Genomic DNA, 72,089 nt, shown 5'->3' on the forward strand with positions numbered 1-72,089 from the left:
TGTGTGTGTGTGTGTGTATGCATATACATGTTAACAACCTTAAAATGGACAGAAAAGAGGACTTTAAAGGTAGCATCATCCATATTAGAATAAAAACGTGCACATAATATAAGCCTGGGCTAAACTGATACTGCCATAATCTATCTAGTTAAATATGGAGATAGGCAACCCATTCTATTGTTTTTAAATCTCAATCTCCTTTGTAGCTAGAGAGTTGCAAACCTACGATTTTAATTGTGGTTTCCTTATAGCTCTCATTCTAGCCTCTCATTCATTCATTCATTCAATCATTCATTCAATAAAAAGATGTTGATTTTCTTAGTTGTGTCAGGTCCTCTGTTACAGGCTAGAAGGTTGCCTGTCAAGTAGCCACTGTTGGGTTTACTGGAAGGAGAAGGTGAGAAAGAGGAAATGGCTGAGGAGAAGACAAGAGGAAAAGGAATGGAAAGTATCTGAGCATACACAGGTACTTTCCCAGAGATAAAGAGAAAATAAAGACTCAATCTGGGATTTGGTGATAGAAATTCCCAATCTTTGGAGAAGTGATTTGGCTTTCTCCATCATTTTCTTCATCTTACATTAATTATCTGCATATACCATACAGAAGAATCTTCTCCTGAGAATCAAAAGTCTAAAGAATAGTTCAGTTCTCCTAGGGCGCTAACACAGGACTACCTGGCAGGCAGTTTTCTTTTTCTTTCTCTAGGTCTGTGGAGTTCATCTGGGGTCATCATACATCATCTACCAGTGTCTAGATACCATCACAAATGGGAAGATGCTGTCTACATCTAGTCAGTAAAGGTCTGAAGTATTGCTAAGCATCGTTCAGCACAGGGCAGTCCCACATGACCCAGGTCAATAGTAATGAGTTTGAAGAAATATTCCCCTAATGACCTCATGTCTAATGAGCATTTTGTGGGACCAGGAGAGCTTCCATATCTCCACACCAGGATAAATTCACAAAGGTAGCCAAGCTGTGATGGTCCAAGGCTGTTCCCTAGAGAATCATTCCAGGATGTCGGGATTGTGGGGACAGAAGTGAGGATTCTCCAAAGGATTCTTAAGAGCACCAGGCCTCCTGGACATGTCTGTGGGAAGCTTGAAGGGTTTCCAGTAATTCTCTAATTGCTACCTGTCACATTGCAAAGGGAACAGGTTGGCAAACCTAGGTAGTGAACTAAATAATCTGTGGCATAATCTAAACATATAACGGTAATTAAGTCTGACAACTTAATTTGCTACTGAATTTTAAATGTACAGCAGCGGCCTACAATTAAGCAATCTTTTGTAATAGCACCCTGCCACCCTGGAAGATTTCAGGTATAACACTGTGTACTATTAGGTAGCAAAAATATTGACACTGGTAAAGCACATCCAGGCTATGATCTGACATTTATTCAAATTAGCTATTGCTTTGCCAGGGAAGAGAGATTGGGTGGAAATTCAGTCGCTGTCCTCCATCAGCATCAACTTCTTTAGACACCTACAAGTCCCTTCTACTGATGTAAGTGTTCCCATGCACAGTTAACACTGGACTCTGAATGTCAGGTGCTCTGAGTCCTTCCTCAGCTGGATTAGGAAGGAAGGACTGACCACAGACAGGTTTCCCCTTGAAGACTCTGCTCTCAGTGTTTACTGAAATGATACACATCTCCCCTTTTAATAGAGGGACAAGTGTTACCCCACAAAGGGCTTGAGTTTTGAAGTTGGTGCTGGTTAGGATGTGGAGCCTTGTTGTCTTGGCCAAGATGTTTAAGGCTTTCCTCATCCTCTGGGGCGATCTCAGCGAACTCAGTTCAGAGGTAAGGTGGCCGTTATGTCCTCCTTCCTGCGTGATGATTTCTGTTGCTCACTGGCACTAATAAGAGGGATAGCTTACCAAAGTCCATCAGACAATCTCACGTCCTCACTTTAAACTCTGTAATGTTGACTCACGCAATTCTAGGAACATCATGTAGGACATTGCAGGTCATGGGAAATTTGACTCCTTAACCTTGTTCGTCCTGTTTATGCAGGCTCTTTCCTGCCTTGCCTTTCTTACCCTGCTCACTGGCTTGAATAGTTCTTTCATTCCTCCATTCAATCAGATGCTACCTTTAAGCTTGTCTGCTCACTTTCCCACATCAGTGACTACACTTTAGAAAAGCCTGAGGCATTATAGGGAGAGATTTTAGGTGGTGTGTGTGTGTGTGTGTGTGTGTGTGTGTGTGTGTGTGTGTGTGTGTGTGTTTTTCTCTGAGGAGCATAAAGAAGATATAAATACATGCTTCCATCCAGAGAGGATCTTAAGAGCTGTTTGGAGGATCTAAAAGAGGAGCCCAGCAGTTCATGTACCCTTGACAAAACAATGGTCCTCCTCTATTGGGAAGGCAGAATTCTTCAGCCAAACGTGCAGGTTCGGGAAGAATGTACATGGAGCTGTCAGGGAGGCAGGCGACACCTCCCTAGCAAGCCCGATCAGCCAAATCAGCTCAAGACAGGATATTGAAGAGGTAAATGGTATCAAAAGCTGGAAGCCAATTGCCATATTTCGAAGAACACTCCTAGGATGGTACCACCAAATCTTGCCAATTCCTTCAAAGTTCTCTATAAGCAAATTAATGTGTTTTGAGACCCCCCCCTCCACTACCACTTCACGGAATATCCTAAAGATGATGTCAATGACAATGAGTAGAGAAGTTTGCCTGTTTTGTAGTCCATTTGAAGTAGCATTTAAAACACACAAATACACAAGCACACACATGTGCACACTCATACATGCACACAGTGTGTCCATGCATTCTCAGAAAGAAGAAGACATTGAGGAGACCCAAATACAGCCAACTCTTTGCACTGTAGGTTCTGTATCTACAGATTGACCCAACCACCAGTGGAAAGCATTCAGGGAAAACATGTGTTGATGCTAAACATGTACAGACGTTTTTCATCATTGTTCTCTAAATTACAATATTATAGCTATTTGCATAGCACTTACATTATAGGCAATAGAGATAATCTAAGATAATGTAAAGTGGGAGAACGTGCATAGTTTATATACAAATACTATGGCATTTTATGACAAGAGGCTTGATCATTCAAGAATGATGGTATTCATGGGAGCTTCTAGTGTCAATTCTTGAAGATATCAAGGAATACCTTCTGTAGACTCAGACAACAGCAAGAATAAAAGGTAATAGATGCAGATAAATGGCTTGATCGGGGTGTACGAGAATAACATGTGACCTGGCACTTTATCTTCGCCAAGGTACTTGAAGGTCCCATCCCAAATCCTTTTCTGACTTTAATGAGTATGTTGGGAAAATAAAATATCAATGAGTCTCCAGCCACACTTAACTGAGTAAGTTGTGCTTTAAGGGGGAAAAGTTCAAGGGAGTGATCTTTATGATGCATAATTGATGTCCCAAGGTTCTTTTTAGAATCCACAGTCAAAGGCCTAAGGAACCAGAATGGGGCCCAGAGAGCTTAAGTGCTTGGCTAGATGTCACACTGGGCTTTTACCCAACTGATGACATCATCCAGTGGAGCCTATTCTATCTGGGTGTCGGGGGTGCAGGAATCATATCTGCCTTCTCTACCCTTCTGGGTTCTAGGAGAGGGAGGGAGGCCAGCAACCACCCTATTCTTACTCCAAGAAAATAGGCATGGCTGCTACAGACGTTTCCAGTTCTGATTTATCCATCCATTGCTGGCCTTGGGGCTAACCTGCTCCTTTTCCTTGGGCACAGTGGGTGATGCATGCAGGTGCAGACATCGAGGATCTAGGACCCCATCTTGGGGTCCTTAAATTTTATGGCCCAGCTTTCTCCCTTGCGTTATCTCAATTCCAGCCCTGGGTGATGCATATCTAAAATGGAAATGCCTTTGGAGGAATGAAGAAGAAGCTCTTATCTTTCACTAATATCTATGGAAAGTGAGTGCCTATGAGACTTTCACAGATTCGGTGAGCTCTGGGCACAAGAAACATCATGGGGGAGGACTGGTAAGGTAGCTGTATATGGATTTGGTGGTTGAGGTAGAACACCATAGGACACACTGGGATTCATTACTTAGGAAGACTGAGAGAAAAGGGGAACATACTGTGGGAGAATTAACACAGATTGAACCCATTCAGTAAAGCTCTCTTGAGGTATAGTCCTGGGCATGTGGTTTGACCTGGTTCAATATTATAGGAAAATGCTCACTGGGAATTTTATGATTTTGGATATCAATGCCCAGGGAGACTTATGTCAAAACAGACAAACAGGCCTGTTCATGCCAGAAACAAAGTGACTTTCTGAGTAAGCAACCAGCAGGTCCCCACTGTGGGAGCCAGGATAGACAATACAGCGTGTAGGAAGAAGTGCTGCATTGGATCCTGGGGCTAAGATTCTCCAGATCCAGCTGTGAGCACCTCAGACTCTTACTCCCAACCAGTACCTGTCAATCTACTTGTAACTGTCGGCTCCAAGTTTCATGTATATTTAAATTGTTCTCTGTGTTGGAACCATTTCTAATTCCCGATGTGTCAATACACTTCATATGTGAATTGGAAGAAGACAGGAAATTGGAAATCTCCCCTGGGGATGAGCCAGTTGCTCCCTGGCACTCAGGTGACATCATACTAGATTCCTTAACACCTCATTTTATTCTCCGCACACATTGGAACACGTCCTGATGGAGATTTGGTAGGAAGGCCAAGACCCCATTGCTCCTAGTAAAGTAAGCATTGTAGTTACAGGTCCTGTGTAGTTACAGGTCCTTCACCCTACCACGTCCCTATGAATGACATTGCTGCTGACCATAGCTCTCCTCTCCAAGATCATTCCTGAGAGTCTTCCTCAGACAGATTTCTAGGCTCCATAAGCGCTGACACTGGGTGACATCAGTAGCACCGGGGGACTCCTGCCATCAAAAGAGTAGTGACATCTCCCAGACTCTCACCTTTTTGTTTTGTTTTGTTTTGCTTTTTTTTTTTAGACCAGATTTCTCTATGTAACCCTTACTGACTGGGAACTCACGGGAGTCACTTTGTAGACCAGGAGACCAGGCTGGCCTTGAACTCATGGGAACCTGCATGCTTGTGTCTCTGCTGGGATGGAAGGCATGTGCTGAAATGTCAGGGACACACCTCTTGCAAGTAACAAGTTGCCTTTTAGCCCCGTACTTACCTGTTTCCAGAGACTGACCTCATGACCACAATCCACTCCCTCCCTCCCACCCGCTAGGAGCCTGATACATTTTCAACGCAGTGACTTCCTGGTCTTGCTTAGAGGAATCCATCTCTGAGTGTGCAGGGAGAGGAGACAGGTGGAGAGGAGAGAAGGCTATGCCCTCCACACCGGTCTCCTCCATCAGAGCAACCCTGCTTTCCTCTGTGGCATATCTGAGGCACCCGCATAAGACTACATGGGCAGAAAGATGCCTGTGGTTAAGGGCTTGAAAACCTCCCTAGAAGTTAGAAACTGCAGACGTGCATAAAGAGCATCCCATTTCTCTTAGTTTCATGACAGGTTTCCAAATTCCAGTCAAGAGCCCCGAGTGGGCAGTCACGCTGCTCCACGGGTACATTCCTTTTTGTTCTTTAGCATCCCTCCCCAAAGATGGTCTTTCAAATGTTCTTCCAACCTATTGCCCACCTTACTGCACTGAGACCCAGCATCCTTTGCCGCACAGTCCACGGCTATGATTAGAGCCCCGACATCTATTTCCTGGATGTTCACTAATAGGACAACACAGCTAAAAACAGATGCTTTAGACAGCCCCTCTCAGGAAAATGGAGCTCACATCTCAGCAGTTTTTGAAAGACATTGAGAACAGCAATCTTGACTCCAATTTTGGGGAAACATTTTCTCCCCATATGCCATTTAAGCGGCCTCTTCATTTTCACATGTACTCAGAAAGCTTCACATGGCTTCTACCTTTCTTTCCCATTTGCTCCTAATAAATGAGGAGAATAAATGTGCAGGACTAGAGGAGCCAGCAAAACCCACAACAGTGTGCTTGTGAGCTTGTCACTGCTTAGAGAAACGGAGAAAAATCCTTCTATTTTCAAATAGAACAGTTGAAAAAATCCTAGCCTCCGATAGAAGTGTGAGGCAATGAGTTTCCCCACTAAACATCCAACTGATAGAGTTGACATTACAATTCCTTCAAATACCCTTGGTGTACCCCCTAAACTCCTGCGCCCGCTGGAAGAATGTGCCAATAGTATAATGTAATTTGGAAACGCTTGCTTCAAGTCTGCTATCAGTTCAGCACTACAAAGATTAGCATAGGCTGGGACCTGCTCGGTTTCATGACAAAGGAACAGAACTTCGGGAGAGTTTCCTTTTGTTGTGAAGGACCCAAAACTTACAACCATTAAGTGACCTCTTCCTTCTCTCTCTCCCTCTTTCCACTCCCCCTTTCCCTCTCTCCACCTCCCTCCCTCTCCCTCTCTCTTTCCCTGTGACAGGCCTCACTATGGAGATCTGGCTGGCCTCAGCCTCAGAGAGATTCACCTGCTTCTGATTCCGGAGAGCTGGGATCAAAGGTGTGTGCCGCCATTCCTGGCCAAGAGTCTTTTTTCTTTTCTCTTTTTCCTGAATGACGGTTTCAAGGTCCCTTAGCTTGTTGCATCTTTTCTACCACAGAGCTTCATTCTGGATTGGAAGAGTTTCTGGGAGGATGCTCGATTGTAAACTTGCTGGGGTTAGCAGCAGGAGCAGCAGCAGCAGCATGTGACTGCAACGTTAGTGTCTATACCATTGGGTGACACTCCAGATGGCGAGGCAACCCTCATGCTGCACTGCAGATTCAATCTAAAACACTTCTGGTTGCAACATTTTCTAACACTGGAATCCAAATTGGAGTAAACATTATGTTAGAAAGTTCGTCCAAGTTTAGAAGCCCAAAAATATTTCAAGCGCATTTCAACTTGCATACTCTCTTGAGATGGGAAAAAAAGAAAGAAAGAAAAGAAGGGAAGATGGGAGGGAAAATGAAAGAAAATTAAAAGAGAAGAGAAAGAAAAGGGGTGGGGGTGTTGAGAAAGGCCCAAACCAGAGAACTCTAAATAAGGGATGAACTCACAGAGTAAGGGTGATCTCTAAATCCCATTTCCCTCCAATACAGTATCAGAACCCTTTTGATGTCAAAAATGAAGTGATATATTCAGAGGCTAAGCCCCTCAGTTAAATATGTAAAGCACACGTTTCTAGATTCATCATCAACAGGATAACCCTAGAATTTACACCTTTTCTTTAATCAGTGGAAAATTATTCTAATAGTATTATGTTTGATCACTCTTCACTCAGGCCATGTGTTCCTAGACAGATTGTAGCTCAACCTGGATTTGCATATTCCACTCGATCCTGAGTGTCAAGGGACTGAGTCCATAAACACCCTGCCGTGGTAGTGGAGAAAACAGAGGAGAAAACGCCAGGAAGAGATTTTTTTTTTTCCAGTTGAGGAGGAGTCATCTTTTCACCTGTAAAACTCATAAAAATTGTATGCATTTTCTCTTAATCAACATAAATCATTTTATTTCTTGGGTTGATTTGTCCCAATGACCTACATTTTACTAGCAGTGTTTGTTTATTTGGTAACCTTTCACCTGCCCGCTGCAGTCAATATTCTTAAAGCTTCCAATTACCTGCCTCATTCATGTAAAACTGAGGATGTGAATGCGAAGCAGGCAGAGTCCATCTTCTAAAGGAGCATGTACTTAAAAACAAAAGCCTTGCCCCGTCAGTTCAGAGGATCACCGATGTCAGAACTATTAGGGGTGCTTTTTAAACTCTGGTTCCTACTCCCATTCACGAGCTCAGATCCATGGAATCTGGGATTCAGAAATCTCTCTTTAGGACAACTCCTGATGAAGCAGATGCATGGGAACCAACTTCTGAAGCTACAGATGCATGGAAACCAACTCCTGATGGAGCAGATGCATGGGACCAACTCCCAATGAAGCAGATGCATGACAACTTGATGAACAGATGCATGGGACAACTTCTGATGTTAATGCATGGGGACCAACTTCTGAAGATGCAGATGCATGGGGACCAACTTCTGATGGTGCAGATGCATGGGGACCAACTTCTGAAGATGCAGATGCATGGGGACCAACTCCTGATGGTGCAGATGCATAGGACAATCTGATGGTGCAGATGCATGGAGACCAACTTCTGAAGATGCAGATGGATGGGGACCAACTGGTAAATGGAAGAGCATTTAGTAATGGGCGAGGCAGAGCTTATGGCATCTCACCAGCAATGAAGAAGGTGGTTGCTAATATGTCAGATTTAAAGATTGTGAACGTTCCAGAGGAAAAACTGTATAAATAGTCAAAAGGCACTCAGCTATGGTGTGGCAGTCTGGATCAAACTCAGGCATGTTTCATGCCAACATCTAACTGCAAGGTACAGAAGAATGAACTAGACTAAAAGCCAGTGGCTGAGATAGCAGGGGAAAACACTCTCCTGAAGAGGCCCAGGATACTGAGAAGTAAACCGGATGTCCAAAAGCAAAGGCATGAAGGGGCAAAAAGAAAAGCAGCCACACACTAGTTTGCACTGCAGTAGCCAATGGTGGGGAGAAGCCTGGCATGGGAGGCTAGGCATCTGAGTGAGGCCTTAGGAAGGAGTGTGGCCTTGGGTTTACAGAGCAGTGACAGTGAAGAGAGGAGGCAGTGGATGGCAGGATCTGACTTGTGACTATGGAATTGTTCTGGAAGCATCATAATCAATGATGAGAATTTGGCAATAACAAGAGACGCAGAGACCAAGTCAGAATAAAAAAAACTAAAAAAAAAAAAAAAACCAAACAAACCAAAAAAAAAAAAAAAAAAAAAAAAAAAAAAAAAAAAAACCAAAAAACCAAAAAACAAACCAGGGAAGAAGAATCTGAAACAATCCAGGGCTCATAACTTGAGTCCTTGAACTCAAGAGGAGGGAGCATATTTGGTTCAAAATTCTAGAATAATAACATGCTTATTTCTTTAAAAACACAACTATTGTTTTTGTTTGTAGATAGTATATAAAACATATAGATTTTCACTTTTACTGGAGTAGAATTCCAACTTACATGAGACAAAGAATGGAGACTTAAAAATAATATATATCCAATAAATTTGAGAAAACCCACCAGTGGGGACGTTTTAAAGCCTGACGCCCATATTCATGCCTCTGATACACTGTGGAGAATGGGGTTTATAAAGGCACCCTGGACTATTTAGGCTTACACTTGTTTTAAGAAAAGACTTTGCTCTAAGATCCACATTTCCTCTTCTGGCTTCATCTGGATGCTGCAGGTTCTAAAACTCCATTTATTTGTTCATTTGGTACCAGATGGTGGGAAACTAAAATGTCAATAAGACCTAAGTCCACCCCGCATGAGAATAGACGACAACGACATCAGTAGTCCGCTAGGGAAAACCTGTAGTCAGTTATATGAAATACGCATGTATTTCAAAAGTATATATTGGCAATATTTAGAGCATTGTGGCCTGACATACTCCTCTGATCACTTGTGGGGGAAAGGAACCCTTGGAGGAGGGGTGCTTGTGAAGAAAGCGGGAAGGAAGAAAGGGAGGGTATAGAGACTCTTTATCAAGAGGAGAGGGAGAAACACACAGGTACAGTTCCAAGCGAGATGTGTACTGGGGGAGACTTGATACCCACCGCAGAGAGAGGAGATGGAAGGAGAACACAGTGTTGGGGAATATTATTTTAAGGCGTGTTACTTTCGTTTATGTTGCATTTGTTTAACTCTGTGAAGCTGTGTTACTGTGCCTGTGTAAAACATCTGATGGTCTAATAAAGAACTGGCCAATAGCGAGGCAGGAGAAAGAATAGGCGGGGCTGGCAGGCAGAAAGAATATATAGAGGGAGAAATCTGGGAGGAAGAAGGAAAAGAGGAAGTAGCCAGAGAAGGAGGGAGACTCCAGGGGTCAGCCTCCCAGCTACACAGCCAGCCATGGAGAAAGAGTAGAATTTACAGAAGTATGAGAACAGGAAAAGCCCAGAGGCAAAAGGTAGATGGGATAATTTAAGTTAAGGAGAGCTGGCAAGAAAGAAGTCAAGCTAAGGCTGAGCAATGATAAGTAAGAATAAGCCTCCAAGTGTGATTTATTTGGGAGCTGGGTGGTGGGCCCCCCAAAAGACCAAGGACTAACCAACAACATTCTGGCATACCAACTTGAGGCTCAAATTTCCATAGTGCCTGGGGGCGGGGGGGGGGCGGGGAGATGCGGCTCTTTTAAGAGTTTCGGCTGGACAGTTTCTGCCGTCACTGAGCCCTTGAGCAGCTAATGTGTTAAGTAGGAATGGAAAACTAAGTAAAAATGCCCGCCGCAGTGCAAGCATCGGCGTACTAGAGCTCTGGGGAGGTTGAATGCAGTTCCTGGTCAGACAAACCGCAGACCAACCGGCCTCGAGTTTCACGCTTAGTTTTCATGACCTGAGAAGTGAAGCGGGTGGAGCCAGCTGAGAGCTGCATGTGGAGAATCCAGGTACAGGTTAGCAGTCAAAAAAAAAAAAAAAAAAAGGCTAGAGATATGCAGGAAAAGAGATGCAAACGGAGAAACCTCTGAACAGGTTACCGTGTGTTTAACAGTGTGCGTAGGCTTAAGAAAAAAAAATGAATAGTTTATAAAATAAAGTCTTTAAAGAGAGAGTAAAAGAAATAAGCCATGTAAGATGGGAAATACACAGAGAATCTGGATTCTATATGTTATTGGGTTGATTTTGAATTTTTTAATTTTTGTTAAACAAACAACAGCTACTAAAAGACATGGGATCAAGAACTGGACTGCTAAATTGAACCAATCTAGATACTTTAGGAACATCTTAACTTTAAAAAAGAAGTAAAAAAAAATGTATTTTTCACATGGAAATAAAAAAAATGCTTTTGAGTTTTTTTCTACAGGAGACAGAGATTGTGGATTCCTTCAAGAATAATATGGATCAGGTTTGATCAGGGGAGACCTCCTAAAACTTGACAGGTGATATCTACCAGCAAAGGTTACTGGCTGATCTTCCCAGGACTTGGTCATTATCTCAAAATATTCTTTCAGAGACCCTAAAGACACTTCATCCACAAACAGCAGGAAGAAGTATGGAGAAAAATATGCCCACGTTCCCAAGAGATGGGGGTGTGTGGGTGACTTTTGGGTTATTCGGTAAGGATGTTTGTTATCATTTAGGGGAATATAATGTTTTGATACAAATTTAAAATTATTTTTGATACACTGTATATATGTTTCTACTTTTGTTTAAAGGATTTTTGTATATTGATAAAACAGTTAAGGTTATTTTTCTTACAACATATTGTATATATGTTTCTACTCTTGTTTAAGGTATTGTACCTATGCAGTTCATTTAAAAATGTAAGATAAAGTTCTAGTATTTGAAAGCTATTATTATAAACTATATAGGATGATCAGGAAACATAGGCTAGTGGTTAGTCATTTATAACAATCATATATATAAGACAGATGGGCTTCAAATCTTTCAAAGACCCACAGAATATGGCATTTAAAATGTTTTGTTAACTTAGGTGTTTTTTTTTTTTTTTTTTTTTTTTTAATGACAATGAGACACATCTGCTCCTGGCAGCACCAATTTACTTCAGAGAAGATGATGGGCATTGAAGCAACTCCTTATGGAGTTCACTTTCATTGTGGCAAGGTTAGCCATTGGGCAAAGAAACTGCTCTTGCCTTTGACTACTGACAACATGCTGTGCAGACTGGACATGCAGGACATACAGGAAAAAGATTGAACTTTGCCAAAACAAGGCAGGACAGTCTTTCAAAATTCCTGCTTCACAGAAGAAATTGCCAGACATTTTGCAGGACACAGAAGAAATTGACTGATGAACTTTGCCAAAACAAGGCAGAACAGTCAAAAATTCCTGCTTCATAGAAAAGTCTGCCAGATACTTTAGGCCTGTAGGCTAAAGTTGGATGCCCCGATACTGCAGAGGAACTTTGAGTAAATGATTCCGAGATAAAATAGTCCCCTACCTGACCCAACTGAACATTAACCTCTGTCCCCAGTTCTGGGAGACCTGGAATATTTGTAGGTTTTGGATGAATAGGCAGCTTCTATTTGGAAAAGTTCAGTGAAGGAAGCGATATTTTTACTTTTAAGTAGAATATAGAGTAGCCACAAGTTACAGAAGACAGTGAGCCAATAATGAGTAGACTAGTCACTGCCTGGAGGTTGATTATGTGTGAAGAGCAGTGGTCAGGAGAGAAGAGGGATCTTTGGAGACAGTGGTGAAGAAGAGCTGGGTAAAAATGACAGATGGTGACTTACCTCAGTTTCAGACGTGGTTATTGATGAACTCACGCCAATTGACATTTAGTGTGAACTATTTTCTTGGGAAGGCTCCCTGTTTCCCTGGAAAGTCTTTCCATGTAGGCTCAGGCTGTGGGTGATTTCTTTAAAGATTTGTTACTATTATATGCTTGTAGTTGGTTTCAAATCGACTTTGCTTTTTTAATGGTGCTCTTGTTCTTTGAGCAGGATATATTTAAGTGTAAGATCTGGCAGCATACACACTAGATTAGGGTAGATCTAAAACTGGGTGGAAATATCTGGAATATTATATACATATGAGTCCACACTTCATGGCGACAACTCTTATCCTTTAGTTTCTTTGGCTAACAGGAATTTGGCCCCCACAGATTAATGAGCCTTGGCCTTGTGCATGTAAGGCAAGGGCTCTATTCCTGGGCAACCTCCCCATCCTGTAGTACAGCTTACTGAGCACTCATTATTGTAGGGACTGAAGTTATTGGTGTAGTGCACGTTACAAGAGAAAAACCTGGGGCCAGAAAGACCGCTACTCCTGTAGTAGAAATATACTACTCCAGACCACAACCTTAGCTTTGTCCCATTAATAGTATGAAAGATCCAGAGAACAGAGATGTCATAGCTAGGGTTAAAAATTGTTACAGAAACTGGCAGAAAAGTCAGTTTCTTAATTCCCAATCCAGAACCTCTTCTAATGTGCCAGAGATCTTTACCATTACTTAGAAACCAACGAAGCAAAGAAAGACTGAAACATTTCCTATGCTGACTTAGCAAAATGATGTATTTATTGTGACCATGTGGCCTGTAGCCACACCACTTCTCCACACACTTCATCTCCAACCAAGTCGTGTCCACCTGGGCATCACCCCATTAACCGAACAAGCAAAGCCCAGCACATCTGGGAACCACTTGGGTCCAGCTGTGCTCTTACAACGATGAGCTTAGCTGGCACAGCCTCCTTGCATTAGTGATGCAACATGGGGGAGAGAGAGAAGACAGCAAACTGTGTCTCTCCTACGTTGTTTCATACCGTGGTTATGACAGCCCTTCACCACTGACACCTTGAATGACTTTGCGTCATCACACGGAACATGCCGGTTACATTTGAACTTCGGACAAATACATTTTAGTGTAAATGTTGGTTTTTACAGTTAGCTCCTAAATGAGTAAAGCGGCATTCAAATGTCACTTGCTTGACTGTAGACCTATGTTTCCAAACGTACAAATCAAAGAAATGAAACAAAAAGAAACTTTCATTTAAATAAGTTCATACAAATGAAACTTTGCACTGGCTAAATTTTGGTTGTAATGCAGTCAACATTGTGGAAAGGGGAGTAATTATAAAGAACTTTGGCAGGGATCAAGGAATTCCCCCCCACCACCCCGCCTCATTTATTTCAAAGGTTATCTAAGTCATCTTCACTCCACGTCCTTTTTTTTTTTTTAAATAGACTTTGCTTTTTGTCTACACAGTAACACATGACTGTCGCAAAGCTGTGGAGTCACACACCCACTCAGGATTTAGCTGATGGCTATGGAATCTCAGGTATTAATTTATTTTTTAAATTATTTTTTTAACATTTTTTTTTATTGATTCTTTGGGAATTTCATCAATCATCCAGGTCCCTCCATGTCCATCCTCCTTCCTTGTAGCATCCCACCCCACCAAATAAAATAAAAAAAAAAATTAAAAAAACACACCACTTGGATCCTCCATCTTTCCCACCTCTTCGTCACCTCTTCATTCATCTTAGTGGGACTGGAAGCTGTGGTGTGCCATGCAGTCCACCCTTTTGTCCAAACAGCTTTCCTTGCAAATGTTTATGGTAATGAGTTGGTCTGGTTTAAGGCCTCTGACTTCTGGTACATCATCAATACTAGACCCTCACCGAAACTTCTCTCAGATTTCCTGCTGTTGCTCTCGTCATGGAGATCCTGCAGCTGTGGTTCCACAGGACCAGTCTTTTCTCAAGTTCCAGCAGGTCGTACATAGATGGGGTAGATGCTGGGATGGGCCACCTCAAAGCACTGGATGTGGGTCTGGGTGAGAGCTGGCCCCCATCCCTCACCATGGGCACAGGAGAGCTGAGTCTGCCCCTTCCCCGAGGGGCGTGGTCCCATCGGAGGCCCAGGTTGACCAACTCAGCTATTTTCTATTTTTTAATTTAATTTATGTAGCCCTGGCTGGTCTGGAATTCCATATATACACCAGACTGACCTTGACCTCACAGAGATCTGCTTGCCTCTGCATCCTGAGTGCTGGGACAAAAGGTGTGCGCCACCACACTCAGTCTCAGGAGTTAATTTCTAAAAGTACATGATGGCCTCAGCTGTGCCACTTCACTGCCAATACTAATGGCTGGGGGAGGAGAGTGCTTCTGAATGGAAGACTGTCCCTGGGACAGGAGGAGGCTTCACAGCCTGGGAAAACATAGCCCCAACATCGTTGTTCAGCCAGGTGTACGTCCTGTCTGTTAAGATGTATAACAGCCTTAGTTAAAATAAAATATCGCTGAGAAAGAAATCATGGTATAGTTTTCTGATGTTCTAAAGCCATACACCACACACTGACCAAACTTTAGGATCTCAACCTCAGTTCTCCCGAGGACAATTCAAGCCCTACATAAATGATCTAATTTCCAGAAGACTAGAGAGATTTGAAAGTGAAGTACCCTTTTGTCCAATGTTTTATAGGATGGGTACCAGAAATCTAGCTAAAGACACAGTACATCCAATGCAAATGCTCATACTGTCAGTCTCATTAAATAGTCTGTCTGCCCGCCACCCTGTGCAATTCATCTTTAGTGATTATCTGACTCCAGAGCCAAGCCTTTCCCTTACAAATGGTGTTGTTTTTATGCAAGTCATAAGACCAGATCCCTTGCAAATATGCTAGATAATTAGGTTATAGTAACTGTCTAATATTCACTAATAGTAGAACCGGTATAAGGATAGCTGGATATGTGAAAGGAATTCAAACAGCTTATAACCAATATTCAATAATTTTTGAGGTTCAAATTTTTTCAGAAATTTTTTTCAGAAATTGGGGAGGATAGAGAGATGGCTCAGCAGTTAAGAGCAATGTCTGCTCTTCTGGAGGACCCAGGTTCAATTCCCCTCACCCACATAGAAGCTTACAACTGTAACTCCAGTTCTAGGGGATTTGACTTCCAGGAGATTTGACACCCTCACACAGACACACTTAGAGGCAAAATACCAATGTATATAAAATAAAAATAAATCATTAAAAAACAAAATTTAAAAAGCCTTCAAAACTGGACAAGCCTACAGGGTTTTTTTTTTCTCAGAACTATTTAAATGTGCATATATTATACAAAATTTATCATATAAGTGGAAGGAAGGTCAGAAGATCCAAGTATCACTTGGGCTGTCCTGTAGAGATGCTTCATCCTGGGCAAGTTTTTAAATCTTCCTCAGCTTACCTTACTCTTTGTAGGAGGAGAACACTGAACAAAGATTTGGAACATGACTTCCATCTTTTTTTATTCTACTCTTGATACTGTAGATCAGGCACTGTGCTCGATGCTGAGGATGGGGCAGGGACCAACACGAATGTGCTCTCTCCATCAAACACACACGAGTTAAAGAAAGAAGGAAATGAAAGAGAAAGCCAGCATGGTTATGGCTTAATCAATAAATCATAGGGGACGAGGTCGGGAAGACAGGACCTGATTAAGACAGGTGCTACAGCTCAGTGTGATGTAGCACACATTTAAGTCTAGCACTTGGAAGACAGACAGGAGGACCATCGCAAGTTCAGGGCCAGCCTGGGCTACACAGTGAGTTCCAAACTAGCCTGGGCTACATATTGAGATCCTATGTCATGAAAACCTATATACAAACAAGTGACATGACAGACTCTGAGAAACAGATATTATTTTAGTCTAACTGCAGTGAACATCTCCTTAACAATTTAAGTAACAGAGTGAGTAATAGAATTTGTGTTCTCAGAGATTGCTCTGGCATTTATGGTTTCAGTATTATGACTAATTGAAATCCTGTTTCTCCAAACACTCCAGAAGGCTAAGTAAACTATAAAGCGAGACTTTAAAAAGAACAGTAATAAAAATGATGGAAATGCCTCCCTAGAAGCAAAAATGATGTTATGACCAGAGATGGTGAATGATACTGGTGAGTAGCTTGTAGTAGCTATCATATATAGAGGAGAGCCAAGACTGAAAGTAGCCATTGAGTGGAAGGACCAGTCCGTGAGGAAAGAGTAATGGACTCTTTTCATTTAAAGCAAAAGCATTTATCTTTGCTTAAGAATCCAGCTACACGAAAATACCTATAAGGAGAAGTTGGGTCCCCATGCTTATATCATGTGCAGATGTAGTATCCAAGTTTTCACTGTATACATTAGTAATTTAAAACTTAGTCAGTATGCAAAAGGGAAAATACGATTATAGACCAGTTTCATTTTAATTTTAAAAAAATAATAGTAATTTTGTGTGTATGTTTGCATGTGCACATGTAGAGACCAGAGGACAACTTTGTGGAGTGAGTTCACCAGTTCCACTTTACATGGGTACTAAAGATGGATCCTAGACCATGAGGCTGATGTAGCAAGCACCTTTATATACTGGGCCACTTCACTATCTCTAGACCAGTGACATTTTGATGTGACAAATGAATAATCCTTTGCAAGAAAGATTGCTACAATTTATGGCACACAGGTCTCCATTGGGACTCTACCATATACAAAAATGACCACACAGAAATCAGTAGTCTTTTTTTTTTTATATATAAATAAATGACAAATCATACTGATCACACTGAGAAAGAAATGAGGGCAACACTGTCATTCCTAGAGGCCTAACCATACCTTTGGAATAAACAATACCAAGAAGTGAAAGACTTGGACAATGAAAAATGTAAAACACTAATGAAAGCAAGAGAGGAGGCCGCCACAAACGGGGGAGATAGCTCATGCTTGTGGAACAGGAGAATAAATATTGTGAAAATAACCACCCGGTCAAAAGCAATCTACAGATCCAATGAAACCCCAATAAAAGTACCCATGCCACTCTTCAAAGAAACAATAAAAGCAATTTGTAAGATTCAGGCACCCAAAGCGGCCCTCATCGAGAAGTCTCCTGCGGGAGTCATGCCTATACCTGACTTCGGGGTTTGTCGCAGAAGCCATTGTAATCAAAACAACACGATCCCGGCACGCAACCAGACGTGTAGATCAACAGAACAGAATAAAAGACTCATCTATAAAAAAAAAAAAGTCCTTGCAACTGTAATCACCAGACTTTTGGCAAAGATGCCCAAAATATACTCTGGAGAAAGGACAGCATTGTCAACAAATGGTGCTGGGAAAACTGGATGTCGATATGGAAAATAATGAAACTAAATCTTTAATTTTCACCCCATCCCCCAAGTTAGCTCTATTTGGGTCAAGAATCTCAATGTAAGATCCAAAACTCTAAAAGTGCTAGAGAAAATAGACAAATGGGTGAAACATATACACAGAGGAATTTGATTTAATTGTAAAGGAAGATGAAATTATGACATTTAAAGGAAAAATTATTGGTCCGGAAAAATATATGGAGTAAAGTAACCCAGCTTTAGAAAAGCAAACATCATACTTTCTTTCTCAGATGTGTTTCCTAGTTTTGAAGTTTTAGATTTTTTTCTTTTTGATGTGAGAGTCAACAGAAGCCAGGAAGCAAGAAAGGAACCGTGGAAGGAGGTATGGGGTAAAACACACAATATGAAAGCAGATGGAACTACTAGGTGGGAGGTTTAAGATGGGCATGGGGGCAGAGTGATAGGGGAGAAAGGGAAATGGGAGACAGGGGTCATCAAAAATAAGGATGTATGAAAACTTATTATTTTATAAGCTAACCAATATATAATTTATTTTTAAAAAGTCATAAGCTGCTATCATAAGCAAAAAGTTATTCCATGAATATCCCAGTGCCATGTGTGAGTCACCTCCCAATGAGCTGTTGGTCAGTAAGATCCCGGAGGTCACCCCCAAAATACAGACTATTGCCATTTCTCTTGGTTGCCTACCAAAACTAGATGACAAGACCCTATCATTGGTTATTCTTTTACTCTTTACTCTTTGGGGACCCACCACCCAGCTCCCAAATAAATCACATGGAGGCTTATTCTTACTTATAAATGCCTGGCCTTAGCTTGGCTCGTTTCTTGCCAGCTTTTCTTAACTTAAATTATCCTGTATAGCTTTTGCCTCTGGGCTTTTATCTTTCTTTTACTTCTGTGACTGTGACTTTCTCTTACTTTTCTCTTTTTTTCTCTTACCTTTCTCTTTCTTCTGTGACTGTGACTTTCTCTTACTTTTACCTTTCTCTTACTCTGTGACTGGCTGGCTGGCTGGGTGGGTGGGTGGCTGGGTGGCTGGCCCTTAGTATCCTCTACTCCTTGTTCTCTTGTTCTTTTTTTCCCTTCTTTTCCTCCCACATTTCTCCTTCTATTTATTCTCTCTGCCTGCCAGCCCCACCTATCCTTTCTCCCACTTCACTGTTGGCCATTCAGCTCTTTATTAGACCATCAGGTGTTTTAGACAAATTAACACCGGTTCACAGAGTTAAACAAAGGCAACATAAAAGAAGCCAACACACCTTTGCATCATTAAACAAATGTCCCACAGCATAAACAAATGCAACACACCTTAAAATAATAATCTACAGCAACTATACACAGGACAGAGAGAATTCAAGCTAGAACTGAATTGAAATCTTCCTTCCTACTGACTAGAATTCATATTGCTCAAAGGTGCCGTGCAGGATGCTGGGACAAAATGTCGTTCATGTTCTTACACAGCTGTGGATCCTGCATTGTACAATATGGACCTGTCAGGTGAGATGCAGCTCCTGGTATAATAGTGACATAGCCATTATGGGGGCAACTCAGTTGCTTTCTGATCGGAGTCAAGGTCCGCTCTATAGGAGGGAAATCATGCCTGGTACCACAAACCTGGTCAAAAGCCCATGGTTGGGGAGAGCATGGGCCCCAGTATCAAACGTACAACAGTTGTTTTATTAAGTGGACATGCCAAAATGTCTTCTAAATATTTATGTTTATACCCATAGAGTGTGCTGCTCTCTGCCTTTGTCTGAGAAGTGGGCAACAGTCAATGCCAACTCATAACTAGTCCGAGTGTTGACTGTTGAGTATGAAGTGTCTACATATGTTAATCCTACCGAAATAGAGTAAAAGCCATTACCCAAATTCTTTTAGTAGAATTACGCAAACTTTATTTTCTGTCAGATAGGGATGTGTCCCTGCAGTGGGGTTTGAAAGAACAGTATCAAACACAGGAGAAGGTGGGGTTTATATTAGCCCCCAAACTGCAAGGCTAGGAGGTTTCCAAGTGTTTTTGGTAATGTGGGAACTCGGCAGAACCTCTCAAAATCACTTGGCAGAACATCTCATCAGGGTGGATATCAGGGCATAGGGTGTGGAACATGTCAAACTCCAGAAAATAGGTCAAGACGTGGTCAAAGTTAAGTTTGACAGAAAACAGGAAGAAGGTTATTTTGACCTTGGAATAATATGGCTTTTAATTTAAGATGGAGTCAGGCTGGTCCATCATCCCCCTTTTTGTCTTATGTATCCCTTTCAAATCCTTGATAGGGAATGGTCATTTTTGTCTGTTGTATGGATGAGTAATGCCAGCAGAGGGCAAGTATTTTAGCAATTTTCATCTGGTGGAAGACAAAATTTGTATTATGATTAGGGTCTCTTTAATTATGTATGATTGGTTAGCATAGAAAGAATAAAATTTTCTTACATCTATTCTCTTTTGTTTTACATAGAGCAGGTCAAGTACCCTATCATATTGCAGAACTATTTCAGGTAATGAATTTACCTGTGGTAGAGTTTGTTTTATTTGTTTTTAACAGGTACCTTTTTAACAATGAGGGAACCTGGCTAAGCCAATAGGCATCATTTTGTCCTCCTTGCCAGGGAGTTTTCTTTGGACCTCACATTAGAGCCTATGTTGAGGATAAGGAACAACATATTCTCTTCTGTAACTGCTTCTCAGTTGAAACTAGGATGTTGTTGTCAGGGCCCAGGAAGGGATTTAGGCAATGGGCATTCATCAGAAGCATCTGGTTTGCTGAGTCAGCTGAAGAAACAGGGAGCATCTATGTCAGCTGGACTGATTCATATCAGCTTTCAGCAAGTCCAGGGCTCTCCAGTTTTGTGGGCAGACTACCTGGGTCTGGCATGGTGTAGATCACCTTTGGAACAATTAGTAGTCCATATCTGATTTCTGGATGGTGTCTGCCTTCCAAGTGGAAATCTGCTGGGACAGATGTAGACTAGAAACAGAAGTTCAAGTTAAGAAATTTAAAGGAAAGTCTTACATTTGGAGCTTCCCCTTTAGGAACAGGCAGTAGGCAGGGAAGCGTAGGTTGTTGATGGACATGACAGGATTACTTATCTAATCGTTTAGCTTTTTGTTTTCATTTTGACTGATGGTGCTGTCTGTGTGTTGGATTTTATAACCTGAATGGTACTTCTATCACGGAGTTAGTTGTGCTAAGGTCCTGGGGCTCTGTTACATATCTTAAGAGGGAAGAAACAGGGCATAATTATAACCTGGAAGAGGTAAGACCAATTCTAACAGTGTAAACATTCAATGCTCAATATGTGAGATTCATTTATGACCCTTTGGGTTCCTCTGAGGGGTCTAGGTCATTTCTCTGGCTTTCCCCTCTGACATATATCTCCTGTCCTCTAGGCTCCTACTAGCTCCATTTTACTGTGGCTGCTGTTCTTGGGGGTCAGTAATTCTATGACACTGGTATTTCCAAAATCGCTGGGGTTCCTTTTGCAATTGGGCTGCCTTTTCATTGATAGCCTTTTTTTGGGTTCTCTTCAGTAATTCCAGGCCTGACCATACAGTGCTAAGGTTTAGCTGCTCTCCATGACCCTTTCATGCTTTTAAAACCAGCATTATCTAGGTGATTCTTATATTACAAAGTATGGCTGCTAGCACAAGGTATGTTTTTAAAATATAAACGCATGGAGGTGCAGCTTTAATATTTTACTAAACAAATATAGTTTAATGTGGACAGATATGGCTGAAGTGGTTAGTTGAACAATTATAGGAGTTTGGTGTTGGGCCAGCCCTTGGGGGTTGCTTTCTGTCCATACACCTAGGAATCTTTGCTGTATAGTCCAACTGTTTCTTTCAATTGGGGACAGGACTTTCAGCTAGGAGACACTCTTTTGATAGAGGGTAACAAAATTAGGTGGCTTGCCTGACATAGGACAGAAAAATTTGAACAAATGTGCTTGAATTTAGAGGCGAGGGAAGCCATATCCAATTCCAGAGTCAGCTTTTCAATAAAGTACAATAGCGTTAAACAATATTATCCATATGAAGCAACCTGAGAACAGAGAAGACTCAGAGATAGAAATTTGGAGCCCTGATTACAAAACTGGCCAATGAGGCCAAAGCAGTCTTCCCCCAACCCTCCACAGGGTGTGTTTCCTTTCCCCCACTCCCACCCTCACTCCCCTCAACCTTCTTGGGCTACTTTATTTTCTGCCCTTGAGAGGACTCCCAACCAGCCACCCACCTGCCTGTTACATTTTGTTTGTTTGTTTCAATGTGGTTTTTGTACAAGCCAGAACCTAGCAGCCAACTCAGGACTGGCTGGAAAGTTTTCAGGCTTTTCTGTGGCTGAGGTGGGGCAGGCTGGGGATTTAAAGGGATAGGGACAAGAAAAAATGAAACCGATAAACATAGAACACTGACCGTTCACAAAGTCAGAAAAGACAGGTAAAAAACAAAACATGTTGTGGCCACTTTTACTCACACATTTAACTTGGCTTGACTGGCTTCTGTCTTGGCTCCCAGGATCCAAGAACCAGTCAGACAGAGTGACTTTTTGCTAGTGTCCTGGGTAGGAGACAAACAAAGCACAGAATAAAACACAGGGAACTGTTGTTGGAGGGCTTTTCTCCAGGTTCCACCAAACCCCACAGTCCCACAATCCATGTATAAAATAATCACTCAGACGCTTATATTACTTATAAACTGTATGGCCATGGCAGGCTTTTTGTTAATTGTTTTTATATCTTAAATTAACCCATTTTTATAAATCTGTACCTTGTCACGTGGCTAGTGGCTTACCGGCGTCTTTACATGCTGCTTGTCCTGGCGGTGGCTGCAGTGTCCTTCCTCCTTCTTCCTGTTTCCCATTCTCCTCTCTCCTTGTCTGCCTATACTTCCTGTCTGGTCACTGGCCATCAGTGTTTTATTTATGTAGAGCGATATCCACAACAGGGAACCAAGAACCAGGCACAAAAAACAAGCAAGCAAACAAACAAAGAACAGGTAGGCAGTGTAACATCTTACTAATGCCCTGCACAGGAGTTTGTGTCCCTCATCAGGGACCTCTCTGTCCATAGAAGGAACCCCATCAAATACAGATGTGACAGAAGGAAATACCTTTTACCTCAGCCTCAGACAGGGGCTAGCTGGTTTCTTTTTAGTGGGCAGTTCGCTCCAAGAATCCCAAGCTGAAAGCATGCCCTGGAGCCTTGGAACATCTTCAAGGTGAACACCTCTTAGGCAGCATTCTGGTCCTGGAGTCCTAGAGTGCAGGTCCGGCTTCAGAATTTGGGTGAGTGGTCTCAATCTTGCTGGGGCCTCCAAATGCTAATCCCAACAAGTGAGAGTAAAGACTATCATTCAAGTTCTTTTAGTTGAATTAAGCAAGCTTTATTTTCTGTCAGACGGGATAACTCCCTAAAGTGGGGCTTGAAAGAACAGCATTGAACACAGGAGAAGATGGGGTTTATTTTAGCCCCCAAACTGCAAGGCTAGGGGATTTCCAAGGGTTTTTTCGTCACGTGGGAACTTGGCAGATGGTTTCAAAATTATTTGTCAAAACATCTTATCAGGGTGGAGGTGGGTATAGGGTGTGGAACACATCAAAACAGGAATGATCTGATTTTGATCTAGTAATAAGATGGTTTTTCATCTTAAGCTGGAGTCAGACTGGTCCATCATATAACCCTTTCCACCGCCCAGGGACTATCACAGAGGAGAACGTAAAAAGACTGTAAGAGTTAGAAGAAGAAGCACTGTGAAATACTGTGTCTGGATAGGACACAGCTGTTGCAGCCACGAACCCATAGAAGCTATGATTGTCTGCACAAGATCAAACCTATCAACATGGTTGGGAGAGGCTCCTGATGCCATGCCCTTCTTTGAGGAGCTATTGGCAGTTGATGGGTTCCCTTGATGGGTTCCCAGAAGAGATTAATTTTGCTATATGATGTAGCCACTCATAAGTTGCTCAAACTCCTGTAAATATTCTCCTATCCATGCTTATATAGGAATCCTTAATTAAACTAGTCCCTAAAAAGAATGAATCCATCAAAGTAGAAGGGGGACTAGTTGAAAAAAAGGAGATCAAAAGGAGAGGTGTCTTAGTCAGGGTTTTTATTGCTGTGAAGAGATGCATGACCACAGCAGCGCTTATAAAGGAAAACATTTAGTTGGGGTTGGCTTACGGTTTCAGAGGTTCAGTCCATTATCATCATCATCATCATCATCATCATCATCATCATCATCACAGGAAGCATGGCAGCCTGTAGGCAGACATAGTACTGGAGACATAGCTGAGAATTCTATATCTTGATCTGCAGGCAACAGGAAGTGAACTGTGTCCCACACTGGGCATAGCTTGAGCATATATGAGACCTCAAAACCTGCCCCCACAAGATACACTTCCTCTAACAAGGCTACACCTACTCCATTAGGCCACACCTCTTAATAGTGCCACTCTCTATAGGCCAAGCATTCAAACACATGAGTCTATGAGTGCCCTACCTATTTAAACCACCACAAGAGGGATAAAGGCAAAGAGAACAACAGGGGTGAGTCTGATCAAAATATACCACATGTATATATGGAATTATTAAAAAATATCTTCTATTGTATACATGCATGAAATTGTTAAAAATACAGATAAATATGGTCTACTTAATTATAAACCCAAGGTGCATACCATCAAACTGTGAAGGAGTTCAGGGAGATGGGTGCATGCTTTCCTAGGAGAGCAATAACCTATGCTCAGATTTTAAGGATTGTTTCTTCCAAGTAACAGCAACAAAAGACCTGTAAAGGTTACATTCCTTCAGCTTCTGATTTGCATGCCTAAGGAGTGCTGGCAGAGAAGAAAACCAAGGGCTGCTGGGCTGAGGGAGGGAGGGGAGGAGGGAGGAAAGGCCTTAACGCTAATTAGGTTTGAAAGACAGCCGGCTGGGTCCAGCCATGGCATGCTGAGAAGACAGGAACCCTAGCAGCTGATGCTAAGTTCAGACTAAACTCACTGCAAGTCCCCGGGGAAAGTCACAAGGTAAACCTGATAGTCCCTGTCATTTACAATCATTATCAGGCAGGCTGCTTCTGTAATTTTACTGGGGAGCCAATTAACAGCTCCTGAAGCTTGAGGGGGAGGATTTCCCAGCTCTCTGCTTGTTTTGAAAAGAGAAAATAAGGGTGCCTTCAAGTGCTGTCTGGAGACTCTGTCTCTTCTAAAGGCACAATGACTTCATACAAGGTGGTCACTTCTCGGGTCAGGCAAACGGTTGGAAGTCAATTTCTCTGTCTTAATTTACTCTTTTCTCTAGCAACCTGAATTAGCTTCCAGATGGGCCAGTGAGCCCTGTCTCCTTCTTTTCTAAGCTGTGCCAATGCTGACCCGTCGTCCTTTTACCCTATCTTGTATTCAAGAAAATGCCTGTACTGTTCATCACCTCTTAAAGAAGTCGGGAAAGGCCAGTTCATGCATGAAGGGGACGGACGAGGATGACCACTCGTGTGGATTGCTTGGTTTCACAGTCCCCTGCTCGAATCCTTCCTCTTGCCTTGCTATCACGGTGACATTTTAAAAATTTTATTTTACGGGTTTGGGTGTCTTAACCTGAGTGTATGTCTCATGCCTGTGCAACTTGCAGACAAGTGAGTTTATTTCTAGTGATTTTCGCCAGCGTTTACTTAGGTGGTTACTAGTAGCAAAGCCCCAGCCGCCTTCCTGTCTCTCTCCCCAACAATGCTGAGGTTACAGGTGTGGGCAGCCATGTCTGATTGATTTGTTTGTTTATTTATGATTTTTTTTTTAATGTGGGCACTAGGGATCTGAACTCAGGTCCTCACGCTTGGGCAGCAAGTGCTCTCACCCAATGAACCATCTATCTACCTCAGGATTTTTTTTCTTAATAGTATGTTTTTAAGACTAATTTATGGTGGTATGCTTCTGTTTTACTCACATCGATTGCTTCATGGCATTCCATTGGATAAATTTAGCACAATAAGACTATTTTTTATGTCAATGGACATTTTGTTTTCTTCATCATTTCAAGCAATTATATACATTTGTATGATAAGATACAGGTATGAAATAGTATAAGGATGTAAATACAGGAATAAAAAAGTAATTGTGGAGTTATTGACTATATGACTGGCTATTAATATACCCCTCCATGCATGCTTTTAAATTCTCTCTGGGTCACAGATATTTCAATAATTTTATTATCGTATCTCTTTGCTTATTTTTCTTTGTGTTTTTATAACTAGTGGTTCACTGGGCTTCTTGAGTATGTGGGTTTAGAAGTGTCTTCCAATTTATAAAACTTCATGTTGTCAATTTCTTACCCCCTACCCCACTGCATGGATGCCTATTCTATGTGCTTTAGCTTATTGATGTTTCATAAAGTCTGGTATATCTCTTTGTTTACGTGGATATTATCTGTTTTCCTTTGGTTTTTAAATGGTTTTCTGTATATCAAATCACTTGGGACTGGAGAGACGACTCGACAGTTAAGTGCATTGAAGTTCTTTTGGAGGGCCAGGACCCACATGGCAGCTCACAACCACCCACAACTCCAATTCTAGGTGACCTCTGTGGGCACTGCATGCACATGGTACACAGACATACATGTAGGTTGAATACCCAGACACACATATAAAATAAAAAGTTACAAAAATTTAAAAAAAAATCATGCACACACTAATTCCTGCATACTTCATGACTTTTCATGGGATGATAATTAGCGCATTTAAAATTTTAATTACTCATTGTCTTCTGCTGGCTGATACCAGTGATTTGCATATTTTAACCTTGGGAACTTTCATATTCACCTCTTAGTGATGTTAATATTTTTCAAATTTCTTCGACTTTTTTACTTAGGCATTTATGTCATCCATGAAGAAAAGGTTTCCTACTTCCTCCCTACTTTTTGCTATGTCCATTTTCCCAACAGCTTCTGAGCTGGTTCACTGTCTTCTGAGTGTCATGGCTTCTGATGGGGAGCCTGCTGTAACCCTTGTGTTCAATCTGCAGCCTGTGGTGTTTACCCCTCTGTTTACTGTTATTAAAAAACAAACCTCAGGGCGGTGGTGGCGCACGCCTTTAATCCCAGCACTTGGGAGGCGGAGCCAGGCGGATCTCTGTGAGTTCAGAGGCCAGCCTGGTCTACAGAGTGCGATTCAGGACAGGCACCAAAACTACACAGAGAAACCCTGTCTCAAAAAAACAATAACAACAAAACAAAAAACAAAAATAAACAAACAAAAAAACCAAACCAGCCACTGATTTTCAGCAGTTTTACTATGATGTGTGTGTGTGTGTGTGTGTGTGTGTGTGTGTGTGTGTTTAGATGTGTGTGTGTGTGTATGTGTAGCTGTGTGTGTGTATAGGTGTGTGTGCATGTGTAGGTATAGGTGTGTGTATAGGGGTGTGTGTGTGTGTGTGTGTGTGTGTGTGTGTATGTACTCTGCTTATCATTCTCTGGAATTCTTGGATGTTGTCACTCATTAAAAATTTAACCTTCTTATCCATTACTTTGTCAAAATTCCTTCTGTCCTGCTTCCTCTCTGTCGTCCATCTTGGACCCAATAATACACACAGGTCACCAATCACCTGTGATTCCCAAGTTCTTCCTATAAAATGGCATTTGTGTATTACCTATTCACATCCTTCTGTCTACTTCAAATGATCTCTGGCTTACTTACAACACCTAGCACAGTCAGTATGTGTGTGTTCATTGTAGACGAAATTAATATTTTCATCCGGCAGTTAGCTACCAAATCTGTGGGTATAGAACAGATATGGACGGGCAACTGTTTTCCTAAGCCATCAACAGGTATTGCCATACAAGTGCGTAACAGCCTATGTCAGATCTGGTCCTTAGGTGCTTACTAGTCACTTAGAACAGTTGTTTCCAACCTGTGGGTCACGACCCCCCATAGGGGTCACATGTCAGATATTTACATTTCGAGTCGTAACAGTAGCAAAATTCCAGTTATGAAGTAGCAACAGAACAATTTTACGGTTGGGGGGTCACCACCACGTGAGGAACTGTGTTAAAGGCTGCAGCATTAGGAAGGTTGAGAACTGCTCATTTAGAGCAAAGTTACCATTGTATGACAAGATGGATGGAGGTGATTGAAGGGGTTGCTAACCTTCCTGCTACTTTCCAGACGATGTCTTTATTCTGCCACTTGGCTAAGATTATTTTGAGCCCAAGCATCTTCAAATGAAAATGTTGACTAGTTAGTTGATGGCTTAATTCCTTATTTCTTACTGTCTTTTCACAACTCAAGTTGATCTTTCTATTGCCTAACTCCACAGAGACACTTCTTTTCCATGTCCTTCAAGGGAGAGGTAAATTTTCTCACTGTGAGTCACTTGACCTCTCAGTAGGATTTTCCATACACCATCACTGTACTCTGAAAACACGTTCTTCACGTTCACACTAAGGCGTTCAGTTGTTTGTTTTATCCTTTTTCATCACATACAGCTCCGGGTACAGTGGACACATTCTCTTATCTAATCTTTGGTTTTTCAATATTTCAGGACTTAGCTAAAGTTGTTTCTTTTTCTCTGTGCTTATTGTTTATCCTCGGCCATCTCATCCAAGGCTACCCATTTGAATATGTTCTAGATACAGATGACTCCATAATTAATCTCTAGACTGAGTTCCACGTGTCTGATGACATTAACACCGAGAAACTGAGAAAGAACGGTGGATCCCATCTTCCTTTGCCCAGCTCTCTCCCATCTCTGGTCATGCCCTCCTCCTTTCTGAACCCAGCTGTACCACATCACCAGAAAGTGACAGTATTGCTCCTTTACCGAGCTCTGTATCCAGGTCATTAGCAAGTCTGGGCAGTTTGCCTCTGAAGCTTACCCATTCCACCTACTTACTGCCCTTTGCTTAATCAACACCAGTTTGCTCACTCGGGTTCATTTCTTTACAACTGGATTATTTTCTTGACCCTTGACAGGTCTTCTTTGAGTTTATTATGAGTGAGATTTTGTAAAACAATTCACCCTGTATACTACTTCATTCTTTTTGTTTGTTATTGCTCCAGTATTCTCCATGCACAGAATAGTACAGATACTGAATTTTAAATGGATGCTAGTTGAATAAAGAACAAATGTGAACTCTTATAGTGGAGGAATCTTTTAATCGTTTTATAAAAATCTCTCTTAACTGAGTCACATATAAATTTATACATTCTTTATCAGAATGTATCCTGCAGTTTTGAACCATAGATGTGAACAAAAGCAGTTCTGAATAACAGCACCTCATTATTTTATCAAAGATAACTACATTTAAATATCTTCATGAGCAACACTCTAATATGAGACTCAGAAGAAATCTCTGTAGCCTCCTGCCGAGGAATTAACACTCTAAGAAGTTTAAAAATATTAATGTTGTTCTTTGAAAAGATTCTTCAGAAAGTAGGTCCCTTCTTAATCCATGCATTTAGAGCAGGCCATTAAAAGTTGAGTAGTTAATGGAATTTACTACTTAAAGTTTTCCCAGCATTTCCCAAACTCTATCCTCACTGCATGGTTGCATTGTTATTTTTAATCCTGCCTTTTAGTAACCACCCTAACCAAAAAACCAAACCCAACCTCACTAGAAAAATATCTTAGCCAGGTGGTGGCATATGCCTATAATCATAACTCTTGGGAGGCAGAAGCAGGAGAATTGCTAAATTCCAGGCAAACCTGAGCTACATATGAGACCTTATCTCAAGAAAACAAAACAAAACATCATCAAAAACAAGGAGGGAGAGAAGGAGGAAAGGAGGGGGGTAAGGAGGAAGGGACAGAGGAACTGAGGGAGGAGAGTCTTCTGCCTGGGGTGATGAGAAGCTCTGGCGACCCCTGTAGGTGAAACACAGGGTGGAAACAGAAACCACTATAGCAGAGACATCAGCCTCCAGCTCCCTGCTCTGTGGATTCTCGAGTGTGAACTAGGAAAAGAAGCTTGATTTCTCTCTTCTTTTTGTTTTCTCTGCCCCAGAAAGATGGCTACCAGTGCTTCAGTTTCAGGGTGCTCGAAGCATCTGGGGTGGTGCAGAGTGCAGGTCCCTTGGTGGATCTTGAAAGCTGATCTTCCCTGAGATGTTATGGAGCGAAATGATCTATCACAGCAGGCTGCTGTGACTAGAAAGCAAAACAGGAGGGGGTGGGCTGTGAGTTAGGGATGGGCAGAGATTTGACTCTGAAGAGAAAATTCTTACTGGGTCAAGGCTGCTTTTGCATAATTCTATTATCACCAGGAAGAGGAGAAATAATCATATTAGGTGTGTGCTGTCCTGCTGGATGTGGCTTGTCTTACCTTGCGTTTGAAGTCCTACAGGCTTTCTGTGAGTGACTTGCTCAGAAGACGCCAATCAATAAGGCAGGTGCTGCCAGAGCAAAGCCGGCGAGTTTTTGATGTTGACAATGACAGGCATTCCTGTGCAGAAAGGAGTAATCCATTTAGATACAGTCGTGTGTGTGTGTGTGTGTGTGTGTGTGTGTGTGTGTGTGTGTGTGTGTGTGTGTAGTGTTGCTTTCTGTAACAGAGGCAGTTCCATATGGGATGTTGCCTCAAGGCAAGTGGAGCCCAGGTCATCTATCCACATAGCAGTGGGAAATCCATGTGTCAGAGCATACCCTTGTGCCTTCCGGTCCTCTGTATCGGAAATGGGTGTTCACTCATTAGGTTACTAAGAGCATTGACTCCACCTCATCTGCTTACAGAGTCTAGGCATCTTATCGGTTTGCCCTGAGTTTCTGGCCAGCTTGCTTCTTCCTGGAGACCACAGCGGTCCTCCCATAGCAAAGTGTGTTCATCCCTGACTCTCCTGACTTGAGGCGGGCCTTACCAGAAGAGTCTCTTCTGATGGCCCAGGAGTGGCTAGGGAAATGTTACGGCTCTGGCTTCACTTATCCACATTGGGTCTTTCCATGATAGAGGCCAGGTGAGAGATGGTCTAAAGGAAAGAGGACTTCGAAAAGAAAAAAATGGCAGACTGGTTGTTTCATGCTCTCTCCTTGAACAAAAAAATTTTTTTTAAAGAAAAAAAAACAAACCTCAACTCTTTGTAAAGACACAAACACTCTTTTAAAAATAAGTTATGTTAATCTTACATAATTTTGAGTTTTGTTATGACATTTTCACACATATATGTGTGATGTATTTACCCTTTCCGCGTCCCCTCCCTTTTAATTATAACTTAATTTAACCTCTTTCTCTTCTCCTTCCCACCTCTTCTTTCTTCCATTTTGATACCATCGTTTTGATTTAGATGTATTGATTTAGATGACCTGGTGAGGTTCATTAGGGTTACATTTGGGGTCCTGGGTGAGGCGAGGGGTTGTTTATAGAAGCATGGGCTTTTGAGCAGAGCTGTGTCATTGAGGAAAATGTCTGTCCCTCCCCTAGCAACCATTGCTGCCTAGATACTCAGGGAGGGGTGGGGCCTTGTGCCCCGGTACTAGCCGCCATTATCTGCCTCCAAGTCCTGGGGGTGACTCATGAGCGCTTCTGTTCTCATGGCAAGATATTGGTAGGCCTACTATGGCTCAGGTCTTGTGTGATTACCAATCACAACCGCTGTGAGATCAAGGGTGCAACAGCCATGTCATGTTCTGAGGATGGTGTTCTGCCTCACCCCACCCCTCTGGCTCTTCCATTCTTTCTTTCCACCCCATGAAACCCTCCTTCAAGGTTTCCCAAGCCTCATAAGGGTGATATAAAAGTTCCATTATGACGGGGCATCCAGCACTCTCTTATTCTCAATAGTTTGTCCAGAGTAGTAGGCCTGCCTCCTAGAGGGTCTGTGAGTTTCCTACAGCACCAAGCTGGAAACCAAATCCTTCATTCACAACCTTTGGAGACACTCTGGATGCAAACTCTCATTTGCCCTCTCCCTTCTCACCCCCACTGAAGTCCCTCAAATGATGTCACCAGTTCTCTCCTCTATACTGTGGTGGCCACCACAAGCCGATTCTAACCACGAAAGATTAACATGTGTTTTTTTGTTTGTTTGTTTTTTGTTTTTCGAGGCCAGTAGTGTTTCTCCATGTAGTGTTGGAGCCTGTCCTGGATCTCCCTCTGTAGATCAGGCTGGCCTCAAAGTCACAGACATCCACCTGGCTCTGCCTCCCAAGTGCTGGGATTAAAGTCGCATGCCACCACCACCTGGCTAACATGTGTTTTTGCTTCGAGTCAGATTTCTACTTTAGAAAAGCAATCCCGTCTATGGAGTATCAGAGAGAGACAGACTGAAGGGTATGTTATCAGAGATGATACTATAGGCAAGTCACATGGTAATCTAACTGTTCTCGTCCAAATAAAAGATGATAAAGCCTAAACTAAGATAGGAGGTAGGTATGGTGAAGGGAGGACAGAGGTATCAATTATTCTAGAAACAGCTGGCAGGACTTATTGATTGATTAGGTGTCAGGATGAGGAGTGAAAAAGCATGGGATCTGCCCAAGTTTTAGATGATTTTGTCATTCACCAAGATAAGGCCTGTGGAAGGAGTGGCAGGTGGTGGAACACTGTGGATTTAAGCTTTGAGCAGGCTGAGAAGCCTGGGTGCCAGGTAGGTGGGACTAAGGCTTAAAGAAGCAGAGTTGACCAAAGTGTGTTTTGAAAGTCAGTGGATGGAGCTGGACTGTAGCAGGCTGTCTTTTGGGCCACCAACCAGCTCCCAAATCATGGCATAGAGACTTAGTAATTATTAATGCCTGGCCTTATCTTATGCGTGTCCCACAAGCTCTTATAACTTAATTTAACCTGTTTCTCTTCATCCATGTTTTGCCTCATGGCATTTCACCTTTCTTTCTTTCTGTATGTCCTACTCCATATCTAGCTGACTGTTGGCTGCTTGGCTGGCTGGTCTTGGGCATCTCCCCCTCTTTCTCCCTCATTCTCTCTTCTCCCAAGCCTAGATTTCTCCTCCTATTTATTCTCTCTGCCTGTCAGGCCCACCTATCCCTCTCCTGCCTAGCTATTGGCCGTTCAGCTTTTTATTAGACCAATCAGGTGCCTTAGGCAGGCAAGGTGAAACAGCAACAACTCATCTTTACATAATTAAACAAATGCAGCATAAACAAATGTAACGCACCTTTACAGTTAAAGTAATACTCTACAACATAAACAAATGTAGCACATCTTGACATAGTTAAAGTAATATTCCACATCACTGGACACTAGTCATTAGAAGGTATCGCCATGCAGACAGACTGCAGAAACATCAGAAATACAGTATTTAAAGGACATACAGAGAAATAAGAGTCAGCGGAGGACAGGAGAAGGACTGGTTGGCACAGTGGGAGGAGCTACGGATGATTAGTCAGGGTATTGAGAGAATTGATGGTGCTCAGTGTAAAACACTGGGTCAAGAAAGACGAGGTCAATGTGGTGGTTTGAATGAGACTATCTCCCATGAGCTCAGATGTCTGAATACTTGGTCCTCAGTGGGTGGCACTGTTTGGGTAGGTCTAGGAGGACTGGCCTTGATGGAAGAGTAATGTCACTGGGGGTGGGCTTCGAGGCTTCAAAGCTACCACCATTTCCAGTTCCTTCTTTCTGCTTCCTGCTTTGTGGTTTAAGACAAAGCTCCTGTGCCAGCGGCCATGCCTGCCTGCTGCCAGGCTTCCTCACTATGATGGTGATGATGCTCATTCTCCTGGAACCACAAATAAACCCCCTGGTCTAAGCTGCCTTGGCCGTGGTGTTTAGTCACAGCTCTAGAGAAGTAACTAATCCAAGGCTAAGAATAAAGGCCAACGGGTAGGTTTTGATTAGTTAGAAATGGAAGGAAAGCATCCTATTTTCTCTTGGAGCTTGACTGGTTCGCAAGAGCGGTTGTTCCAGTTTGGTCTCTGTTGCTGTGATAAACGCCATGCAACTCAGGGAAGGAAAGGTTTATTTCATCTTACACTTCAAGTTCACAGTCCATCATCGAGGGAAGTCAGGGTCGGAACTCGAGCAGGAACTGAAGCAGAAACCACGGAGGAATACCACTGACTGGCTAGCTGGCTCATGCTCAGTTAGCTTCTTTAGATATGCCGGGCCCACCTGCTTATGGATGGTACCGCTGGGCCCTCGCACACCAATCGCCAATCGAGACCATTTCTCCCAGACACGCCCACAGGCCAATGTGATCTTTGCTTGAGGTTCCCTCTTTCTGGGTGACTCTAGGCTGTGTCAAGTTGACAAGAAAAACTAACTGGCATGGCACATGACTGTAATCCCAGCACTCTGGAGGCTGAGGCAGGGGGATAGTGAACTTGAAGTCATTAAGACCCCCCCCCCCCAGGGTATTCCAGACCAGGGTGGGTAAAGAGTGAGCCCTTGTGTCAAAATAGGCTGGGAAGTAATAAATAAGTAACCCTACATTATCTTTTAATTTGGGGTGCTGTAACACATCACATGATTTTATTGCACAGCCTTTTTGGCTTATTCTGTGACCTCTTCAGTAGCTGGGTTATGAAAGCTCTGGCCCTGAAAGCTCCTACAGCATTACTATTATCAAACTGAGAGTCGGAACAATACCTTTTTAGCCCAGCAAGGCACCTGAAATGGCTGGTGATTAATAAATGTTTGTTGAATTTGAGTAAGTGACTCAGTGTGTGAACTAGTCCATCCTCTCCAGCTACACTGCTAACTCCAGGGTCGGGGATTGTGTCTTCGGTTTGGTTACTCAACTTGCTCAGTCCATAGGGGATGCATTAAAGTAAATTTGGCTACATAGAGACCAAATGTTGCTGGAAAAGTCGTGAATCCTCAGATTGAGGGCTGGATGTTTGGAGGTGAGTTCAAAATGAGCTGAATGTAAAGAAGAAGATACAAGTATCTCGTTCCATCCAATAGTCTTCTGATGATTGATGGGTTGATTGGAGTTTTAAGTCAATGTCCCAGTGTCTGGTGCTTTCCCTTTCTCAGTACAATGAACAGATCCTGAAAAGAGATTCTTCCGCTCAACATATTCTTTAGCTGCTTGAGCCTTAATCCTTACCGAGGCCGGGATAAAGTAGCCAATTAGTGTTGTTGCCCGGATTTCTGATTTTCCCGGTCCTGAAGCTGCTCTCTGCCAGCCCCCCTGTAGCAGTGAGCACAGAGGAACCTTCAGGCAAGCTGCTCCTTTCTGTTCCTCTCTGTAGTGTCCCACAGCAAATGACAGTGGCAGGAAACGTCTTAATTTAGAGCGTTGTTAGCATAATTGATGTTCAGATGCAGCGTCGGTAGAAACAAGCTCCGTTAATTGGTCTCGCAACCTACATTAGCTCTTGCGCTGTAACCAATTAAGCAGGGGCCAGAGGGCTGGAGAGCTGTGTGGTTAGAGCCCTGCGTGCTCAGGCTGAGAAGATGCACCAGCAGGCAGGAGGGTTGCGGATTGCGGGGAAAGCCATCTGTCTGGTGAGGAGCCTGTGTCCTTCAGTAGGTGAAAAGAGGGTGCCAATGTTCAGGAGACCCAAGTCGGGCCTTTCCCGAAGGGGTGGAGTCTTTGAAAGTGACCTGCTTGAAGGGTTTAAACCTAACATTAGTCTCCGGCAACATTCCCAATGAACTAAGAACCCATTTCTAGTCTTCCTGCCTCTTTGAAAATGTCCTGGAAAGGAAGGACAAGAAGACCCCCCGCCCCCCGCCCCCGTAGCTTATTCAATGGAATGCAGAGGACAGCCCCGCCCCCCGTGCCCCCTAAAGCTGAGTCTGCTGAATCAGAATCTACCGAGTCACAAGATCCCCAGGTGTTCCCCATGCCCCCTTTTAAAGCCCTGCAGCCACAGAGAGCTTTCCATGGAAAGCAGCGGTCCATGCATTTGCCTAGTGGCCACAGCTGCTTCCTGTCTGTAAAAGCAGAGCCGAGACGTTGAAAGGGTGACCTAAGTAAGGCCTGTAAGCCTAAACTATTGCTCTTTGCAGAAAAAGTTTTGAGGACCTGGACTGTAGCCTGTATAGAAGTTCAGGTGATATTTCCGTTAGTTCTAGAGGACAATGTGCACCAGCTATTTACCTTATCTCAGTATTCTCATAGATATTGTAGACTCAGGAGTAAATGGATGTTACCTGACGATGATCTCAATTGTAGGAACTTAGAAGGTGACTCGGACTTCAGTGGAGGCTGGCAAAAACTTTCAACTTCCTCCTATGACTGAGTCAAATGCTAAAAATCTAAAATGTCCTTTCAATCTATTTCCTACAATGAAGAAAAATGAGAAGCTGGCATTAGTAAGAAAGCAGCCATCAGTTTTTATTCTGGGCATGCTTGGAAGGGTAATTGTGATGAGGAATATAACATTTCTAAATATACCAAAAGGTCACTTTCATTTTACTGACATACATTGGGCATAATTTTATACCTAGCGAATTACTCCAAGTGACTACTTTCTTTGCTCTTATTTTCCCACAGTGTGAAATGTTAGAGACATAGGTTCTGGCTGCTTCTTCTTCTTCTTCTTCTTCTTCTTCTTCTTCTTCTTCTTCTTCTTCTTCTTCTTCTTCCTCTTCTTCTCTCTTCCTCTTCCTCCTCCTCCTCCTCCTCCTTCTTTTGTAGAGGAAGATGTTTGATAAACCAACATGGCTGAAATATTTTGATAGGAGTTCTGGGTTTGTAGCCCATAGATACATACATATAAGAGTACTAAAGAGGCTTCTTTTTGTGTCTTCAGAACCCTTGGAGTTTTGCTCTCAGAATCTGTACACACACACACACACACACACACACACACACACACACACAACCCGCGTCACACACAAAAGCTGGGAGGTAGCCTTATGACTTCAGACACACGCATCAATCATAATTGCGGCAGCGCCAGCAGCCATGTGACTGTGTAAAGACCTCAACAGCCTTCTGGCACTTAAGGGGGAGAAAAAAGCATCTAATTAATCACAGGTGAAACAGCTTGGGCTGTCTCCAAACGCCCCTGAATTGACTGCCAAGCTTTGATGCTAATTTTCTTTCTAAGTAACCCCCTAAAGAAATTTACAATTAGGTAATTAAAGTCATGAATAAAGAGATGCTTAGGAAGAGGGAAATAAGGACTTGGGGGGGGTGTCTACATTTACATCCTGTTATAAATGTATCAGGGTGTGCATCATTTGTGGACCCCAACTTAAAGGTCCTCAAATAGATTTCTTCTGGAGAGTATTTGAACAGTCAATGTTTTGAGAGATGTTGAAGTATATAAATGAGTCTGGGAACAGGTTATTCAGCTAAGCCTGGAAGGCAGGGAAGGAAATATACTTGTTGCTAGATCCTTGCTCTTGACTTTTTTTTTTTTTTTTCAAAGCCACAGTTGGTGTGCTTTGGGGTGGGGGCAATAGTCTTTCTACTTGAGCTGACTGGATAATATTACTGGATTTCTATGACTGGGTTTCATGTGGAGATTTCATCTTCCTCCAATTCCTCATGCTTCTGCTGGGGTAGGTCTTAAGTTTCTTGTTTTGATTGGATGGAAAGAGATTGTATGTATGTGTGTGTATGTATGTATGTATATATGTATGCATGTATGTATGTAGTGGTGTGTTCAGTTTGGAAATGTTCAAGAAAGGACATTGGATTTCACAGTTCTGTCTCTGTTGCTTAGTATCTGACCATAGCAAGAACAGGGGTAGGAGTGTTAGCTAGTAGGTTATTTTTGGTTACAAAATTAAATAGCAGTCCTCCATATTAAGCAGTGCATTAAAGATATGTCCCTAAATCCCCACATGCCCAGAACTCCAATCTTGCTGAAAATTTTTGCAAGTAACTATTTTTTGTCTTAATAAATCAAGTGTGAAGTGTATAATGGTTTTTTAATAATTCAGAACCTTGAGTTTTTGAGTGAAAAAGTTCTTTACTTTGATTTATACCAACCCAGTGAGAGAGTTTACAAGCTTTCTGCAAACATGCTCAAAGCAGGTCATTATGTCTTTGCCATGTCTAGGGGCTGGAGCCTTCGGGCTTATTATAGATTGTTGGTGTATGCTTGCATTCTGGGGTATGTAAAGGTGGTATGCAGGGCTGGATGCGTAGCTCAGTGATGGAACACCTCCCCAGCACTCTGAGAGCCTTGGGTTTTACCTCCAGCAACTGAAAAAATTTGAGGGTGTGTAGAAAAGAAGATGTGGGAAGCTCTAAGATACAAGTAAACCTATTAAATCCAAACCCTGGAAATTTAGGGTTCTTTTTCCTCTCCTAAGTTACTTGTGGACTTTTGTAAGTTTTTTTCTCTCCCTGGAAGTGAGAGAGTGAAGATATTTTGGGGTTTGGACTAGAAAGGAAGGAAGGAGGTTTTTATAGCCTCAAGCTTTGTTTATGAGCCAAGGGCACTGAGGCTCGGAGAGGTAAAGAGGTGGGCAAAGACTTGCAACCACCTAATGGGTAATTAAGATAACAGGCATTGAAGCCAGACTTGTCTACGCTTGTAAACTGTGTCTGCTGTTTGCTAGTTGAGTAACTGCCTGCCTGCTGAGCATCTTGTACAGATAAAAAAAAAAAAAAAAAAAGGAAAACTACAGCATCCTTGAGGTCAAGATTCATCTGAGACGTTCAGTGTGATACCCAAGATGTGAAGACAACGACCATCGCTAAGTTCTTACTAATTTCATTATTCACTTGTTTCAAAGGTTCTTGGATTTCATTATAGTCTTATATTTATTTAATAGATTGATGTGTTGGTCACAATCCCTTACTGCTGTCTTCAGCAGGTGGGGCCATCGTCAAAGGCAGGAAAAAGTCAGACAAGTGCATTGGATGCTCCAGTCTAGAGGAACTAGGTCAGAGTTCAGTTCCTCAGCCTGGGGAAAAAAATCCCTAAATCTTAGGAGGCCCTTAGATGCTTTTCCTCTTCAAGGCCACACAGAATGATAAGCACTTTGCAACTCATTTCTGATGAAGGACTAAAGATTCTGTGTGCAGAGAAAATAATTTCAGAACATCTGTGCACCCCACTAGGGAGGCGGGAAATAAGAAAGGGAGTCATTTGGGGTCAATTTTAGCTCCTCAGGCCTTACCATCTAGCCAAAGTCCAAGTCAGCCCTTTACTGGGCCCCAGGCTCTTCCCAGTCCCCAAAGGCCCAGGGCTTGGCTTCTCTTTGAACCGCTATCTAAAAAGGCTGGGGGGGGGGAAGAGGAGTTGGAGAATCCTGCCAAATCGGAATTAAAAATGACAAAACAGCTGATTAGATCTGAGGTGACAAGAAAGAGAAATAAAAGCCATTAGAGCCCATTTGCAGCTCGCCTGTAGCCCAGCGAGTCTCAAGGCGTTCCCTTGAAAATTATTAACGGCCCGACAGCGTTTTCCGCACCGGAATCTGATACGCGAAGTTAACACCCGGCTCCGCACACCGCACAGAGATGCAGAGAGGGACCTACCCTCATTTATTTCACTACACAGATTTGATGAGACACCCTAATCAAGCTGTCAGAGCGAGCGCCACCGGAAGCAGGCTGCCTCGGAGGAGCAGATGCCCAGAAGACAGTTTTCTTCTGTAGTAGAGGTCAGCCGGCCAGCTGTGGACAGAGGCTAAGCCTGACCTGTCACTGGAGCTTTGTACAGCCAAGGAGCTTCAAGGAGTGCATTTATACTTCAGAATAACTTAGACAATTGAAAGACTATTTTGTACTATTTGGTACAAAATTTAGCATCGGTGGACCATAATTAAAGTTTTCTTATATTGTTTTATTTATATTAAAAAATGTACTCGGGTCCACTTGTTTACGTGTTATCTACCGCCATTCTTGCACCTCAGTGGCCTCAGGAGGCCTAAATTATTTGCTATTTTGATCTTTACAGAGAAACTTTAATGGTTCAGCCCAACCATTAAAACTAACATTTCCGACGCAAGAAGAAAAGTAACTGGAAATCGGGAAATCCCTGAAGAAATTTTCTGGACAAAGCGGTGGCCTCCGTTGAGACTCAAAGCATAGAAGACGAGCTCTCTGCTGTGTCACAGGGACAAACCGCCTACTTCTGAGAGCTACTGATTTCACAAGCCGCTGAAGGGAAGTTCACCAGGTCCCAGCAGCAAAAGCAGTGGAAACAGCTCACGCTTTCAGAAGTTGGCACAGGCTATCACCTGGGATTCCCTTCACTGTTACTGTCACGGGTAAGAGATATGGACAGCTTAGAGATGACATAGATCCTAACTATTTTCTACCTGTCTTCAGTCAACAATATTTAATAAACAGGACTCTTCTTCCTCCTCTTCTTCTTCCTCCTCCTCTTCTTCTTCTCTCTCCTCTTCTTCTTCTTCCTCTCCTCCTGATATTTTGAGACAGGGTTTCTCTGTGTAGCCCTGGCTGTCCTGGAACTTGCTCTGTAGCCACGGTTGGCCTCGAACTCAGAGAATGACAATGAATATCTGGGGTGACGCTAGTGGGTGAGCCACCAACGCCAGTCCTCACAGGGCCAGCTGTGACATCATTCACTCCAAAGTCATGTTCAGAAGAGCGCTAAAGGTTCCAGGAGCCACCAGGATGATGGTCCAGCAGGATAGATATTTAGACGTGCACAGGTAATAGAGAGATGTAGCATGGGTCAAACAGAAAAGATTATACCAGCTAGAGAGGGCTTGCGGGGCTCCATGAGCACATTTGCTGGGCAAGTTAACAGAAAAGGCAGAAGTCCACATGAGCAAAAGAGAGGGGTCAAGATGTATAGTTAGTGGGGGCTATTAACTGAGTTTGGATGCTAAGACAAACCCCTAAATTACTGGATCATTTCATTCATTCATTATAGCAATATCTTAGCCTTGTCTAACTGCAATGACAAAATACTTTTGATATTTATAAACAATGTACATTGGTTTTTCCAACAACTGAGAAATCCATAACCAAAGTGCTAGCAGATTCAGGGACTGAGGGAGAGCTCTTCCCTACACATGGTGCTTCCTTATGGAGTCTTCATATTCCAGAAAGAGCAGGAAGGGTGTGTGTGTGTGTGGGGGGGCAAACACAGCCCTTCAGACCTTATGTAGGAGATTTATATTCTGTTTATCATGGTGGAGGCCACATGGCCTTGTCACCTCCCAAATGCCCTGATTCCTAATTATTAACTATCACATTGACCAGTCCATTTCAACATATGACTCCTGGGGACATTTTCGGTCTGTATCATGTGAGTTGGTGACTGAGCAAGTCTCTTTCAATTCAATGTAATTCCCCTTAAAAAAAAAAAAAAAAGAGTGACCAGTGAGCCGGCTCAGCTGGCCAAGGGCCTTGCAGACAAGCCTGATGACCTGAGTTTGATACCTAAGAACCACAAAGTGGAAGGACAGACTGACTCTCTCACTTGTCCTCTGACCTCCATGTGAGCACTGTAGAGTGTCTGAACTCATGCACATACAGCATGAACACATAAAAATAAGTGTAATAAGCCGGGCGTGGTGCAGCATGGGAGGCAGAGGCAGGCGGATCTTTGTGAGTTCGAAGCCTGGGCTTAGCTCCAGGAAAGGCGCAAAGCTACACAGAGAAACCCTGTCTCGAAAAAACCAAAAAAAAAAAAAAAAAATAAGTGTAATAAAAATATTATCTCGAGTGCATAAAGTAGGAAGTTGTGTCCTTCACTGTGTTTTAAAACAAAGTGCTACTTGGCTCACAGGACCTTGGAGGGATGGAAGGAGGAAAATGGGAGTTTTGACCCTGTTCTTTTATTAGACGAGGTAAAATTTGGACAGTTTCAGCCTTTGACTAATGGAACCACAGAAATCTCCACGTTTAGGGCACTTTGTCAGTATAAATAACCTCTAGATTGGATTGTGGGATGCAGGTCAGTTGCTACCAAAAGAGGAGCCTTTTTATTCTTTTGAGTGCCTCCTTTTCCCACAGGCCTTTTTCTCTTCTAGAAATTTACTTAACTTCATTTTATGCATATCTGTGTTTCTCTCTCTCTCTCTCTCTCTCTCTCTCTCTCTCTCTCTCTCTCTCTGTGTATGTATGTATGTAATGCATACGCAGTGCCCATGGGGACCAGAGGGGGGCACCAGATCCTCTGGAACTGGAGTTAGAGGCAGTTGTGAGCACCAATGTGGGTCCTGGGAACCAAACCTCTTCCTCTTCCATAAGAGCAGAAAGTGCTTTTAATCACTGAGCCATCTCTCCAGCCTCTCCCATAAACCCTTGAAGTATGTTTTTATTCATCTTTTCATATGGTAGAATCTCTTATCCATAAGTTCTGAGGGTCTCTTATCTTAAAAGGAAAAAAAAAAAGTGTGATGTATCTGGGGACCTCTCCATGGCATTGAGAAGGAAACTGTGCTATGAAATGACTTCTAATGGTGTATTTTCTTTTCTCTGAATTTCACTCTTTTTAAGATGCCATTATTTCTGAGTTCCAAACAGGGCACCTGTGTCAAGCTGGATAGGAACAGAGAGACACTCAAGGTAACTGTTTTTGCAAAATGTAAGATGTAGAGAAATCTGACAGATATATCTAAAAGCAGGGTGGTGGCGTAACACTCAACCTATGCGGCAATGTCACAGACACTTCAAAGCCCCTTCCCTGGGCCTTTCACAGCGGCTGGCTGTCAATCTGTACCATGAGGTGGAGGTGTCCATGGGGCGAGTGCTCAGTACAAACGCATCTCTATCCAGCACCTGCCCCTGAGAAACACAGAGGATTGCTCCTGTCAGCCGCAGTGCCTAGAGCTTCGGGGTGAATTCCTAGTAACTGAGACCTCTGCCCACTCTCCCACCTGGTCAGCCGATTAATAGAAGGCTGGCTCCACTAGAGGTCAGTGGTAAACAATGGTCTGCTTATCATCTTCCAAATGGCTGGACTGGATCTTCTGGGAAGCTGGGGACTGCCTTCAGCCCAGAAAATATCAATGGGGGTGGGGGTCGGGGGAAGCGCAGAAGCTCTCCAAGATGTAAATGTGGATTTCTATAAAGAGAGCAGATTATCCTCCTTCATTATGCACCCATGAGTGTATGTGTTGTATAGCGTAACTACTCTTCAGGAAAAAAGAAAGCAAAACCCTAATTGGCAGTATGCTATTGTTGACATTAAAAGCCTCCTTTAACTAGAACAGAGTTTATTTCTGCAGAAACTCATGAGAGAAGGTGGCTGAGTTCTACCCAGAAGTGTCAGCAGGTTTGAACTCGTCTTTCTCTTGACTCTATTCTCTGACAGTCACAGGAAGCCTGGACCTCTTTGACACTCACTGCGCGCTGACAGATCCTCCCCCAGAAGACCCGACAGCAGCAAACACATGCATTGTTCTTCCTGTCAACCCGCTATTGAAAGGTGATCCACAGCTGAGCGGCAGTCGCCCTCGTTTGGGAGTGTTCGCGGGCATGAGGCTGAAAGCTTATTACCCCAGAAAGTGAAAGCCGAGAACACAAGTTCCTCAGATCAGACTACAGCATCAGGGGGCTGTCAGCTGCTTGAAGGGGAGAGGGGAACTGTCTCCAGCTGGGTATTGAGGCTCCTCCTTCCTCCCTAAGTTCCTTTCCCACCCACCTCACCATGGACAGCTCACCCCCAGAAAGCAGAGTCTAGAAAGCGCAGGGGTCTCCGTTACAGGGCTTTCAGAAGTTCTCCAAACATGTGCCCCTATGGAAGAAAGGGTCCCCCTGAAATCAAGACGTGACCCATCTCAGCATCATACATTTGGTAACGTGTAGAACTTGACTCAGCATTACTTGTTGATCTACCTTCGCTAAACCATGGGCTCCCTAAAGACCTGTTGAGGGTAGGAGCATTGGCTTTGGTTGGGTCCAAGAGCTGGCTTCATCATCTTATTCTCAAGGTCAGCTCTCAGATCTTTCCACAACTCAATTCCCTACACACTTAAAGAAAAAATATAATTCTGTACGTCTAAAGTTCGTGTGTAGATGCTGATTCCCAGGCACCTTGTATTTGACTGCATTTAGAGATATGCTTCTTGAAGAGGTTATTGTGAGCAAGTGAAGCACCATTTGACAATTAGAGGACAAGGACCCATATGCATTCAGAGGAAAGACCACAAGGCGATACAAGGAGGAGGAGGTGATGGTTTCCAAGTCAAGGAAAGGGGCCTCAGTAGAAACCTAATGATGCCTTGGGTTTGAACTCGCAGCCTCTAGAACTGTAAGAAAGTGAATCTCTGCTGTTTCCCCTTTCTTAGGGCTCAGTAGTCTCAGCAGCTGATACCCAATGCTGGGAGCTAGAGCTGCTTCAGCAGGAGTGAGCTGCATCCTGTGCAAAACACTCAGAAGGGGAGCGGGGGCAGTTCTCAGTGGGTAGAGCACTTACTGCTCTTGCGGAGGACTCCAGTTCCATTTCCAGCACCCACATGGTGGCTCAAAACCACCTGTAACCCCAGTTCTAGGGAATCTGAAGCTGGCCTTCTTCTGACCTCTGTGGGCACTGGGCATGCACATGGTGCACTTACATCCCTGTAGGCAAAACACTCTTCGTATAAAATAAATAAACTAACAGAAAAACAACAACAGCAACCAATAGAAACACTTAGAAGGTGCTGGATGGAAGCTAGAGACCCTCTGGGAAGTGTGCACACACACATAGATGTTATAAACCATTCAGGCCTCCATGGTATGTCTGTGGTTCCAAATGTGCAAGACCTTGAGAAATTGGTTGATGGTTTTGAAAGAGAAAGAGAATATAATGTTCAGGTAACACTTTCTGAGGACATAGGCCATCCAAAGTCTCAGGAGAGAAAGTTAAAAAGGGAGCCCCCATCCCCCACCCCACGTCATTAAACAAGTCAAACTTGTGCTGTGATATTCAGGGACATTTCTCCTCCCTGCTCTGAGCTGAAGAATAAATCCAAATTTATTTCAAGGAAAATGGTAGATGATGAGCAAGGAACGAGGTGCCTTGGGTTCTAGTTATAAAAACATCTTGCCCTTTCAAAGTCATTTTTACAGAGCATCATAGGCTCAGATTTTGGCTAGAACATTCTAAGCAATCTTGACATGTCTGCCTTATTCTTTCTACTCTGAATGCTCACCCATCACAGTCATGGGCATTTCAGGATCTAAGCATCCCTCTGCATCCTCTTCTTCTTCTTCACCTTCAACATTATGTAAATTCAGCAAGTTGAAAAGATCTTTGTGGTCCTTTGCAACTTAAAAAAAATTTCCTCTGATTCTCTGAATCCTAGCACTGTGGCTCCTCTCAGTTCAGGATCGACTTCAGTTCTTCACTGTAGTCAGGCTTTTCTTTGGGTCACCAGCTCACACACACACACAAAAATGATCATGGAGACTTATATTTAATTATGAAAGCTTGGCCTTAGCTTAGGCTTGTTTCTAACTAGCTCTTATAACCTAAATTAACCCATTTCTATTGGTATGCTTTCTGCCTCATGGCTTTATTACCTCATCTCCAGGTACTGACCAACCTGCTTGTTCTGCTTCTGGCTGTCGACTCCTCCTCCTTCTTCCCAGAGTTCTCTGTCCCCAGAAGTCCTGCCTACCTCTTCTTGCCTTTCTAATGGCCATTCCACTCTTTATTAAACCAATCACAGTGAAACATCTTCACACAGTGTCAAGGAATATTCCACAACACTTCACCTTCCTCCACAAAGCAGGTGAATGGCTTATGTCGTAAAATGCGTCCCCCGAGATTCTCACCCTGGGACCAGGAGCATCCAGTAGCAAAGCACAGCAGTGTGGATTGGAGCGGGGAGGGGCACTGGTTATTGATTAGACACAGCTCTGCTTGGCCATTTGGCTATGCTAGTAATGGCAAGGATGGGGTGGGGCATGGATATAAAATGATGGTGGAAGTTTAGGTTGAGAGCACTCTTCTAATGGTTTCCAGCTAATTTAGATCTGTTAGGTCTGGTAGAGAGCTATGTTCAATGAAAAGAACAAGCTAGCTTCCTCAACTACTTCATTGCAGAAAACAGTTCGCTCACCCGTGATTTGAGTATATTAGTTTAAAAAAAAGACAAAAGACAGAAACCAAACACACGGGGGAGCAGTCTTCCTTGGCAGGAAATGGAAGGTCATCAGCTCACCCTTTCTCTTGCTATAACATGACCTCGATCCCCCCCCCCATCAGATGGAATTTAGGAGAAGGAATGCATGCACACTTTACAGAACGTTTGCAAGAACCAAATGAGACAAAATGGGCAAAAGCAATTAGAAGCCGCCATAAGCCAGAGTATGGGAGATGGGAGAAACAGAAGGAAGAAATGACCCCTAGACAGAAGAACACGGGCAAGTTCTGGCTCTCCACAGGGCCCTGAGGAGATCTTGTAATCTGTTCTTAAAGTCACCTTTTCTCCAGCTCCAAACCAGTAGAGACATTGTCTTTGTAGAGCACTGACAGGGAGAACCAGAGGTGGGGGCGGGTAGAAGGGAAATGGGCCACGTTTTCCCAAAAGTTCAGCGTTGTCCTTGGTCTGACGGTTGTTCTCCTTGAAGTCCCCTCTCTGTGGAGCTGGCTGAGTTAAGAGCGTTCCAGTCACTGTTGCAAATGCCGTTGTCAAAACCAAACAAACCCTACCGTCACCGTCGTCGTCGCCTTTGGAATCATCCAAAGTGCATGAAGAATCATTCACTCTTCCTCTCCATGGAGCTTCTTACTTTTAAAAGCCTCTCCAGAGAGCATCCAAGAGGCAAAAGAAGGAATGGTCGTAGTTCTGTAAGGCTGAATAAAAATAACTGCAATTCCACCAGAGGTGTGAATATGGGAACTGTGAGAGGCGTGTGTTGTGGAGACACAGTGGTACCGGTGTGTGATGGAACAGGCTTGATTTTTAGCGTAGTCTCTCCACAGTCTATGCTCTTCGTGAAGAACACACATTTTCTTTGTAAGGGGTTCTAACTATGTAAAGGCAAAGCATTTTAAACTTGGATTGAAAAATCGAAAAAGACCCAAGAAGAACATACACATACAGACACACACACACACACACACACAACACACACACACACACAGCATACACACACACACACACTGACACAAGCACACACACAAATACAGAGACACACACAGATACATGCACACACATACACACCCACACTCAGAAACATAAACACACACTCATACACACAGACACGCACAGACACATGGACACATGCAAGCAAGCACAAGACACATGAGCACACACACAGACATGCACACACAGAGAGAAACACACATACAGAGACACACACCAACACACAGACATGCATGCATACACACACATGCACACACAGAGATACACACATGCACACAGACACATGCACATAGACATGCAGACACAGACACAGTTTAAAATAAAAAAAAAATACATCCAATGGGAAAAGCTTCCTTCCAGTGTCTGATTTCTTAACCTTCTCTCTGCAGGAGGGGTGGAGCCAAGGGCCACACCCCTCAGGCTATCAATGGCTTTTTCTTTTATCCACCCTTTGAAGTGATTTTATTTGTTCTCTGGGTTGAGAAAAGAGGAAAAAGTAGCAAGAGGATGAAGTGGGCAACAGTGCCTTGGCCTGCTTCAAGTTCAAAGGAGGCACACACAAGCCCAATTCTTCCTGAATACCAGCCTTGTTTGCTAGTCTTTATGGCAGGCACGCGAGTGATTTATTGTTCCTCATCTCTCTTAGTTTGTAATAAAAATTTCAGCATCTCTTTTCTAGATGCTGTAACCTCTGCCCCTGCTCCTCTCCTCTCTCTCTCTCTCTCTCTCTCTCTCTCTCTCTCTCTCTCTCTCTCTCTCTCTCTCTCTCTCTCAGTTCACTTTGTTCTTTTTTTTTTTAAACCTAAGATTGACTCATAAAGCTTTCATCAAGTCAACAAGGTGGGGGCAATTCCTTTGCTGAAAGAAGGATGTATTCATCCGCGTCTGGGTGGGGGAATAAGGGCCACTGGGCAGGAAAGGGGTGGGCCAGACAAGTTTGGAAGAGAAGCAAGTGGACACAGCGGCTGCTGCTGCTGAGAGACACGTTCTGCACAGGGAGCTGCAGTCCAACTTGGCAGGGGCGTGCCCCCTTGGTGAAAGGTCTCCTCTCCTATGCAAGCCCCAACAGCCAATGGCCAAGGGCTGACCAATCTGTCATTACAACACCGAGAGATGGAATTAATCACAGGCGTAGTCAGAGGCCAAGCTTTGGCTCTAATACCCACTGGTGATAAGAATGCTTAAGCAAAACCAGGAATCCCTCCGCAGCGCAGCGTTTCCCACTTCCTTTTCTTCCTCTCATGACGGATCACTCCCTGGTTCCCATCTCTGGCTTGCCATGGTCAGTCTACTGCCCAGCCTCCCCGCCTCCCCAGAACACTTACCAATAGCAGGGCAACTCCCACCCTGTAGCCATATGGGAAAGCAAATGTTGATAGAAAAAGCATGTTTGGAGAACTAATGTCTCCAGGGGTGAAGACTACAAGAAACCGTGGCGTGAGCTTTACGGTGTCCCGTATTTCTCAAAGCTTCCTGTTAACACACGGATGGTTAAAGATTTGGAGTAAGGTGGAGTGTGGTCAGAGCTCAGACTTCCTGGTCTGAGCCTAATTTGACAGGTATTCCCTATATCCTCAATATCCTGATGATAAACTCAGTTTCCAGCGCATGGTGAAGCACCTGAATGTTATTACTCTGAATTCTGACTTTCCCATCTCAGTTATGATACCTGATGAGCACTCAGTGTTGCGCAGCGAGAGGGCAGGGTGATGTGGGTCTGCGCGGAGGTTGATGCTTCGTTCTTGCGCTCATCCTGTCCCTCCACTCCATCACCACAGTGGGATTTCCCCAAGCTAAAGCTCCTGGATACTAACTGCCTCTTTTATCAGTATTTTCTCTCTTTCTTTGACTTCATCAATTGAAATGTAAAATATGGTTATTTTTGTTTGCTTTGTTTTCACATATCTTGCTGGGAGCATAGGTCATTCCGCTTTTTAATTTAAATTTGCATATTTTGTCTTTTTTTTTTTTCCATTATGGATTCATTTTCTGCTCCTCTCCATTTTCTCCTGTTTGGGTCTCTTGATTTTGTTAAGATCTTTTGATGTTGATTTAAACATCACTCAAATTCTATTTTATGTGTTTATTTTCTCTATTCCTCCTACTGGGTAGGTGCTTTATACTCAGTTTTATTCACTCTCTGTCATCTTCAATTGGCTTTTAAGATTCTATTGCAAATTTTTTCAATTATTATTATTTTTTTTTTTAGCTAGGCAGTGGTTGTGCATGCCTTTAATCCCAGCATTTGGGAGGCAGAGGCAGATGGATCTCTGAGTTTGAGGCCAGCCTGGTCTACAAAGTGAGTTCCAGGACAGCCAGGACTATACAGAGAAAACCTGTCTTGAAAACAAAACAAAAAACAATTTTTTTTTGGTTCTTTGAGAGTTCCGCACGATGTATTTGCTCATATTCATCCCTCCCACTCTGTCCATATCCATCCCTCCTGTTTTACCCACCCAACTTTGCGTCATGAAATATGACAACAAGGGCAACTTATAGAAGGAAGAGTTTATTTGGGGCTTACAGTTCCAGAGGAGTAGGAGTCCATCTTTATCACATGGAGAGCATGGCAGCAGAGGCAGGCTTGGAGACTGAAGCTGGAAGCTGAGAGATGAAGACTCCCATCTCAAGCCACAAAAAGGAAGCAGAGAGAGCGAGCTCTTTAAATACTCGAAGCCCACCTCCAGCAAAATACTTTCTCCAGCAAGGCCATGTCTCCTGAGACCTCTCAGTGACACCAAGTATGCAGACCACCACCACTCATAACATCCAACGAGACAGAAGTAGTAATTAAAAATCTCCCAACTTAAAAAAAAAAAAAAAAAAGCCCAGAACTGAGTGGATTGAACACAGAATGCTCCCAGATCTTTAAAGAAAAACTTAACACCCATACTCCTCAAATTATTCCATGAGAAAAGAAGAGAACACTTCCAAATTATTTTCATGAAGCCAGGATTACCTTGACGCTAAGCCAGACAAAGATCCAACAACAAAAAAGAAAATCACAAGCCAGTCTTGCTAACGAATGTGCATGTAAAAGAATTCTCAATAAAATACTTGCACATTGAATTCAAGAATGTCTCAAAAAGATTATCCACCGTGATCAAGTTGGCTTCATAACAGAAATAAAGGAACCGTTCAACATATGTAAATTAGGAAATGTAATCTACCATATAAACAGATTCAAAGACAGGAACCTCGTGATTATCTCATTCCATGAGAAAAAGCCTTTGACAAAATCTCATGACTTTTTTTTTTGAAAATCACCGTTAAAATATTTTTTGAATAATTCATGCTATCTAGAACAGTTGCAAAGATAGCATGGAGTTTTCCTCTACATCCTCTCAGTCAACTGAGTTTCTTCATTGTTAATATCATTCTTTCTCATTGTATGACTGGGCGTGTAGCTCAGTGGTAGGGCACCTGCTTAGCATGCAAGAGGTCTTAGGCTCAGTTCTAATACTGAGAAATACCTAATAAAGTGATATGGACATATGCCTGTTTACTGAAGTCCAGACTGTATTTGGATTTTAGTAGTTTCTCCGTTTCCATCTCCTTCTATTCCAGACCCAGTCCATGGAACTGCTTGATATTTGGTTGTCACGTCTGTTTAGCCTTTTCTGGTTGTGGCAGCTTTTCAGTTCCCCTCCTACTCTTCCTCTTCCTCCTCCTCCTCTTCCTCCTCCCCCCTCCTCCTCATGGTCTTACAGAGCTTGGGCAGAATCCCATAGAACGCTCCCACTTGGATTTGCCTGATGTCTTTCTTGTACTTTAGAATGGACTCAGTGTTTGTTGAAAACATAGATAAAATGTACCTCTTACCACACCTCATACAGGTCACCTACACTACACCACTTCACACTTACATTCATCTTTGGCTAAAGTCTTGGGCCGGGTTTCTCCACTGTCAAATGACTGTATTTTGTTATTTCTAGTCTATTCTTTGAAAGTAAGTCATTAAATCACTCTTTTGATTAGATCACTCTTTTGAATATGGGGAGGATTAAACTCTGTGTTTTGAGTGGCTTATCTACATATACTGACTGGAATATCTCCTTAAAGGGTGTTTTGCTTCATCTCCCCTAAGCGTTTATTAATTCAGTGGTGCCTATTTTAAAATTTAAGTTATAGTTTAATATTTATAATATTAGCACCTTGTTTTGGTGCTAAATCCTGATTTGTCCATGAGGAGCCTATTTTATTAATGTGAGTTTATTTTACTTTTGTATCTAAAATTAATTAGTATTTAGAACAAGGACTAACTAAAGGCTAATAAGCACCTTTAAAATGTTTAACATCCTTATTGACCAAGGAAATGCAAATTGAAATTATATTATTATATGTTAATATAATTATTTAACTATTAATTATATTAATAAATATAATTACTATAATATAATAACCATGTTATTAGTAATATATAAAGTTATATATATACATACATACATACATGTATATATAATTCAAACGAGAGTAGATACTGGTGAGATTATAGGGAAACAATCTTCTTCACTGTTGGTGGACTGTAAACTGGATGGAAATCAGTGTGGAGGTTTCTCAGAAATCCAGAGATAGAACTACCATAGGAGCCATCTACACTCCCAGAGAAACGTGAAATCTAGACTAACGTTCTTGAATCAGCTCAATTCTCAGAGCTTGCCATGGACAAAATTAGTACCACAAAGTGGTCTTCAGCTGTCATAAGAACATTTAGGGAGGGGGAGTAAAAAGATTTATGTAGACGTCCCCTCAGAAATTCTATGTTTACCAGTATTCCTTTCCCCATGCCCATTCTCTTACAATTCCCTATTAAAGTTAAGGCTAAAATTCAGCCAGAAAAAAAAAAAAATCACTCAGGACCCAGAACTTCTCTCCAGCTGATCGGTTTCACTGAGATAGATCCACTGAGGGAGGCTGCTCTCTTTTCCCCTTGTTCTCCCTCATCTAATTAACTGCTTAACAGAATTTCCTGAAGACCTGCTGTGTCTTGTTTTAGCCAGCACACAGGACATAGATGTTACCCTCAAAGAGCTTACAGGGCAATTGCACGAGCCCAAAAAAAGTGACTTCCCTGCCCCGTGTTTAGCCCCACATGCTCATCTGTCAATCAGAGAGCTCTCTCTGTCCCTTTGAGAGGGAAAATTGCTCCAACTGATGTCATCTCAGCCCGTGCTGCATTGCGGTAGGAAAAGGAACCCACGGGGAAATTGTCTTTACCTTTTATACACTGCTTCATTTAGCAGTCAATAAGCTAGATCTAAACTATTTGGATGCATTAGGCAATTTTCTAGCAAATGCTCTGAATTCCGGAGAGACCACTAACATATAATGTGATGGAATCCCTTCCTCCCCTTAAGAAAATGGCTAGGTCTCGGGCTGGCAAGATGGCCCAGTGGGTAAAGGCTTCTTGCTGCCAAGTCTGGCAACCTGAGTTTGATTCCTGGGACCTGAACAAGAAGGAGAGAACTGACTCTCAAGTGCTCTGTCCTCCACACACATGCTGTGGCGTGCACATGTGCATTCGAACACATACACACAACTAAATCTATGTGAATATATATGAATGGATTAAGAGATACAAAAGAAGAGGCTAGATCTTTAAAGACTCGGGGAGGTAGAAATATAGGAGTATTGTTTCGCAAATATAGTGAGATTAGGTTATTTAGAATTAGGAGTTGTATATAACAGGGACCCAGAAGACAGTAATTTCCCTCCAAGTGAGGTAAGGTGTTCTTCTGTGTAAGGAGAGGTGAGAATGGATAAATCCAGGAGTGCCGTGGGAGTTCTGAAGTTGTCACCATGGAATCAAGTCCCTTCTAACTTTCTTTGCTCCCTTGGTTCAAGGCAGTTGCCTTGACTGCAGCCAGCACATTCGTTTCCTAGTAGTAAAATAGAGAAAGCCAAGAGAACATGGTCAACCCACTTGCATCCATCAGTCAAAACAGAAATGCACAGCCACACTTAGAGGCAAGAGAGGCAGGAAATTGAGGGTTTAGTTGAGGGATGATGTGTTAGGTGCCGCACGCCTTTAATCCCAGCACTCGGAGGCAGAGGTAGGAGGATCTCTGTGAGTTCGAGGCTAGCCTGGTCTCCAAAGCAAGTTCCAGGAAAGGCGCAAAGCTACACACAGAAACCCTGTCTCGGAGGAAAAAAAAAAAAAAAAAAGAAAGAAAAGAAAAAAGAAAAAAAATCAAGTTATAGAATAATGAATATATATGTATATATATGTACACACACATATAAATTTATTCTTTGGCAACTTCATAGGAATATATAATACATTCTGATTACTTTTATCTTCCATACCTTCTTCTTCTTTTTTTTTTAAAGATTTATTTATTTATTATGCATACAGCATTCTGCCTGTGTGTATGCCCGCACTGCAGGCCAGAAGAGGGCACCAGAACGTATTATTATAGACGGTCGTGAACCACCATGTGGTTGCTGGGAAATGAACTCAGGACCTCTGGAAGAACAGCCAGTGCTCTTAACCTCTGAACCATCTCTCCACCCCCCTCCATCCCTTCTTACTTCTCTCCACCTCCACCAAGTCCCTTCCCTGCAAGTCCCTTCCCCATGCTCTTGTGTTGTGATGCAGTGCGTTTAAAAAGGGGTATCAGTATGACCCAGTTGTAGACCTGCCCCCTGGAGCCTGGTAGGCTCACTGGTGGGTACCCAGCTAAGGTCAATGACTGTTTCTCCTGGCATCCTTCAATAGCCAATTCTGCCCCAGGGAAAGGTAGGGTCTATGAAATCCTCCTTGCAGGGCCTACTTGCAGGGCGTGTGAGTTCAAGAGGCAATGACTGCAGTTATGCCAGAAGACAGGGTTTTACAGCCGGTCTCCCTGTCACCTGGCTCCTCCATGCTTTCTGCCCCGCCCCCTTCTGTGATTGGATATTTTCAAAGGCAACCAGGAGAATCAGCAAGATACTAAAGCGCTCATTGGCAACTCCTTCAGGCCTGATTCCTTTCCCGAGAGCTGTCACTGATTCTACTGCCCAGGAGAACCCTAATTCGTGGCAAGTGGTTTTCAGAATTCAGCATGTATCAGAATCACTGGAGGACTGCAGAAACAGATTGCTTTAGTCCCCAGAGTGTCTCGTGTTTGGTAGGTCTGAGGTGGGACTAGAGAGTTTGCGTTTTGCAATGCTCCCAGGGGATGGCTCTGCTGGGAACCATACCTGGTAATGACGATCCCAAGCAAATGGAACAAGAGGGAAATTTAAAAAAGGGTGTGTGTGTGGGGGGGGCTAGAAATCCTAAGTGTGCAATTAATGATTAAATGATAAAGTAAGCACCAGAGAACTGAGTTCACAGAAATAATATGAAACCACGTGGATGGAAATTCTGCAACTCGGAACCTCTAACCTGCCCGTTAAGCCTCTGCAATGGCCTTGTAGTATTCCAGAACGTCTTGGCACGCGGTGTAACCCAGATGCTAATGCTCAAGGGTTCTGGGTGTGACTGTGACCGGACCTGCTCGGCAAAGCCCACACTTTATTCCCCCAAATTGCTGCTATCTGGTTCCTTCCTTTCTTCTGATGCATCGTCTGCAGCCCCGTGGGGGATTGTTGGCCTATGACCTGCTTCAGTGATTTGGCTCAGGTTTCCCGTGTGGGGGAAAGGCTGATGGGGAAAGAGCCATAATCAGGTCCTTCTCGGCAACACTCCTGAAATCAGGCACCTGGGTGGGTGGGTCGGGGGTGGGGGGTGCTCAGCTTCCTTTATCTCTGCAGAGCGCCCTAATTGTGACAGCTTCCTTTTGTGGGGCGTCCAGTGATGATGTCAGAAACCTCTAACCTCTAATCATGGAGGACAACTGCACGTTCTGGTTGGAGGAGCAACGTACTTTGATAGTCGGGCTTGCATTCTCTATTTTTCTCACACACCCCCCCCACTCCATTCATACTCTGTCCCCAGGACTGGGGAGCTTCCCTGCTACCCCTGCCAGAAGCCCAAGGGTCTCATCTCCACCTGCAGGCTGGATCAACCACAGATCCTACCCTGTTCTCTCATCTGAAAAGGGTATTGCTCAAAATCCTGGGCATGTCACCTTTGAAAGGGTGCCAGGCCCTAAGGCAGGCTCTCGACAGACAGACACCAAGATAAAAGGGGGAAGGATATAGATTCCTAAGGATTTTTTTTTTTTTTTTTTCCAAGAGGAATAGTAGGTGCCTGCACCCTCCAAAAGGACCCCAGATGTGGCAACCAAAGCAAGGGTGAACCTCCTTGGAGGTGTCCACGCACCGTTCTGGGTGTGTCTGTTGTGGGCAAAGAATAGAGAGAGACCTGCCAGCTTCAATCCCTTCTCACTCATTATGTGATGAACTGTCACCCCCACCCCCCCACGCTGCCACGCCAGGCACCCCATGTAAATGATCAACTGAGAGATCTTTTAAGGGAGGGGGAAAAAAAAATTCAGAAAAATATGAACGCTCTTAGAAATGTACTCCCTCCGCTTCGCCAGTCATATTTTTTATTTTTATTTCTTGCATTAGAATCCGAAGTCTCATCCAGAAAGCACAAACAAATGGGGATTTAGTCAGTCACACTTCAGGTGCCAGGCTGTCCCTGGACTAGGGAATTGATCTGTTTCGTGGACTTGATCGGGCTTAGGAAGATAGTCCCCCATGCTCATTCATCTGCCTTAATCAGCTGTATTGCCCCTCCCCCCGCCCCCCCAGTCTCTTTTAGCTTTTCTTGCCAAAGGGATAAAATGAGTGTGAACAATAAAAGGGGCCGGGGGAGGGAGGAGCGAAATGCGGAAGGAATGGGAGGACTCCCCAGTGAATAGGTAATTCGACTCACTCTGTGTACTGCCCATGAAGGTATTTAAGATATTTAAACAGTTGGCCTGCTGATGACCTTTTAAAATTAAGATTTTAGAGAAAATTTTCAAACCAAATAAACGTTGAAGCAATCAAATGGAGCAAAATCTATTTTAGACACCCCTCCAGGTGGCCAGGGTAAGGAAGGGTAGGGCTGCAGTCATGGCTGGGGTGGGAAACGCCAGTTTTTTCTTTCCTCTCTTTAAGAGACCATCAAAAAGTTATAGCAACCTATTATGTGCAAAATGATATACAGGGTGATTAAAAAATAGAGTTGGAGGCAGATAAAGTACAGAGCACACAGAGACAAAATGCGTTGGATGCTCTGGGGGGGGGTCGCCCGCCCAATGGTGTGCCCGAGGACAATGTAAAATGTGGGAGAGGGAGGCATTCCCTGGGGTGTGGGTCAAGAAAGAGTTCACCTGGTTGGTGAGACCCTAGCAAGATCTGTGTGTTCTGTTGAGCTCAGAAAGACCGAGTGGAAGTGACAATTTCAGGAAAGGAATCTGTGGGTTGGAGAAGAAGGTGTTGGAGACTCCTGGGTTAATAGCTGCTTAGCCAAGTGATGGGGGGCTCCTCGGGGGAACTTTTGGGTAAGATGCAACTCTAAGTGATTTACAACCTCCCTTCCTACAGTCTGACAGAAGAAACCGAAAAGAATGGGGAGAAGCAAACCTTGGGTGTCCAGACTCAGGGATGGTCGTTATTTTATACACCAAACTCCGAGAAATACGTGTACGGCAAGTGTAAAAGGTTGGCAGCTCATGTGTGCTTCCCAGAGAGCAACATAGTGCCGTGGGTGGTTAGAGAAATTCTGGGCAATGGTATATAAAAGACTAACTCAGGTTTAAGACTTTTAAATTTAATTTTTAATTATGTATAGGTGTGTGTGTGTGTGTGTGTGTGTGTGTGTGTGTGTGTGTGTGTATGATGTGCATGTGTGTACAGTCCCTCACAGAGGCCAGAAGATGAGATCGGATCCCCTGGAGCTAGCTGGTTGTGAGTATGTGGATGTTGGGACTCAAACTCAGGTCCTCTGCAAGAGCGGTAGGTGCTCTTCACTGCTGGGCCACCTCCCCAGCCCTCCTAATTCAAATTTATCAAGATGAAAATTGGCTGTCTGACACTGTCCACACTTTTTCAGTGTGGTGCTCAAGGTCCCAGCCATGAAGGGGACAGAGACAGAAAGGAAGAAGACAAACCACCCCTACTTGCAAAAAACATGATTCCATACTAGGAAGACTCTATGGACTCCACCAGAAAACTTTTTTTAAACTTATTTTTTTAATTTTTAAGACTTTCATACATGAATATTTATATGTATAAATTTATACTTATATAAGTAAATGCATATATTTACATCACTCCTACTCCACCATCCAAGTCCTCTAGTGCCCCCCACTCTCTGAAATTAATGATCTCTTCTTTATATACAATATATAAATATTTATTTGATATATATTATATAGCCTATATAATATATTTATAAATATAAACATATTTAATATATACTGCATAGCCTATATATTTATTTATTTATTATATTTTATTTATATATTATATACAGGATATTTAGAATAATAAATATAAAAATATAAAATATATAGCATACATAAGCACATATGTGTATGTGTAAACACACAGACACACAAATCTAATGCTTTAGTTTGTTTTTTTATGTTTTAGATGACACTTGTGATTGATTACTACGATTTTTCTTGGAAATTTTCTTCTTACTGTAGTTTATTTTACCAAATATTTATGTCTGATAGCTCATATCACTTTTACAGAATAATGTGAAATAGCTACACTACCCAAAGTAATCTACAGACTCATGCAACCCTCATCAAAATTTCAGCATTTTTATTGAAACAACAGAACTAGAAAAAAAAAAGAGCAATCATCAAAATTTATATGGCAACGTCAAATTGCACGACTGTCCAAAGCAATCCTAAGCAAAAAGAACATGGCCACAGGTGGTCCAGTGCCTGCCGATGACGGCGTGGCTCCGCCACAGAGCCAGACATGGATAGAGACCTTTTCTGTGCAAAAGCTACATTCTTTTAAAAGTCGGTTACCCAGAAAGTGAAGAAACCTCAAGCACATCAAGAAAAGACACAAAACCCTAATCCAGTTTTGTAACTACAGCACAATGGTAAAAGAAATAACTAACAGAAGTCCACATAACTGAGAACCTACAGTGTTTTAAACGCTAATCAAAGATCAAGGAGAATGCCAAAATCCTAACTGCAGCAGTCAATAAGAATCAGACTTCAGCAATGCAAATGAAGCGTGTGTGAGAAGATGCACAGCCTTTGACTATATCATCACTAACCAAAAACTGGTCTAAGTAGTATTGGATTCTAAGAGAAGTAGACAAACACAAGGAAAAGCACAAATTCACACGGGAGAGCCAAACTCGAGGGAGGGTTTTGTCAGGCCTGAGGAGTGAGCAGGTAAACTGCTCCCAATAAGTTTAAAAACTGCAAATATACAATACTGATAACGGCAAAGGACGTACACTCACATATTTAATAATTAAATAACTCAGTGTATTCACACCCCCAAATCACATGATACTTGAGTAGATGCAATTGTTATGACTATATGTTAAAATAAATTTAATTTATGCTTTAAATAATTGGCAAAAGCAAAAACTTTAATATGGAACTATACTCGTAAAAATAGAAAAATGAGTAACAAGATCTTGTAGAAAATGTTTCAAAGAACATCTCAACAAAAGTGAGAATATCTAGCTAGAATTATAGCCATGGCAGACAGAAATTAAGAACGCCGCAGAGACAGAAGCAAGCAAGCTCCCTGCCCTTACGAAGACCGAGCCGCAGATGGTCCCAATGTGAATCACAGGGGCTCAGCAGTTTTTGAATGAAATGCCGAGTTCTGGAAAATGAGAATTTCCCCCAGTGTTTTCCTGAGACTAGAGCCCTGGGAACAACCTGGACTCCTGTCCAACCAAACCAGAAACAAATGTTAACATCTTGTGTTTTTTTTTTTTTTTCTTCTTCTAGGCACCATGAGGAGGCAGGCAGAGGTGGACAGTTAAATAAAGCATCACTCCACACCAATTAAAAGCAGCAGAACAGGGTCTGTGCCAACCTGCTTTGAAGGAACCGTGCGGCAGGGATGCTTTGGATGTACAGTTCTACCTTCCTGCTTTGGTTGCTCTGGCGGACCTGAGGTTCCTTGGCACAGAGGCCATCTGCTTGGCTCCCACTATCTCAACCATGAAGCAGACAGCAGAGGAGTCCTTCCTCCACATGGGCAGAAAGAGAATCCTTGAAGGAAGAAGGCATTGCTGTGCTTGGCTGGGCCGGGTCGCATGAGGTCAGCGGCAGAAGCTACGCCCAAGTTAAGCTTAATTAAAACCAGTGTACTCGATGAAATTTGGCAGTCAGAGAGCTTCTCAGAGCATCACCCTGCCAGGGGTAAATCATCCATCTCCCTGGCACTAGGCACAGAACTGACACCTCTCGCTTGGTTTTAGGGCAGGCTGGGATTGTGTCCCCAGCCTCTAGGCCTGGCCTCATCTAACTACTCCTTTCCTACAGATGACGTAACATGTTCATGGACATTTTGTGTTGTTCCAAACAGGATCAAAATTCTATCAGCCTGCAGACTGTGCCACCAAGCCTTCCCACAGGCAAAAGATTTTTCTGAACATGGCTATCAGCTGCCTCTTGTGGCTGTAGAACTACCTAAAATCGACATGGCTTAATATAAAAACAACAAACTTTTTTTTTTCAGCTTTGTACTTTAGGAGGTCAGAAATCCAAAGTGAGTCATGTGGGATATAACTTGGGTGATTGCAAAACTAGGTTTCTTCTGGCAGTTCTAGGGACCATGTGTTTCTTGCCTTTTCCAGCTTCTAGAAGCTTCCTACATGCACTAGGTCTTCTGGCACCCTCCTCCATCATTAAAGCACATTTTCAACATCTGCTTCTGTTGACACACTTTCCCTCCTTATATTGATCATTTGTCCCTCCCCCCCCCCAAGAAGGCCCATGTGACTGTATCAAGGTCATCTGAATGACATACGATAAGTTCCCCTCTCTAGACCCTTGACATAATTATCAGGTCACGGGTGCCCAGGTACTGGGGATAATGACCTGGACATCATTCAAGGAGCACTTTTTTGCCTGCTATGTGGATAGTCTGGGGTGTCTGTCTCAAGACGCATGAACTGTGGCCAGCTCTACTCAGCCCAGGCAAGAGAGACGTCATAAGGCCATGTGTGACTAAGGGCCAGGGAGGAAGCAAGAGGTCACAGGAGAAGACGCCTTGTTTGGAGTGCTTTCAGAAGTCATCACACCAAGTCATCTTTTTTGTGTCCCCAGGAGTTCTAATGGGAATTTGACAGTTACACATATTAAGTAATGGTACTTTCTTCATACTTCCTATGGAATTGAAACATCTCTGGACATGCTAACACCACATAAATGTCTCTGGGAGAGAAAGGGGCTAGAACGTGTTATCTTCAGACATGTCCCTTACACTTCCATCTGCAGCCTTCCTTTATGCCTAGTGAAACCGGTTTTTGTCTCTCAGAGTGGACTGGAGGTAATTGAACCAGAGTTGCGCCTACACAGAGCTCCCCACTTAGTGGAAGAAACCTCCGCTCTTCCAGTTCCTCCAAGACCTGGGAGGGGATGTGTTCTGATTTCCACATCAGGGCTCAGGATCTTTCTCCCTGAAGCACTGTTTGTGGAAATACAAAGCACAGCTGGGCACTCCACAGATTCTTAGTCTGGGAAGAATCTAATCTTTAATCTTTCATTCTTTTCTTGCTGTCCTGTTGGCTGCTTCTGTAACTTGTGTTGTTAATTCCTACTTTTATTTTAATTTGAGGCTATCTAAACCCTTGCCATCCTTTCAACAAAGATTTATTGAGCTAGGTCCAGAAGAATGTGAGTGGGAAAAAATGTACATCTAGACCACAGCTTGTCTGCTATCAAGGGCTAGAATTCCAGGAAATCAATGCCAGTGGCTTGAGGTTATGCACAGGAGGAGAAACACCAGCCATGGTTGTTTCCCTCAAGGAGTTTGTAGTCTTGTTTGGGAGACATTATTAAGCAAACATTCACACAAATGTTCACTCACAAGTCCATGTTTTGTTAAGAGTTATGAGTGAGGAACACATAGTAACAAATAAGAATGGACAAGGGACAGGCTTACATTGTGTGCCAGAGATGGCCCCACTGACCCCTGAGAAATGACCATTTGGTAGGAACTGACCAGAGACTGATGGGGAAGGAGGGAAGGGAACATTCTTGGAGCAGCTTATGTCAAGATTAGATGGCTTGGGGGTTTGAAGACCTAACAAGGGCCAGTGTGACCCCAGGAATGCATCTGATAATAATCCTCCTACATTTGCCACTCAAAACCGAGTTCGCTTATGCTCCTCATGACCACGCAGAGGCGCTGTACAGAATTGTAACCAAGAAGTCTGTATAATGGTTGACTACTCTTTTTCCAAAACCTGCTTCCCCAGGAAAAAAGTCCCTCAGTCCCATGGAGCTTGTTTTTACCCTTAGGGATGAAAAGCACCATCTGTCTTGACGCACTTCAAGGCTTTCTTCCAACTCAACCAGAGACTGCTCCACCAACCCCTTCTTGACTGGGCCTGGCATCAGTCTTCCTTTGGTTTTTTTCCTTTGTTTTCTGAAGATCCTGGGTGGGAGGAAGGCCCCACGGAGGGCAGCTCCAGATGGAAAGGCGGCCAAGGCAAGAGTGTCGGACTCAACACTGCCTGTGCAGAGAGAACTGAGACAAGCCACCTGAGGCAGGATTTACTTCGGTTCCTGGTCTCCGAGGTTTTTTACCCCATCATGGCAGAAGTAGTGTGACAGAGAATCTCAGATCATGGCAGTAGGAAACAGAGCAGAGAGGAAGGAACAGGAAGGAGTCAGGACAAAATACAGCTCCCAAGGACATCTACAGTGATCTATGCCTTCCAATCAGGCCTTCCACAATTCCACTACTTGTCAATAGTCTACCGAAAATATAAGCCCATCAGCGTGTTAGACCTTCATTACATCAGAGCCCTCCAGTAGTCGCTGGAAATGATCTCTCCTACACACCCAGAGGCATTACTCAGTCCAGTCATGGTGACAGTATTAACCATCACTTCCAGGATGAGAAAAGCTCCAGATGTGCAGGCAAAGACAAGGGGAAAGGATGGTGCCTCCAGCATAAGCTGCATTTGCATCCACTGTACCCCATTAAACCCTAAGCAGCACACATGGGTATGGTGATATTTTATTTGTGCTGAAATGTGATTGTATTTCTATGTTAATAAATAAAGTTGCCTGGGGGTCAGAGCTAATAGCAAACCATAGCTGAAGTCTGGCAGTGGTAACACACACCCTCAATCCCGATCACATGACAGGCGGATCTCTGTGTGTTCAAGGATACAGCCAGCATGGAGACACACGCCTTTAATCTCAATACCAACCATAGAAGACCTGGAGGTCTGTATAGACCGGCAGTGATGAGGAGGACATGTGGTTGGGTTTACAACCAATGAGAAGGCAGAACAGAAAGTCAATGAAAAGACAGACACACAGGAAGTAGGTCTCTTTCTCAGGGGAAGGACAGCTGCGGCAGCAGGTGGTAAGAAGGCGGTTTTAGTCTCAGCTCTCAGCTACTGCTCTGACCTCTGGGCTTTTAACTCTGCATTTGGCTCTGTGTTTCTCATTTAATAAGACCATTGCACTGACACATGGGGATTTTGAACTCGTTTCACAGGTTGAAGAACCCAATGGTGGGAGTGAAAGGGCAACTTTATTCACGATGATAGCTGGTACAACTTTCAAAGTTCTCACTTTTCCCTTAGATCCTATATCATGGATCAGACTCACGCTAAATCATCAATCACAAATTAAACTCCGCTCTGCTCCCTGGAAGTTCTTCTTTGTAACAGTTCTTCCTTCATGTGAGTGAGTACGATACATCACAAGAGTCCTTTTTTTTTTGGTAGGCTTTGGTGGGGTTAGGTGTGAGGGAACGGTAAAGACCCCTTGTCCAGGGAGAAAGCTAAGGTAAGGTCTAGTCAATGAACAGCCAAGGTGGAATCTAAGCCCCTCAAGCCAGGGAATGGCAGGTATCTGTGAGAAAGTCAAGCCTCTGGCTGACCAGGGAGCTGATTCCACCAGGGGAAAAGAAGGCTGTAGCTCAACAGGCTGCTAGGACCAGGCTCCCCCAGTGAGACATTAACACCTTTCCTGTAGACTCCACTGCCCAGATTCCACTGCGCAGACTCCACTGAGCAGACTCCACTCCAGGGACCAACCGCCCCAGGGCCCAGTCACATCTGCCTCTGCTGGTTTTGCAGAAAAGGCTGCTGTTACCCAGCAGCTGAGCGGGGATGGGAATTTGAGGGTCTAGATGGGGCTGAAGGTCCGCATTTGAGTCAGTTCTCCCTTAGTTTCCTCACAAATATATTACATTTCCTCTTCCTCCTCCAGTCTCTATGTAGCTACTTAGAATTGTAAACAATGCCTCCAGTATAAGCTGCATTTGCATCCACTCTAGCATAAAGATTAGATAGAGGTGGGCTGGAGAGATGGGCCGTTAAAGGCTAGGCTCACAACCAGAAATACAAGACTAGATGGAGATGCCGATGGCTACCTACATGTATGTGATGAAAGGAAGAAGCTGTGGGCTAGGCCAGTGGGTGGCATTGCTTAAGAATGTGTTGAGTCTTTTCCAAATGGGGAGGCCATCTGAGTTCTTCTCCACTTCATCTAGATTTTACGTATGAGCATCCATCTTTCAAAGCTCTCTCTCTCTCTCTCTCTCTCTCTCTCTCTCTCTCTCTCTCTCTCTTTACTCTAGAACCTTCTATGCTTAGAGAAATGTTCCACATCTGTGCTATTGTACACGGCAACCGCATAGGGCTGTTGGACTCGTGTGATAGAAGATGTGAATTTTTAATTTTATTTCATCTTAGTAAGTTCAAATGTAAATTCAGATGGCCACACACCGCTAGGCTCCTGGGTTGCAAGCTCATTCTGTGTAATCGAGCTGCTGGAATCCCCAGCGTGGTCACAGTGCCTGCCACACGCCTTTTTCACTTAAATGTTTCTTAGGTGACTGAATAGAGAAAGAAGGACGATTATACTGAAATGATCCTACTGTGCAAAGATGAGAGAACAGTTCCCTGTCTGAATTTTATCTCTGTGTCGTACTAACTGTAGACATTTTACAAGCCATGGTTTTAATGACATTGTCAGGACAACACTGACAATAATAATAACTAACGTGCGTGAGATAGCGAGTGCACAGGTTACTTTATGCAAATTAGTTTAATTGATCCTTACAAATAAGCCTGTTTCTCATTGGAGGAAACAGGCCACTGTAACACAAATCTTAAAAGGTCTTATTAATAAAAACAAACCCGGAGCCAGGTCTTGGGGTGAACGCTGAAAGATCAGAGAAACTGAACAAGCCACAGCCAATCTCACCTCGTCAACTCCTTATATACCTTTCTGCTTCCTAAGATTAAAGGCGTGTGTCACCATGCCTGGCTGTTTCCAGTGTGGCTTTGAACTCACAGAGATCTGGATGGATCTCTGCCTCCCAAGTGATAGGATTAAAGGTGTATGTGCCACCATTTTCTGGCCTCTAAGTCTGTCTAGTGGCTATTCTGTTCTCTGACCCAAGATAAGTTTATTAGGGTGCACAATATATTGGGGGACACACTATCACCACAGACCACAAAGAGGTTAGGTTGACGATTTCAAACTGAAGGCCATGGCCTGTTGCTGGGTGGAAGATTAAGTTGCTCCCAATCTGTCTATATATATAGAATACATGTACGCATATGCATGTACATACATGTACATACTTATAAACACATCAACATGTATTCAAATTATGTGTTTGTGTGGTGCATGTTTTCTTATTCAAAAGTTTGAAAACCAACAGTTGAAGTAACTTTGTTAAGGCTGTTGGCCTTGCAAAAGATGGTTGAAGTTTATATTCCCCCAGCTTACTTCAGGCTTTATGTCTGAACTACTGTGCTGTATAAGCTGTAAAGGTTTTGTGTGTGTGTGTGTGTGTGTGTGTGTGTGTGTGTGTGTGTGTGTGCATCCCTCTGAGTCACTTCAGGACAGACCCAGACACCAAGTTCTCACCACAAAGGAGATCTATTACCCCAGAGGGGCAATGTGGGTTGGGAGGGGGCTGCCTTTGGACCGGGAAAAGGTAAGCCACAGCAAGCCACAGGTGTTTCTGGAGGAGTGGGTTTTCAAGGAGAAAAGGGGAAGTCTGTGCCAGGGTGAGTTGGTAAGATCTGATTGGACAGGTTAACCAGAGTAGCCAAATAATGACTTCTGATTGCTGGATGTTGGTGTTTAGTCTCAGGGATGAGTCAGTGGCCAAATAAGGAAATGGACCTTGGGGGCCAGCTTTAGGAATATAATCTAACAGTTTGTAGCAAGGGAGAGGGACTGAAGGAAGGGCAAGACCTGTCTGTAATGCTTGGGTCCCTTAGAGAGGCCTTCAACAGCTGCCCATGGTTTTGTAAGAAATGCATTTAAACTTTGAAAAAACCAAAAACCAACAAAAAAACCAAGCAAGCAAGCAAGCAAACAAAAAACTCAAACTGGGGCTGGAGAGATGGCTCAGCAGTTAAGAGCACCTACTGCTCTTCCAGAGGTCCTGAGTTCAATTCCCAGCAACCACATGGTGGCTCACAACCATCTATAACGAGATCTGGTGCCCTCTTCTGGCCTATAAGCATATGTGCAGATAGAACATTGTATACATAATAAATAAATCTTTTTTTTTTTTTTAAAGAAAGTTTAAAAAAAAAAAAAACCCCAAAAAACTCAAACTGACTCACAGCTAAACTTTAAGGACCTCATGCATTCATAAGGCACCATTTATGCCTGTATACACATACACACAAACACACACACACACACACACACACATAGTCACAGTCACACAGTCAACACACACACAGAGTCACAGTCACACAGTCATACAGTCACACACACACAGAGTCACACACACACAGAGTCACACACACACACACACACACACACACACACACACACACACACACTTGAGCAATGCCTACTATCTCTTAGATTTAGTCCCCTGTCTCTGGCGAAGGACCAAGGAAAATTGATCCCGATTTAAACGTCTCTAAATCACCCTAAAGGATTCTGCTTTGGCAGGAGTTGCTGCAGCTCACCAATGCGTAAGCTTTTCATTTGCGTGCTGACTCCACAGCTAGGCTGCACTTCTCACTTGTCTTAAAGTATTGAGTTCAGGCCATTAGGGTGTGGGCAGGAGAGTAGCACAGCACTTCTAGGACTAGCCTCTAACTGCTCACATGACTCTAGACTCTCGTTTTGCCCACAGGCCGGGGTGGATAGGATACAGTGGGAAGCCTAAGAAGACGTCAGAGCCACAAGACTGAAAAACCTTTTTAAAAAGCCACATGCTCTAATATTCTTCACTGGAGTCCAGTGGCTGTTTGACTAGCAGAGGAGGGGAAAAAACAAAACCAACCAAACAACAAACAAAAACAACACACCTGCTGTCAGGCACATGTGTGGGACCAATAACTAAAGACACTTTGGGGGCAGGAAAATCACCAATGCCTTTGGCAGTTCAATTCAAAAGAATTAGCAAGCCTTACTGGAGGACAAAAACAGAGGCATGGATAAGGCAGGGCAAGCAGGGACGGTGTAGAGGCTGAATGGTGGCCCCGCTAAGTTCTAATCCTCAGAACCTGTTAAAAAGTTGACTCATTCAAGGATCTTGGTAGGAAGAGCTACGCCGGGTTATTTGGAGATTCCCCAAATGCATGTGTCAAGCGGGAGCCAGAGGCAGGTACTCGGAAGAGAAGAGAAAGAGTAAGAGACACCAGGGTGGCAAGCCAAGCTAGCAGCTCCTAGAAGCTGGAGGAGACACCAAATGGACTCTTCCCTAGAACCTATGGGTGGGGGAAAAGCCCTACAGACTCTTAAGTCTCTGACTTCTGGCCTTCAGCATCCTGAGAGAATACATTTCCAGTGTTTCAAGCTACCGAGGTTGTAATTTGCACATTACGACTCTAGGCAACTGACTTTAAGTTAGATTGATAGTTAGCAAAGAAACAAACCCTCGAGGCTCTAGCCTTGCCAATGTCCCCATTGTGGAGGGAGCAAGACCATCCACTGTGCAAGACCAAACCGACCCCAGACTCAAAAGGTGATTTCACATTAGGCCGCACAGTGAAATTGTATAGGAGAGTAGAAAATTCCAGGTCAGTTCGGAAGCCGCCACAGTTAACTACAGACTACCAGGCAACCAGAAAGCTCTGGAGGCTTTGGACATAATGAAGCTCTGGTCTCCACAGCCCTGCACCGCCCCCCCCCCCACCTCCCCACTCAGGTAGGCACGTCCACAAGCAGCCTCTGATATTATATACCCTTCGGCAGCTAGGAGAGACGTGCAGGAACCTGAACAATGCAGATTAGTGAAAAGGGAATTTGAAATGCAATCCACAGTGTATGGGCAAGGCTTGCGGGTAATTATGCTTTTAGCACAATAAGGTCAAAATTAAATGAATAGGAAGGAGACTTACTTTATGCAGACACACTGGAGTTCTTTGGCAATGGACTCATCCTTGCGCAATGAGACTTGACTATTTTTTTTTTTTTTATACATTAGAAGTAAAAATGAACTACAACCTAGAAAAAGGTCCTCTGTGAGTCCTGCTCACTCCACCCCTACCTGCCTTAGACACAGAGGTTTGTATTTTCTCTCGTGCAGCAATAAAACTAGACAGAAAAGGGAAGACATTAGAGTCACAGTAAGCATTAGAGACAAACAATGGAATTAATGATTTCCAAAGGAGGGACAGTGTTAAGGGGGGACAGGATGGTGTCGCTCTCTGTGTGGGGGGCATTTAAAAGGCGATCAGAGGATGCACTTGCCCTTGGGGAAGGAGTGTGCATCCATCTGTTTCATCTGGAAGCTCAGGACATGTCAGGTCAGACATCTAGGACCTGAACAGTGAAGCTTGGCTGTTTCCTGCACTAAAGGGAATATAAGCCTCTATCTATCAGGCCTTCAGCTCCGGGTCCCATCCTGGGCCCACCTCTGTGCAGCACTGAGACCAGTACCTCTGAGTGAAAACCACCTGAGCCATCTAGAAGGGGTGTGTATGTGCATGCACGCACTCCAGGGTGGTCCAGTCAGTGTCTGTGATAGGAAGGGTATTAACCCTCCAGAGCTCGCAGCGTAGGGGTGTGACAGGGGCTGTGTGTGTGTGTGGGTGGGTGGGAGTTCTACTCAAATGAGTGATCTAATGGGGGAGACTGTAAGGTTGGTGCTTCCACATGGCCGGAAAATAACACAGAAGAGTCATTTTCATAGATTATACAGAAGCCATGTGTTCATCGAATTTGTCTGTGTTCTTCGGGATAACCAGTAGAAAGGGAGCAAGCCCTGGACTCAGACTGAATCCTACCTCTGGAGCAACTTGGCACTTTCTTGTTCCCACTGTCCCCTTTCTCAAGGAGAGATGGTGAGTATGGGAACGAAGTGAATGAATGATTTGGTTCATTCAACATTGAGACACCCGGTCAATGCTAAAGCCTACCGAGAGCAGCAGTATTGGCATGGATAGCCTGCAGAGCCCAGCTGATACCCAAGACGCCCTTCCCTTAAATGAAGAACTCGGAATCGACTCTGCTGTTTTTAATCATCAGCAACCACTGCCTTCAGACCTCTTGCTCCCGATGCAGACCTAAGCTTAGCCATTCACATCCTAAACCACGCCTCACGGAACATATTTTTCTGACTGCCAGAAATCCCAGATTCAACACTGGGTCACGTGTCCTCTCCATTCAAGTTTCTATCCAAATTTTACATGTGCAGAAAGCCTTGTAGTCGTTCACAGAGGGGCAGGACGTGGGGAACTTAGAACCTCCTGTTAGGGACTGTCTGTCAGCTGAGGAGAGGCAGGGAGAGTGGAGAAACTTAAGAGTCCAGAATTGCCCGCCACTCCTGCAGCCTTTCTTGCTGCCAAGGAACAGGCAGAGCTAACAGGTCACAGTGGGTTCAGCTTCCAGCAGGAGGAGAAAAACACAGCGAGATCACCGATGTTGCCAACTGTCCCTTTCCATCTCCTTAGGTCACTGAAAAGCAGGACCGGAGAAGAACTTTTTTTTTTCCTTTTAATTTTAATATTGTCAATTGCAATAAATTCAACTAAGTCACACCAGTGGGCTGTTTCCTGTTTATTCTGGGGGAATTAAGTTGTAGCCTTAAGACGGTGGTAGACTCTCACTGTTGTAAAGTGTTCCACCGGATGCGAAAGATCTGGAGCAATGCTGATTGGCTGGGGCCCATGTGATTATGCATTTAACACTAGTACTGGCCTCATCCCATATGCACACACCAGGGAGAACACCTTCTGAGGCAAAGGCAGTGGAATTCTTAACGGCATCCGACAAGACAGAGCAAGTTTGTTGATGCAGACTGTCCTACACAGACTCACGTTACATTTACACACACACACACACACACACACACACACACACACACACACACACACACACAGTGGAGACCTCAGCGTTTCTCAAGCAGCTGAGATGATAGAGGGTTTTGAGCTAGGGCTGAGCCTTGGGCAGCTATAGGCAGTTGAGTATTAGATGAAACCAAACAACAAAAGCTTTGGTTTCCAGTGATCCCCTTGTCTCTCCCCAGGCTTTCCTAAACCAGAGGTGCTCTCTGGCCTGGTGGCCTTCTTGGAATGACGGCATTGATTGGTGACCTAGACAGGTATCAGTCAGAATGGGAGTAGAGACATAATCACTGCTGTCAACACTTGTCATTTCCGGGTGGAAAGAAACAGAGAAGGGAAGAGGAATCTGAAAGACCACAGAGCCACAGGCTTAATGGAGCACCTTTAACACGAGAAGAGGTGTGCAGACATGTTGGCTCGCAGGACATCACAAGTTTGCCTGTCGTGAACTTCTGACCCGTGGTCTAGGTTAGATCATTCAAAAAAGCCATTACATTATCAAACTCCTCCGTGCAGCTGCCGTGAGTTGAGGCTCTTACCTGTTGGTCTACACTTTCTCTATTCTAGGTTTCAGTGAGACTGGTGGTCTCCAACCACTCCATCTTCCAGGCTTTCTCTCCCGAAGGACCTTGAGTAGCTATGCTTTCCCATCCTTTCCTCAGACTCCATCTACTACCCACTACCTGTTCATCCAGCCACGAGGGTTTTCTTGCCTACCCAGTTTCCCTTGTGACCTCTGAAGGAAGAGCAGTTCCATCTGTATCCCAGCGGCCAACTTGCAGCTTGCATCAGAGAGACTGTGCAATGCAGAAACCATGCCTGCCTGTATCCTGCGATATCCCTGGTCCCTTTCAGCGTAAGTGTTTGCCATCTGGGTAGGTAACAGAGAACTGCTATGTATGTGCTTGAGGCCAACGGTAGGCAGAGGGAAGGGAAGGCCCTGCACCAGAGACAGGTAACTTCATTCCCTGTAACAGGGCCCCAGACCTTAGCACAACTGACTCCATGATGGAAGTACCATTCGGGCCGTAAAACTCAGCACATAGGAAGCACCACCTGCCAAAACTAAAACAAAGTCCGTAGTTCTGGGGAAGTCCCACGCTGTGGGATGGTCTGTATGTCAAATTGCTCTGATTGGTCAATAAATAAAACACTGATGGCCATGCTAGGCAGGAAGTATAGTGGACTAAAGAGAGAAAAAAAGAAAGAAGGCGAAGAACACTAAGCGTAGCCATGACAAGCAGCATGTAAGATCCGTAAGCTACAGACGTGCAAGTATAGATTTATAGAAATAGATTAATTTAAGAGTAAGAACTGATAGCTGAAGCCTGAGCCATTAGGCAAACAGTTTAAACAATAAGTCTCTATGTGATTACTCGGTTGGTCTGAGCGCTGTGGACTGCAGTGAAGAGATTTGTCCTGACTGTGGCCAGGCAGGACTGGAGAAAACTCCAGCTACAGTCCCAAATTCACTAACCTTGGATTTTGTCTTCTGTAGTTCCATATCTGGCTAATTGTTTTCGTTCACTGAAATTCAACCAGACTTTTTTGTGCTTAAAGCTCACCCGAAAGCCCAGTGTCCCAACACCAGTTATTGCTCTGGGAATACCCCACATGGCTTAAACCCATGTCCAAGCAGCATTCTCTGGTGAATACCCCACAATAGGCATTAGCTGACTCTTCATCATTACAGGCTTTATGATTATTTATTTTAAATTTTGCATTTTCAGGTGTTTTGCATGTAGTAGTAATTTGCTTACATGTATGTCTGCACCACTGGTATGCCTGGTGTCCACAGAGGCCAGGAGGGACTGTTATATCCCTGGAATTGGGGTTACAGACAGTTGTGGGTACTAGGAATCGAACCCAGGTCCTCTGAAAGAGCAGCAAGTTCTCCTAACCTCTGAGCTATCTCTCTACACCCCCACCAGGCTTTGGAGCATCTGCAGTATTTACGTGGAAACACATCTCTAGTTGTTTAAACTTGAGGACAAAACAGCAGCTTTCTGCCCCTCAGTTTTCAGAACACCTAGGTCTGGTCCTCACCTGTCTCAGCTCAGGGTCTCCCTTGTCGCACACCATTGCAGCCTGCAGCTTGAGTCACTCCATAGGTTCAGTTCCTGAGTTTTGGACCTGGGCTCTATTTTTTTTTTGGCTTAGGCTGAACATGCAAAATTTTCCCTTCATCAGGCTAATGAAGTAAATGTCTTATGTCATCATTAGTGCTGATGCTAATCCAAGCAGAACTAATATTGGTGCTGTTCCAAGTAGAATTAACCAAGCCCAGCCCCCAACAAGCCAGATGTTTGTCAGGCATTTCTCACTGATGTTAATGAATAACTCCCCGAGGTTCAGTAAACAGCTGAGTCCACCAAATGAACTTCAGGGACCCAGAAACAAACTGCTTGCCTAATTGAGGTTGGTCCTAGGGGGCTACCAAGGCTGTAGATTATTTGAGCTGAAGGCAGGGAGAAGTTCCTTTGATGGCAAAGGCCTGTGACTTTCATAGCTGTCCAGAGAGCTGGCCACATGGGGGCAGCTAACAGACACAAGAGGTTTTCTGTGGAGTGTTCCTCTGCAGACGCTTTTCTCCTGGGTCCGCACCAACACCTGGGTTCTGCATGCGTCTTTCTTTGCTGGAGGATGGGAGCAAGGAGTAGCTCCACCCCCTTTATCTCTAGGGCTTGCTGAGAAAGGAGCTGTGGTCTGGGCATACATTCTGGTAGAGTGTCTTTCTGAGGAGGTTGCTTCATTTTCCAGCATCTTGTGGATTTTCTTTCACTCTTCATCAAGTACAGTGCATCCACTTTAGACCTTGTTCTCCTTGTACTGGATCAGTGCTCCCATAGGAATATGATGACATTTATGGCCTGTCCCTTCACATACATTTTCCAACAAAAGCCATGTAGGAGGATTTAAAATTTTTTCCTCTTTCATCCTCCTTCCCTCCCTCCCTCCCTCCCTCCTTTCCTACTTCCTCCTCCCTCCTCCTTCCCTCCTTCCTTTCCTACTTCCTCCCTCCCTCCCCCCCCCACTCCCCCACTTCCTCTCTTCCTTCTTCCGTTCCTTTTTTTTTCTTTGTGGTTCTGGGGGTTGAGTCTAAAGCATTCTACCACTAAGCTACACCCCAGCCCAGTATCCAGATGCTATGTTTAGGACAGGAATGGATCAGAGAAGATCCAAAATTGGAATAAAGGCTAGCTGGTGACACACCTGTCCAGTTCACCA

At 43.5% G+C, this 72,089-nt stretch overlaps 1 long non-coding RNA gene across 1 annotated transcript; it reads left to right on the forward strand.

Annotated features, from left to right (window-relative positions):
* Positions 1-24,573: 24,573 nt before the first annotated feature.
* LOC114681363 lies at positions 24,574-43,852 on the forward strand. The gene is made up of 5 exons (XR_003732891.2): positions 24,574-24,660; positions 25,038-25,183; positions 39,385-39,697; positions 41,904-41,972; positions 42,721-43,852. It is a non-coding gene; the product is annotated as an uncharacterized LOC114681363 (long non-coding RNA).
* The last annotated feature ends 28,237 nt before the right edge of the window (positions 43,853-72,089 follow it).

Source organism: Peromyscus leucopus, chromosome 17 (genome assembly GCF_004664715.2).
Source record: "Peromyscus leucopus breed LL Stock chromosome 17, UCI_PerLeu_2.1, whole genome shotgun sequence".
Lineage (NCBI taxonomy): Eukaryota > Metazoa > Chordata > Mammalia > Rodentia > Cricetidae > Peromyscus > Peromyscus leucopus.